Source organism: Achroia grisella, unplaced genomic scaffold (assembly GCF_030625045.1).
Source record: "Achroia grisella isolate CSIRO2021 unplaced genomic scaffold, CSIRO_AGI_Agris_v1 utg869, whole genome shotgun sequence".
Taxonomy (NCBI): Eukaryota; Metazoa; Arthropoda; class Insecta; order Lepidoptera; family Pyralidae; genus Achroia; species Achroia grisella.
The window spans coordinates 2,290,984-2,359,225 of NW_026713049.1; the positions used below are offsets into that span (position 1 = coordinate 2,290,984).

Here is a 68,242-nt window from a genome sequence, read left to right on the forward strand (position 1 = left end):
TCCACATCACTTAGTTTATTGTAAGATAAATCTAACACCAATAATGCATCGAAAGATTTAAACGCGTCCTGAGATATATTGTATATACAATTTCGACTCAAATTCAAAGATTCCAATGGAAATTTACAAGTATCAAGAGTTATAGTTTTCACCCTTAATAATTTATTGTTACTTAAATCCAGGTTTTGTTCACAAATGCCATTAAATGTGGTACTATCTATAATATTAGAGATATTATTATCTTTGACACGGAAATGTTCAATTAATTTTCCTTTAAATATTTCAGGGGCAATAGTCGTTAATAAATTTTGAGAAAGATAGACTGTTTGTAATTTATTATTATTCTTAAAATAGCTATTTGATAGAAAAGAAATCTGATTATTACTTAAATCTAAGACTCTCAGTTCAGAAAGATTTTGAAATGTCGTCTCTTCAATTTCTTGTATTGCATTAGAGCTTAGATTTAGTTTTTCTAATTTAGACATTACTTGAAAATTGGATTCAATTAATATCTTTATATTGTTATTGTCCAATGTTAATTCCAACAAATCATTAAATCTCATTAATGTATGCTCAATTTGGTAAAGTTCATTATTGGATACTTGTAAAGTTTGAAGGGCTGATATACCTTCAAAAGTCCGAAAATTAAAATTCTTAATGTGATTGTAAGATAAATTTAAGTGAAGTAATGTTTTAAAGTATTCAAAATAATTATCTGGAATTTCTGATATTGAATTATGGCTTAAATCTATTGACTCAATATGATTGTTATTAGTTAATTCATTTATACTATTCTTATTTAACTCTGTTATAATATTATTTGAAGCATTAATTTTATTTAATTTATTATTTTTTACTAAATCTGTCAAATTTATTACGGTAAGATTGTTATCACTTACTTTAATGTCAATAATATTTTTTAATGTATATACTTCTTCGGGCAGCAAATTTATATTACAGTTTGTTATTTCCAATCTTTCTATGTTACTCTTAGGTATTTGATCGGGTAAGATTTTGGAATCTTCATAAAACGGTATTTCATATGGCCCTGATTTGAAATTGCGTAATTTTAAGTTTATTTGGTACACATTACTACTCAATTTGTCCATATTATGATTGTAATAATGTGAATCATATCTTCCTCTATAATTTAATTGGTCAAAACAACTCCATGAACGTATGGCATTATATACATTTCTATATTCCGTATATCCATCACAGTATATAGTTCCGACGCAATGTACATCTAACTCGTTCTTGAAAACGCAGCCATTGTAGCTTGAAACTGAATCTGTTGTTGAGGTTAACAATAAAAATGAAGTAATAAGGAAAATTTTAAAATCTGTAACAAGGAAAAATGTACATTAATATAACAAATGTTGGTGCGGCAAGTAGCGACGTTCTTTATATTATACTAGTACTACACAAGTATTCAATTGTTATTTCTACATTTCATTAAGTATTTATGATTATTTATTTTATACCAAAGAGGCATAGGGTATACTGCCCTCTCTCGGATTACGTTTATATGTTATCGGTGTTTCTATTACCGGAGATTCAGTGAGATTTTTTTATGTAACTGGAATAGTAAAGAAGCAACTGTCGACTATATATATGAACAGTATAATACTATACTATAGTACAGTATAAGCACGTTATCATAACTGCGTGTTATGATAACGTGATAAGTATTATTATTAATATTTCACAGGAGTTAAACCCTGGCAAGTATCGAGGGCCAGTATCATATGTATCATGTGGAAGCCAGACACTATGGTATCAACCGAAAAGCAAATAAAAAAAGCTTACAAAGCAAACTGTATTAAAAAACTTAAGAAAGTTTATAATCGGATTTAGAAATTCATTCACTCGGTGGTTTAGCTGTTTAACACACCGCTTTATTCCGATGGTCGTGGGCTCGATTCCTGGCACGGTACAAACATTTGTATTCATGAGTATGATTGTTTGATAAAGTCTGGGTATTTGTCTATATATATTACTAACTGTGCCCGCGGTTTCACCCGCGTGAAATGATGTATAAGCTATATTACTGTAAAGTTTCATCAAAATCCGTTCAATAGTTTTTGCGTGAAAGAGTAACAAACATCCATCCTGAACAGATTTTGATGAAACTTTACAGTAATATAGTTTATACATTAGAATTATCCATAATTTTCATGCGCGGGCACAGCTAGTAAATAAATTACAGGACATGTAGTCATGGCATTTTTATCCTCCAGAATGACAACGCATGTGTGTTATCACAGGCGTTATTTGATAATTTAATATGTTATTGTTCACCATTACATCTGGTGATCTGTATTACAGGTTACACCTATTTTAGACACAAGCTCACAGCATATTGTAATATCAAAAATTCTACATATATTTGTTTGTCATCCACATTTGTGAGGAGAAATAAATAAATACATATTATTATTACAATTAAAAAACGAACGCGTCGCATGGTAACATGATGCCTGTGGTGTTGTTATCATCACCATCCGTCGGTCATCCCTAATGTTTACTAATATTATAAATACGAAAATAACTCTGTCCGTCTGTCTGTCGGTCGAACACGCTCAATATGCTGAAGCTATTTAAATCAAATTTGGTACACAGATAGTCTAGACCCTGAAAAAGGATATAGACTACATTTGAATGCGAAACAAAAAGTAAGGTGTGAAACGGGAAATAAAAGGTACTATTGAAGTATCGTCATTTTTAAAGCTAGAATCTTAATATATATATTTTTGGGCTATTGAATATGACAGTCAAAGTTTGTAAAAAAATATCCTTAAGGGTGTAAATTAAATAGGGGATGAAAATTTATGGAAAATCGTCAGGTTTTTTGGGTTAGACTATTAATTATTATACGTATGTGTCTTATTTGTAAAATAATTAGCCTAAATAATTAAAAATGCCATCCAAAGTCACTATTCCACGAGAACGACGCGCGGGCATAGCTAAGTCATTATATAACTACAATATGTACATGTACATTGTGTTTATATAAAAATGAATTTGAATTGTTTGATTGATTGCAAGCAAATTTAAAAAGGATTTGCAATATTTGAATGTAATACATACCCATGTCTGCTACTTAAGTAGCCAAGTATTTATGTACGTTAAATAAATTATTTGTTATATTCACTCTTTAAATTAATATTTCTGACGCGCACTATACGTGAGAATGGTGATTCTTCAATGAAGTGATAAGTATATAGTTGTGCATTGTACACATTGGTGACTAATTTATTATCAGTACCAACTATATACAAAATGATAAGTCCTATACATAATTGCTTTATTTCAACTGACTACAAAAATATATTAAATTATTCATCTACTGAAAAATTATATGTATATGTTGGTTGACGTGCAAGCATTAATTTTAGACACGTAAAGAGATTCTTCTGTTATAGATCTTGTAAAAAAATAAAAAAATTCAAGATTCAATTCTTTATTTTTTTTTATACTACGTTTGTGGCATACAAGCATACGGCCCATCTGATGGTAATTACCGTAGCCTCTGAACGCCTGAAACACCAGGGGTATCACGTACGCGTTGCCGGCCTAAGGTAACCCTTTTTTAAGAAGGGTATATTAAGAAACCTTAAAAAAGGGTTACCTCTATTTAGGTAACACAACCCTTACTAAAGTTAAATCCTAAGATGTTAATTGTGATTGTTAGCACATGAAACCTCTTTTTGTATAAAAGGCATAAAATTAATTAATTTTTTATTTTTTTATTTTAACTTTAATGCACAAAAACAATGTGTACATATGGCGGACTTAACACCATGCGGCGTTATCTACCAGTCAACCATGAGTGGTGCAGAGAAAGATTTTCTAATTAATGTAATAAAAATAAATAAAAACTTCTTTTCTTTCTGTCAACAAGATCTATCATTTATTATTAATTTTAAATGCAATAATAATATATATATATGCTATAGTTTCTAATTTATATATATATAGATCACAATTAGAAACACTAATTTTCGGCCGCAGCTGGTCTTTACAACTTCCCCGAACAGTAGGTGGTGAGACTCCAAACTAGCGGAAGGATTTACGGAAACGACTTGTCTAAGGGCACCGCTGGCAGTTCTAACCTCAACTCTTGCCGTCGTAATCGATCGAAGGTGGATAGCTTTATTAGGAATATACAAATAAACAGATGTGAAATAAAAAAAATCATTAAAGTCAGATGACATGGACTGAATTCTGATGTGACATACAAAAATACAGTCGAATTGATCTTTATTAAAATCAGTTTAAAATAAGAGAGGGAGACGATATACTTAGCTTTCCGTGAATTCACCGTACGGGTGGCATATCCATCGTGTGGCAGAGAGGAAAACTCCGAGTAGTTCCCGAGACTTGTGACCCGGGTATAGGTTTAACCTCCTTGCATAGGAACGTCAATACTCGCCTTCACCGCTCGTGTTTCTCTCCCTGCCGCTGCTTTGCATACACGTTCTATTGTAGAACTTACTGCAATTCTAGATAGGCCAAGACCTTTTAGAAGATTATGGAGAGATTTCGCTGGTATACCTATCACTCCCACTTAGACGGCATATAAATTAACTACATAGCCATTTTCCGTAAATTCGTTTGTTAGTTCCTAATATTCATTTGTTTTTGCTGCATGGTCTTTAGTTATATTTGTTTCCCTCAGCTCTAATAGTATTACAATTTTTAGTTTGTGCGAATATATTAATTTATATGTTCTGAATGATAAGATACCTACATCCTCTGGCGCTTTTAGTACGTGTCCATTAAAATAGTCAAGTAAGGTAGAATATCTAGGATTGAGGCTTATTCTTAGAGTTCCGAGTTGTGCCTTCTGTTATAAAGTTAATTTGTCTATTATTTGTGGCCAATTCTTCTTGGCCTCTAGCTTCAGAAAGACTTACAGCTTAATGTATAATTTGAAATACTTTATCATGGCGTCGAGAGTAATGACTCGTATCCAGAAGCATGTTGCATCCCGCCAATATGTGTCTTGCTATAGCAAGATTTTTCAGAGGCTTTTCCCAATCTTACTAAATTATTTTGGGATTTGGTAACATTTAAGGTAGAATTTCAATAAGGCAGGAGACCAATTATGTACATATCAAGGTCACTTTTGAGCTGACGGAATGCAGATATAACCAACCATTCGTGTTACATTTTTAAGTTCATTATATGCATTTTATAGCTGTCATTTTCCTTTCTTAACAATTTTTAACAAAAATTGTAACTAAATTCAAGAAACTCAGTTTGCTATGCTATATATAACTTCAGATGCTATTTTGTGTACCTCAGCAATCAATTCCATGGAGTAGAATAGAAATTATTTCTATTAAAGCGATCTTGATGGTACCACTTGGAGCCTCCTCCACGATCGGAGTGCAAATTCAGTAAAGAAGATTGAAAGAAAAATTGGTACCAGATCTAACTAGTGCTCTTTTTAAACAAATATTGTACAGGTTTACACGGTTATAATTACATTTATATAGGAAATTCGTACAACCACACTACATAATGTACTATGAACAACGTATTAATAACAATATTATTATGAACAGGGATTAAGTGCGTAGCGGTTTCTATGTTGATTGTCGCATGCCTAATCCTTGTTGTTAATTAAATATAAGTAAATCAATATTTATTTAAAAGAGCAACACACAAGTTTCTTGCTTATTCCTCCTGTGATGAATCTGCATTCCGAATAAGCGGTAGAATAAAAAACTTAACTATTCAAAAGTGCTTATATTAAGTTTATTTGAATAAAGATTATTTCTATTTATATTTCTATTATTTGACACAAATGTTGCATATCTCTTATCCGGGGAATTACCTCATAGTTTTATGATACTTATGTTGTATTTATGTTCATTCCACAGTCTGCTTTATCAGCAGTATAACACTGAATGTAATGTGCAGTATACACTGTTGTTATCTTCATAAGGACTGTAAATACCAAACGGCAACAAGCAACCTTTATGTTCGTCACTATTACCTTGCTTTATCATCATTATATATTTGTTACTTTTTTAGCTTTCTCCTGTTTGTATATTACCTACCTGTTCGATATTTAAATCCGTTTCACTAAGATTGCCTTGAAAACATTGCTTTCAGCAATGAGGCAGCCTTATTATAATTATACATGAGTTCTTTAATATATTGTTTATGCCTTTTCTTTACTGTATGTTACAAATAAAACATATTCTATCTGTTTATGTATCAATTTGTTGTTTTTTTATAATAATATGGATATCACATTTTCGAGTTTATCGATTTGAAACTTGACATATTGAAAATAATAAGATACTGGTTATGATATATATAATAGTCTTATATATAAAATTCTCGTGTCACAATGTTACCATACTCGTCCGGCTTACCGATTTTTATGAAACTATACAGTAATATAGCTTATGCATCAGAATAACACATAGGCTATATTTTTTATTGAAATTTAACCCAGGTAAAACCGCGGGTACAGGTAGGCTTGTTTAGTAATAATACGTAATATTATGTTATCTGTGGTAATAAGATCTCAAGAAAATTGTATAAACATAGAGCTATCTGGTTTCATACTAAGCAGAGCTTGTGTTATACAGTATCCACTGGACAGCTGGATTAATACATATTTTTTTGTAAGTACATAGATACATAATATGTATAAACAATGATCGTGTCAAATTTAAACCAGTAACATACATAATATACACAGAAAACACCCAGACCGATACAAACAATCATAATCATGAATACTAATGTTTGTGCCGTACGATGAAACGAAACCAGAACTATCCAAATTAAGGCAACGTGCTAAACCGCTACACCACCGAGTCCTTTAGAAATTCTCATTATTTATAAATACAATTTAAATGTAGAATACATTACGTATCTACGTTAACATTAATATGAAATTTACTCGCTTCCTGAATTCTTCAATTGAATTTATTTTACCTTTGATTTATTTTTCTTATACATTATACATCAGAACGAAAACACTCTATGGAAAATTACAAGTGGAAATAAATAAATGACATAAAACTGTTATTAGTCAATCATTTTATTATTAATATTAATTACACTGATCATCTTATCTGACTATTCGATTAAAGTATTGTTATTATAGTACATATCTAGGATACATATAATTTAAAAGAATATATGCATTATTTATATTATTAACCGGGTCTTAACACGAATAATTACCGCTATCGACGTTTCGACTAGGTTGCACTAGCCGTGGTCCCGAGCTGATTATATTATTCAACGAAAGTTCACGTCACACAGTACTCACGATGTTCGTTGAACAATCTAGTGACGGTAGATGAAAAAACTGCTGTCACCTGTCTACATTGGCATCGCTGTTACTCCAGACAGCTCGTGATCATGGCTAGTACAACCTATTCGAAACGTCGAGTGAGGTAAATACCTTTATTTGCCATAAAATTATTCGTGTTAAAACACGGTTAATAATATATATAATTTATATTAAACACTAAAGTTTAAAAATAATAATATATGCATTCTTTGAAACTGCCAAAATAGTGAAATAAGCTGCGTACATGTATACACATTTAATATAGGTAATACTTGGCTGATTAAATAAATAAACGATATGACGATATTGTAAAGATTTCATATTTTTATTCTTATCTTGGTTAGATAACAACAAAAATATGAAGTGAAGACATAATACTACAACAATCCACATTACACACTAATACATACTCAAAATTAATAGTAAAAGTAAGAACAAAATAAAGTGTTTTTTATGCAACGGGTTTAAGCTGCCCAATGGAAAAAGAATGTTATTTATTTTATGAGGACTTTTTAACATATATCGTAATTGGCATACATCGTACGGTAAGAAATCAACAAGGTAACAGAGAGACCATGTGGGCCAATCCCTTTTTTATGGCTTATTATAAATACCTCAAGAATACAAAAGAATCCATACCAATCAAACCATATTGTAATTATTTTATGTCACTATAATACCAGACAGAAAAAACAAGCAATAATATAAAAAGCAACAATTTTTGTATTTTATTTCTACATATCAGTTCTGTATATTTTTATGAAATTCTTAAATTAGTACGAACTAAAAGAACTAATTACGGTAATTAAAATCTTTGATTATTCAGTAATTTATCTCGAACAGATCCAAGAATCTATTTAGAATTATATATTATGGTATAGAGCCATCATCCATGATTCAGCACTAAACCAAATGTCTCTTGTCTCGCAATTGAAAAAATAAAAATAATATAATAATAAACCTTGATAATACAGACATAGTTTCTAGCTAAGCAAAGCTTGTGCACTGGACAAGATAGACATATTCAAATTCATTGTTTTTCTAAATACATATATGCAATGCATATAAAAGACCCAGATTAATACAAACAATCATACTACCAGAAGTAAGGGGATTTGTTAAACTACTAGACCATCGGGGCCATCCCAGAGATTGCAATATATAATTACAAATTTGGGCTTTCCATGGAACCCGGTAATTCACGTGAACTGTAAGTTCTTCTAGACTTCATAAACATATTAGACTTATAGAATTTGTACAAAATATAAATAACTATAATGATTAATATCAAAGCAACACAAGTCTCAATAAACCATGACTGATGAGTGGATTCAGTTGGATCTTTATTAGCAATTAATTTTTCACTACTCTGTTGCTTTGTCGATGCAAGTAAAGATTCCACAGACTTAACACGCGAATTAAGGTAAGATATTTTGCTTTCCAATTCGTCAAGTACATTTTGTTTTTCTACGGATATTACACTTCCTATGTCTTGTTTCATTTTATTTATGTAAGTTACCAAGTTTTCATATGTTGCATTATCTTTTGAGAGAGATGTCTGAGGTATCTGTAAGGTATTATTAAAAACCATTGTTTTTAAAATTTTCTGTAACAGAATATTAGTTTTAATACTTTCGATTGATATTGCTAATGACTGATTCATTATTATTGCGAGGCTTTTGTCAAGAGTATTACTTGACTTTTCGATGTTGTCTTTAATAATTTTCCAGTATTCAGTGTCTTTATTCTCTACTGAATTATAAGTATTATATTCTTTAGCCAACTTCATCATAATATCTCTTATATCGAACAAAACTTTTTCGTTTTCTAATGATTTGCTTTCATTAGTATGATCTGAATTAACTTGTGTAATCGCTCTGTTTTTTTTACAAGTAATACCATGAGAATTTTCGTTATGTATATCAAATCGAATAGAAGTTATATTAAAAGATGTAACACTCTTCTTCAAGTTCACAATTATATCACATGGCAATGGATTATCGCCTATACTAAGAACTTCTAAATTGGTCCCCACAAATTCTTCCGCCGAAATTGTATATATGTTATTATGGTCCAATATTAACTCTTTCAAATTTTCAGCTTCGTAAAATCGTTCGCTGTCCATATCGTCAATAAAATTATATGACATATCTAATATCTGCAAGGAATTCAATCCTCGTAATATTCCATATGTGATTGCAGTTAATGAATTGTGTGAAATATTAAGACACTGAAGTTGATTATTATCCTTAAAAGAACCAGCCTGTACATTCGTGATTAAATTATAACTCAAATCTAAATTGATTAAATCGTATAATTTGAAAAACGCACCTGATACTAACTTTTGTATTTTATTATCTTTTAAATTTAAATATTTAATATGTGGCATTACCTGCAGGTTTAATTTAGTTACATTTTCTATATTTGATTGCGCTATATCTAATCTTGACAATGTAAGGGATTTTTTTACATTTGTGAATACAATATTTGTACGAATTCCAGACAATATTAAATCATGTATATGTTTATTGTTAACAAACTGTGATATATTTGTATTCAATTTTGAATTATATGATAAATCTAAACTTATTAAGTTTGGTTGACCAAAAAATGTATCGCTTTCGATCTTTTGAATATTGTTATTTGCTAAATTTATATTCTTCAGACCATCAAATCCATGAAAATAGTTGGCATAAATAGACTTAATTCTATTATTGTTAAGTAACAAAGTATGCAAATTCTTCATTTCTGTGCAGTTTATAGAAAATGTTGTTATTGCATTATAAGAAAGATCTAACGACTTTATAGAGCCCGTATGCGAAAAAGCATTGTATTGCACTACAGTTAAATTACTATGAGAAATATTGAAATATTTTAATTGTGACATTCCGCTGAACGAATTATTATTAATAATTGTTAAATGCGTTTTGGATATATCTAAAGATGGCAAAGCATTCAACCCATCAAATGTACCTTCCTGTAACGCACCACTGAGAGGATTATTATAAATTTGGAAAATTATTAAATCGCGTAGTGACTTAAATGCTTTAGATTCCAAAGACGATATATTATTGTAAGATAGATCCAAAAATCTAAGCGAGTTTAAATGATTATAATATTCATATTTTATTTGAGTTAGAAAATTATTACGTAAAAAGAAAGAACGAAGACTAACTAAATCTTCTTTATCGAAATCAATGCTGGTAATTCTGTTATTAGATAAATCCAAATGTACTAAACTTTGGAGTGATTTAAAACTATTTTTAGATAACGATCCAATGTCATTATTATTTATGAAAAGTTCTTGTATTCTTTCGAGACCAAAGAAGGTATAATCTTCAATAGAAGTTACGCACTGGTTGCTCAAATCTAACTTTAAAACAAATCTCAAACCTTGAAATAAACCTTTTACGATAGGACCCTCTAAGGTATTGCCTGTTATAGAAAAGACAATAAGATTTTTATCTTTAAATAAATCCTTTGGTAATATTTTAAGTTTATTATTAGAAATATCAATCTTTGTCAAATAAGTATTATTAAAAAATGCGTCACGGTCTATTGAATATATTTCATTATTATTTAAGTTAACAGTTTTTAGTAAAATCATATTGTAAAATATTGTTTTTTCTAAGTTAACAATGTTGTTGTAACTGAAATCCACAGATTCTAACTTTTTTAGCATTGCAAAGTCTGTCGCATCTATTGTGCGAATTTGGTTATGACTAATATTAAACGTTTCCAGATCAGTAAATCTGAACAGAGAGGAATTAATATCAACTATCTTATTATGCGAAATATCCAAATGAATCAGGCGTTTTATACCTTCAAAGGTCCCAATACCCAAGAACAATATGAAATTGAATGACAAGTCCAATGAAGTGAGCTTACTAAATGTATCAAAAATAGCATCTGGTATTGTTGTTAATAAATTATGAGATAAATTTAATTTGGTTAGGTTTTTATATGGGAACTCATTCTCATCATTGACTTTTATAGTTTTAATAATATTGTTCGACAAATCTATTTCTCTCAAAAGTGGTAGTTCTACAACATTAGAAAACTTTGCTACACTAATACTGTTCATTGACATATTCAGATATATCAAATTGTCCATTCTCATGACATTGGGACAAATACTCAGTCTGTTACTACTAACATCAAAAGTAGAAATTGCCATTTGATAAGCATAATCCGGTAGTGGAATAGTATGTATAGAATCTTCTAAATTATATCGATATGTAAGAGATATTTTAGATAAAATTGTGCCGTAATTAGGTGAATAAAAATAATTATTATTTGAACAATTATTATATCGATGATCTATATTTGTAACTAAATCTTCTTTTGTATGGATAAAACTATCCAAATAATTTAGATTATTCACACAATAAACATTTATTTGACAGTTTGCGGCATTATAATCACCTGTACATCCATTTCGAGGCCATGTTATTGAAAGCACGTATGGAAACGTTATTAATAAAAACGGGATACCTGTAATACACAATTAAACAATGAATAATGAACATTAAAGCAAACAAGCAGTTTCTAGTAAAGTGCTTAGATATATATGTACCTAGATTAGAATTTTATTACATCTTCAGTAGGAACACACATAAAGGTTCAGTTACAAACTATGTATATTACAGAAGATTTAGAATAAAATATTCAATACGGATAAACCTGCATGTGTGTGCTGCAATTCAAAATTACTTATACCTCAGCGTGAAGAATCGTTCAATTTTCAGCGAAAACCGCGAATTTGAATGTAATAATAATGTAATAATAGAAAATAAATAAATAACAAAGTATCCAAAAAATTTAAGAGACATATTTTATTACACGTGAATGTTTTTAAAATTAATAACTAGATATGTATTGTGGTAAGATAATAATAAAATTAAAAATGAGTAAATGTAAGTTTTAATAAAAAGGAAAGGAACAATAAAATACAACTACACTCCGCGACCAGAACATTTTAAATTTTGTTATTTTAATATGAGTGTTTTTGAATAAACTGATATTACGAGTTTGCTTAATCAATTAAGCAACCTCTATTTGATGTTGCTTAATACTATCTAAGAATGATGTTAGAGTCTCTTAAAAAGTCAGTTTAGTCATCACTGACATGCTACAGAAAATATTATTACTTTTTAAGAGACTCTAATAATATACACATATAATTTATGCTCTGACTCTAAAACTACAAATTATTTTAGTTTACTGTAATCAAACATACATACATATATAATATATTTGTGTACTCTTAATTGAGTTAATTTTATTCGTAGTATGCAATAAAATATTGGTCAATACAAAATTAAATATAAATAATGAAGAAAACAACCCAACAACCCGTAAGGGGTTGAAAGGAGTGATGAAAGTTTGTATGCAAATATAGTCATTTCTAAAGCTAGAAGCTTGAAACATTTTTTATGCTATTGATTAAATATAAATAAAGAAAAAAGGGTTGAAAGGGGAGAAAAAAAATGTATGAACAACTAAGAAACAAATAAATACACCCTGGACATTAATGAACGCAGCGCCATCTAGTGTCAAAGTAAGCATAGACAACAGAATACTAATTATAAAAATTGTTGCCATACTTACCGAGGAATGGACCCATATCAATATCCTGTAGACATAGAATTAATGTACTGTGTTTTATATTATAAACTGAAACAATAGACAATATTACAAATACATTTTTAATTATATTCTTGGAGTCTTCTTGATGTTCTAAGCAGATGTTGTCGCAGTAAAATACATATGCCTTTATAGAAATTACATAATAATACTAGAATTATAAATCTGGATTTATAAGAGAGATCTATTAGTTTATAACTTTTTTGGTTTAAGTTCTTTTAAAATACATTATGAGGGTGACGAAGCTGGAGTCGAGTCACAACGCAAGTTTCAAGGCATTTGTAGCCCAAGTCCCCACGTATCATGCTGCCCACCTTCATGAAAGAGAGCTTCTGGCGGAAAGGGTGTATCAGCTCTACTGTGGCAGATTGCCGTCGTTAGTGCAGCGACCATAGAGACAATTTATATTTATATTTTATTATTATTTCATGTGTATTTTAGTCTATAAGGTAATTATAATATGGGTTATTAAGCCTGAAATAAATTAATAAAAAAAAAGTTAAATAATTTAAATTAATTTTTTTAAGTTAAATAATTTACTTTATGTTTCTTTTTTATTTTTGTTTTATTTTTCGAACTATTTTAATGATGTTGGCCGCAGCTCACATTTACATCTTCATCGAATGGTAGGGGCCGAGTGCAAAGACTCCAAACTCGCAGAAGTACTTACGGAGCGGCTGAAGGCCAACTCCTGCCTGACGGATCCCGTTTGGGGTTCGAACCTGGGCTATATTTTTCTTTTAACATATATTGTGTTCATTTTCGGATTGTGTTGTTTTTAGATTAATAAATAAATAAAATATAAACGAATTTAAATAAAATTTTAAGTTAAGATACAGATAAGTAACGAGTATGAATAGAGGCGATCTTTTATCTATAATAAAAAAACTAAGTCGCGCTTAACGGCTAGTTCATATATAAACTATTAAATTAAATATTTTAAAATATTGTTTAGAAGAAAAATTCATATGATATTAAGATATCATATGAATTTTTCTATTTATAATATATATATTATTATTTTTAATTTTATTTGACATGACATTGACATGTCGCTACATACACGAACAGTATTACGGATATCACGCCATCACACCCGTGCTAATATTAATGCGTTTTCTTTCCTCTTATCCTATAATTTCACTGCTTTATCACTCTTCAATCGAAACATATCATATAAAGCTACCTGCTATCAAGTTGTAATAGGTGAGACTGACTTAGGGAAGCCCACCCCACAGGCTCCAGGGTGAAGGAGCGAAAATCAGGAGGGGATGCCCATCTGCTCCACTCGTACTGATAGAAGTGACAGGGGCGGCAAACAAAGTCGCCCCTAGATTACTACCGGGCCGCCCCTACATCAGTATGATGTAGGGGCGGCCCGGTCCGAAGCAGTCACGCGTATATACCCGCCTTCCTGATGAAGGGGAAAGTAGTGGGTTTCATAAGTAAGCTCGCAGAGATGGGGCCCACTGGGGACTGACATCGATCCCCTAACTCGGGGACTGTGGCGTTCGATGAGGGACATCTTTGAGTTTTTAGTGAATAGAAGTATCATAGTACCCGCTTGCCTCCTCCGGGGGAATTGAAGAATCTCCATGCGGGTTTTCCCCAAGTAAAAAAAAGTGACACGTATGCAAATTTTTACAAATGCATTTAAAGAAATCTTAATTCATCTAGTACTTACTTGTTTACGTTTATCACCGTTAACGCAGGCAATTCCACGTGTTATAGTTAAATAGTAAAAATAAGATTCAAATAATATTTGGTCTATAACATATAATACGTTTTTCATTTATCCATATTTATTAGTGAATCAAACAATAGACTTCCTTCCTAGTGGCAGTCGCAGTTATGTGTGGCCAGTAATGTATAGGTATATATTTCCAAATGTTATATATTAAATTAGGAGTACGCGGTGTAATAATTAGACGAAGTTTAATTAATATATTAACACTAACAGTTACCCGCGAATTAGTCTGCTTTACTTGACACTAGCTGCGCCATTAAATTTCAAAACATAAATATTAATAAAAAATATAGACTATACGTTATTCATCAAAATCCGTTCAGTACTTTTTGCGCGAAAAAGTAACCAACATTCAAACTCACAAACTTTCGAATTTATAATATTACTAGCTGCGTCCCGCGGTTTCACCTGCGTTAAATTTCAATATAAAATATAGCCTATCTGTTATTCTGATGCATACGCCATATTACTGCAAAGTTTCATCAAAATCCGTTCAGTAGTTTTTACATGAAAGAGTAACAAACATCCTTAATTTTAATGCGAAAGTTTGTAACTTTCGCATTTACATATAATATTAATAATAATAAGATAAATGTAACTCATATACATATTTGTCCATCTTCATTAAGATCCATCTGTGTACTTAGTCTTGAAAGTGTATATATACAGACAGATATACGTTTAGTATACATTATTAGCTTAACGCCATCTAGTCCGAAGATAAGCAGAGCTTGTGTGAAAATAAAACTGGTTGTTTTCTATGTACTTATAAAAAATAATTTGTATAAGTATAGTGGACAACTGATTACTTAAATATATACAAAATATATTTTATAAATACATATAAAACATCCAGTCAGATGCAAACAGCACACCGAGTTTTGATTTGATTGATGAATGAGTGACAATAGATGCTGTTTTAATTTATATATTCAGAAAACTATTGTACGGAACCATGTCTTATTATAAAGAAATAGTTGGTTGTAACTTTATCAATTGTACTGACAGGACGCAATATGATATCGACATTTATATATAATATTTTTATCATTGTCTGTCCGTTAAGTATAGAATGGGCTCAGTATTAGTAGAGATAAAGTGTGTACACACGGCTCCAAAATCGTTAGCGATAACGCAACAGTAACTGGGAGTGTTCTAGATTATCTTGATCGCCTCTTGTTCAAATTTTACTTATTATTTTTTGCCCGACAAGGCAATGCGATCAAGAAAGCTAATTTTCTCCACCAAATCACCGTCGTCACCAATGATTATATGGCAGTGTACTAAGTAAGTTTTCGCTGCGTTATAATCTTACGTTATTAGTTTATATTACGTTACTACTAGCTGCGCCCGCGACATCATCTTTGTAGAATCCTGTCCTTGGAGCATCTTTAATTGTTAATGCTAATTATAAAAATTAAATGCTAAAGATAAAAGTTTCATAGATACAGCTTCAAAAATGACGACATTCCATACAAAATTTTGTGCCTATACTTGTAATATTTCTGTCAACACTTGAGACCCTTCCATTAGTTTACGTCTCCACATTAAATTGAAGTACAGCGATCTACTGTATGAAGAGTCGTGACTCATTAAGAGAGAAATTCAAAGAGGCAAATATTCTCACCGTTGCTTCTCAATTTATATATTCAAATATCCTATATGTTCATAAAAATCTTGACTTATTTCCAAAAAACAGCAATATTCATAATATTAATACAAGATTTAAAGACAAACTTGCTGTCCCCAAGTATCGTTTAGAAAAAGTTAATAGGTTTTTTATGGGAATAGGTATAAAAATTTACAATAAGATACCAAAGGATATGTTGGAATTACCCTTAAATAAATTCAAAACATCTGTTAAATCATATTTACTGAGCAAAGCCTATTACTCACTAAACGATTACTTGAATGACGAGTGTGCATGGCAATAGTTGTTCATGCACTGAATTTTCATTTAATGTTAGACATAGACACCTATATAAATATACATTGTAAATAAACTGGCTTTAAAAAAAAAGTAATTCAATTGAGTTTCTTGCCAGTTCTTCTCAATTGGATCTATATACCGAACTGGACGGTAGGGAAAAAAATAAAATTATAATGTAAAAATTTGACGTTCATAAGCGGCTAAAATGTCCTACATGAATAAATGATTTTTGAATTTGAATTTGAATTTGAAGTTGAGTGTAAAGTTAGTCTATGTACTGACTCCGCGTCGAACGAACGCGTTCCTAATAAGCCATGTAGCACACTAACCAATAAAATTACTAATGTACAATAAATAGTACAATTATTTCGCCGGTATACTCACTACCTACATATTACAATAAATAAATATATTATATTGCGACATCTCATCACATAATATATAACGCTACAGTGGTGAGGTGATAACCACTGCGCTACACTTTCATGCTCTATTTTATTTTACCACCTTAAGGGTGAAATTTATACAAACATTGAATGTCATATTTGTTCATATTCACAATATATAGCCTATAAAATAAGTTTCAAGCATCTAACTTTTAAATTGACGATACTTCTATACAACCTTTCGTCTCCCCATTACAACTCTTTTTTGCATTAAAAAGTAGCTTATGTCCTTTCTCAAGGTCTCAATTAAGACTGTATACGAAATATAATTTAAATCGTTTTAGTAGTTTTCAGTATACAGACAGACAGAGTGATATCTAGTGAAAAGAGATTCTAGAAAGGCAAACACTTTTTCCATAACGATATACGAGAATTTTTTTATACTACGATGCTTATTTCTAACAAGAAATAAGCAGACTGCCTATTTGATGGTAAATGGTTGCCGTAGCCTATGGATGCCGACCCTTAAAGAACCTTAATATACCTTTCTTGAAAACCCCATACTGTAGTCTCTCGGAAAAACCTCGGCAGGTAGTACATTCCACAATCTATGTAAGTCGCCTACACTTACATAGATTGTGGAATGTACTACCTGCCGAGGAGGAAGCTCCTCTGAAACCGCACTTTCCGAGATCACTTAGGTTGAATGGACTGTAGACACTACCATTTAGGCAAAATATATAGAAACATGGACTTGAATTCACTTACCATCGTTGAATAAAGAGATTGATTGATTGAATAATAAAATTGTTAGAAAATGATAAAAGATGTCTATTAGTTATTAAGTACATTTAGTTTTTCTCGTCTCTCTTTCTTACATTTTTCACTTATTCACTCTTTAATTTTAATATATATGTAATACTACTTGTCCCGACAAACATATTTTACCATATAAATTAATATTCTAGTAAAAAATAGGGGTTGACGGTAGAAGGGAAAAAATTGAAATTGCATTTATTTTTTAATGCATTCATAATATGTAAAATAAAAATAAAATATATTATCAATCAATTACAAATTTAGGGGTGGGTCACCCTTACCATTTAAGGGTAGGAAAAATAGTTTCCCATATCTACCCAATATGCACAAAAAAAAACATAAAAATCGGTGAAACCATTTCAGAGGAATTTGGTAACAAACATTGCCACATGAGAATTTCATATCTTAGATTTACATAGTATGAGCTCTGCTCACTTTTGTGTGTTAGTGTGATCAATGAGCACCTAAGTAGACTCTGCCCAGCGGTGATGCCAAAACTGTGTACGCATAAATCACTTTAAATAATGGCGGAAAAAGGTGTTAATAAAATAAAAAATATTAGATAGTTTGTATTATATTGAAAATTAAGTAAAAGCAACTAAATCTAATGATCACATTTCAACCGCATGACGAGCACGACAAGTGACACAGACTGTCATTGTTATAATTGTCCTGGATAAAATATTCCAATTTCATAAGTAGCAAAGATTATACTATTTTAATAGTACACAAGCAATTGGAATATTTTCATTCCAAATATACTTAATATCTATGAATTTACTTACAACAGATACAGTTAAGATCCTTTATAATTATACAATATTAAACTAAACATAAATGTCACTACACACAATACTCAATTAGCAGAATATTTTTTTCTATATAATTAAAAAAACATGAGTAAATATACCAAATTATATAATACGATTATTAAAAAATAGTAATATGCTATTGTAAATAGTCGTATTATAAATTATTATAATTGTAATTACACTGGATTTGACTACAAATAAATGAGAAGATTGCAAAGTATTGCTATTCGTCGTATAGACATAAGCAATATAATTTATACTAATCTTATAAATTCTATAACATCTCAGTCTGATACAGCAAAGCAATATTCGCTAAAGTGTCATTCTGATTCAGATGTTTAGAGCTGTAATTTCGGAATAGAATCCCTAACTTTTAGAATCTAATTAGAAACATATACCGATAACATTATTAACTATTGATTATAACACCACTACATGCAAAATAAAACTTAGAAATGTAAGATAATGGCAGTCAGTACTAAATAAGTAATATAAAACTAAATTAACCGTGACAATAAAACTAACCACATAAAATGTTTTTTCAATTCTTATTTGGCATAAATATGAAAATTAATTACTACGTGTAATAAGTCAACAAGGTAAACCAACACAAAATAATTATGTTAGTGTAAACCTAATAAAATAAAAGAAAATATGTAAAAACAAAACAAATTAAACATAATATTTAAATAATAGATGCTCAAATATTCTTAGATCCTGCATATAAGGAATGCCACATAAACTTTCTCAAAACGTATGTCTGATTCTTGATTGCCTCCAAAATTTTTATATTTATTGCCAACAAACGGTCAGAGTCAGACAATACACCAGACGTTGGACTCAACTGTACTATCTCTCCTATTTCACTTTGTACACATGGTATGCCTTCCAAAGAAGGTTCACTCATTGCTGCATTTAGCACGCGAGGTCTCATCATGGAGAAATTATTATTATAATCATTCAAAGCTGTTCCCAACCACTCACAAGTAAATTTGTTGCCATCTATGTAAACTTTTAACTCGTATTTGTGACTAGTCCAACATTTATAGTCTAATAACATCATACTATTATATTCAATAGACAGAATATAAAGAGATTTCAAATCCACAAAAACTTTCGAATCCAAATATACTATGTCATTGTAAGATATGTTTAAATTTTGAAGACCTTCCAGGCCTTGAAACATTCCATACTGAATCCCATTTAAGACGTTATGAGACAGTCGTAAAACTTTCAGTTGTTTAAATTTGTTAAATGTTGCAGGAGCTATTTTACTAATTTCATTGAAACTGAGATCCAAATAAGTAATGTTAATAGGTAAGCATAATGATGATGAATTTAGATACTGTATATAATTTTTGCTCATGTCAATGTACTTAAGATCAACTTGGTGCTTTAAGTCTATATTAGTAGTATCTGATATATTATTGGAGTTTAATATCAACTTGTTTAAACCCGTACCTTCTCCTAGCGCCAAGTTTAATATCGAAATAGCATTATTTGATAAATCAAAAATACCTCCTTCAGAATGAAATATCTTTATGTGAAAATTTTGTAATACTTTTAACCCGTTGAATGTCATATTAATGTGCTTCAAATGATAATTATTGACAAAAATAAGATCAGGGATATAATCTATGTAATTATATGACAAATCTAAATTTTGTAATTTGTTCATTGATAGAAAACATTCGTAATTTAGTTGTGTAATGTAATTATTACTCAAATTTAAATATTCAATGTAAGTTAGCTCATCTGCGTTAATTCGAAAAATCGTTAGTTTATTATATGACAAATTTAGAGATATCAAACGAACTAAATATTGGAATGCGTTAAACTCAATAGTTGATATAGAATTCATGGACAAATCTAATTTAGTCAGAACATCGATTTTCTTTTTATGATGATCATGTCTAGTAAATCGATCCATTAGCTCTACAGAAGTTGCGTTAGGCAAATGTTTTAACTGATTTTCAGAAAGTATAATTTCACAAATAGAATGCTCTACGAAGTGTTGCCAATGTCTCAAAAACATTTCCGGTGTTAGAATATCTAGTTTATTCCGTGAGATATCGAAAATTACCAAATGTTTTAATAGTTCTAAAGAATCGTCATCAATATTTTCTATCTCGTTTCCATTCAAATATAAATTTGTTAAATTAACCAAAGCATTTAAAGCACCAATTTGATGTTTTATATTGTTATTATTTAAACGCAAAGTTTCCAAGTTTGTCAAATTGTCAAAAGAGTTTTCGTCTAAATTTGATATACTATTATGGGAAAGATCTAATTCTATCAATGATGTTAAATCTTCAAACGCCCCGTAAGGTATTTGTTGAATAGCATTGTGTGCTAGATTAAGATGCTTCATCCTGTTTGGTAATATTTCGAATTCAAAAAGACCTTCGATATCAGTTAAGCGATTGTGAGACAAATCGAGTTTTTGCAGTTGACTGAGAGTATAGAACGGATCGTCATTAATCTTTTCTATTTGATTACCAACAAGATGAAGTGTTTGCAGCTGCGGCATATATTGTAAAAGTGGAAGGCTAGTATTTGGCCATACACCGGATGCCCTAAAGTTTGTAATTGAATACAAAAACCTTGTATCCATATTATTATTGATCTCAATAACAGCTTCGGAGAGATACACTTCTACTTTAACATGGTAATTGGTGGAGCCCTGACAATGTTCTGGTAGAGCTATATCTCGGATTGTGCCTATACAATAAAACCGATAACTACAGTTACCAGTGTTGTACATCTTGTCAAGAGGGCAGTAGCAGAGACCGGATGAAGCCATCATCACGACGATCAAAATAAGTATTATATATCCTGAAAAATTAAATCTAATTAATTGAAGAACGGTTTCCAAAAGAAAGATGTGAAATGAGGAACATCCCCGTGTTGGTTGATAAAATATTTTTGAAGTCTATTAAAAATATAGTAATAGTACATATTTGATTGATATTCTAGTTGCATGAGAGGCTTTGGGTACATATGAAACGACTTTAATTCGGCTTACTGCAGTAGATACTTAAACACTATTGGGTCACGCAATTATTCTGCAAATGTGTAATTAAGCAGGACAGTACGGATACGGTCGGGCGACAGTACCCACTCATCCAACCCTTGAGACGAGCAGGTTCCATCATCGATTTTCCGCACATTAAAAAGAAGCCTTATTTAAAGTACCCATGTCTGCAGGCCACATGACTTACATGTTGCAGTGTGATTTGAGTTAAAAATGTTGACGTACAAAATTGACCAAAATATAGGCAATAATGATTTTGCCTTTCACTTTGCGTCCCAGTTTGTTCTTTATTATTAAGTTATTTTAAAGTAATTTTTAATTATCGACTCACCTTTCCTCATTTTGCTCTTGTTAGCGTTCTAGACGATAGGTTTTAATTATTCTGAAATAAACAAAAATATAAGTTCAAATACTTTGCAATATTTCTGTGCCTACACTTGTAAACTTATAATATTTCTGTAACACTCGGCATCCTTACATTTCTGTACGTCTCGTACGTACAGAAATACATCTCACATTAATTAGATTTAACTCCAGTCTAAAGTACATCATCACAATCTACATGACTCCTTTACTTGTAGCACACTGCAAACAACTATAAAATGCCCTCCACCTCCAGCCAACATTTTTCACAATAAACCTATTACTATGGCGAATTAGTATCGCTGTAAATTTACATTGTTTTATGTAAATTTACAGCGATTAAACATGTGTATACGCTCTGCGAACAATAATTTACTTGACGTCTCAGTGGAGAAGTTATCAAAGGTGCCTTAAGATGAATCGTGTATTTATCTAAGTTTGAATTTGCCGCCCCCAGAACTCTGCCGACCGGGACATGAACCATGTTGACCCCCTCTAGATCCGGGGCTGAAGTGACACCAAATGACACCTCAATAATGTACCTACATATTTACCTAATACAACTAAATACATTGGAATTACCGTGCTGTAATTTGAAACACATGTATTGTATAAACAAAACCCAAAACAGATAATATGTTTACCTAAAGATTATATCTTAGTAACCTGATCAAAAAAATGACATCGTATGAATTTGTATACACCCTGTGTGTTTATACCCAGACTAGAGGCATATGGAGGTTGTATAACCTTATATATTGCCTATACATATAAACTGCATAGAAAAAAAAAACATAATAACAATAATCACTCTGTATTACACAGCACCATCTAGCTAAGCACAGCCTATATTATGGATACTAGACAACTGATATCAATACATACATTTTAATTTGTAAACAGCGGGCGAGCGGGTTGTTTTTTATGGAATGGTGCACCCGCCTGCGCTAACGGTTTACGCTGGCGGGGCACCACTGGAGGATGATAAGATGAGCATGAGGTCAGGTCAGTTAGCCCTTCGTGACAAATTCACCAAGAATTTATAGCGATGGTTACCAGGGGAAGCGTGGAGGTGAACCTGACTGATGCATTTCTAGCAACAGAATCATCAGTCCACATTACTAACAATCACCTTTCCCCCCGGGCGGGCGGGGTCAGCAACTAATATTTAATGCATGAACGATGTTATTGGCACGGGCCGTCCGACTATTATCGGAAATATATGGAGAACCTAAAGGGAAACATAATTATGTTTCGATTCATATTCATATTATTAATTACAATACCGAAATCAAATTTGAACCTCGAAAGTCTTCCTCTCACTCTCGAAAAGATGTATAAAAAATGAAGGGAGAGTAAACTCAGAGGATGCAATATACTACGCCAGTCATAAATGATGGGAGAAACCGAAATTCTAATAAATTTTTACAAGTTAAAATAATTATATAAAATATTCACCTGAACAGCCATGTAAAGTGTCAACGTGCGTCGCAAGCTAGAACCAAGCTCAAAGTCCGTACAATATGTAACATAATTCGACTCCCGATGTACATAATGCTGATCCCAGTGAAATGAGAATGTCAATGAATCATGCAATCCATAGCTATAGTTATATTATTATTATATGCCTACAACCAAAATGTCTCTCTGAGGCAGGTTTCTACATTTTTTTTAGTTAATACAAAACACAGTTTTCTTAAAATTGGACTAACAAATGGAATTTCCGAAATGGCCAGTCCTTTTATTATTTCCATTCTTTTTGTTGATTACATTACAAAATTTTACTTACGAAAAAAAAAATATATATATATATATATATGGGTGACAGTTACTACTTACAATCAGGCGACGCCTCAACCTGTTTACCATTCAAATTACATAATAAAGAATTCTTGATAGGTAAATATTTATTATTATCTAATATTTATGAATAGGTAAAATGTAATTATTCACAGGGCAATTCAACTGAGTGTCATGTCTACTAGGACATGTCATTTGCTAAAGCGTCGGTCAGCAAAATCTTCAAATTCTGGGTATGCATCGCCATAACCGACAGGAAACATGGCGGCGCATTCTTCTTCACCGAAGGTGTGGTCTCGGCTGACATGTATGGGGTTCAAATCCATTAGCTCCAATAATGCTATATCGACTTCAATAGATAGCATGAAAGCGAGTTTTATGTCATCACTGAAATAAAGTTAATGTCAAGTAAATGTATTATTATTTCATTTATATATTATTTTCGAGTATGCAAGTATAATACAACCACCTGCTGTGCGCGCGTTTTCACCGGGATTATAGCTTATGTGGTATAAGCTATATTACTATAAATTTTGATCAAAATCCGTTCAGTAATTTTTGTGTGAAACAGTAACAATCATCCATTCATCCATCTATCCATCCATACACATAAATATTATCGTTTATAATATTAGTAAGATTTACATTGTTTCAGCACATATAAAATAAGAACTAGAAAACGTGTTTTTTTAATATAATTTTTGTATAGAGAAAAGTATATTTTGTAATTTACCATTGATGATTCATTTTTAAATTAGCAATTTTTTTTACGTAAACGAAACCGTAAAAATTCTGATCGATAATTCTTCTTCGAAATTTCATATTTGTTATAGAAGGAATTTATGGTATAAAATATAAAAATGCCATAAGTGCCATTTAGTTGTTTGCCAATACAACTGGATAAAACAAAACATTGACTTATTATTCTAGCACAGCCAACTGCTTAAAGGACTGGTCTGCTCTAATCACTACGACAGATTTTATCTTATTTAGTTGCTCAACCAGTTGGTTGTATATTTAATATTTTTTCTATTTGAGTATTTAATTGAATTAGTACTAATTGGTAGTTTGTTGACGACAAACTACCAATTAGCACTAATTTAAACACACTTTAACTTAAAAATGTAAAGTAACAATAAAATTATTTAAAAGAGCAACACGCAAGTTTCTATCTTATCCTTCTTGTGATGAGACAGCTTTCCGAAAGAGTAGATTAAAAAAAATATTATGACTATTCAACAAAGATTCGGTAAGTTTATTTGAATAAATGATTTTCTATTCTATTCTATTCCAAAATAGCAGGCACTCAATAAAACGAATAAAACTTATTACGTTTATTTTTTAATATGTATATACTGCCAACTACAGAAGGCTGTAATCGTAAATACATAGTCAGAACATTTCTTCAAACAGATTAGGTCGATAGCATGTATATTCACGTAAAAATATACTACCATTATTATGTACTTGTCGTAGGCCCGTACATACCAAAATTACCGACGAAAGCGGAGAAGAAAAATAATAAAAAACAATAATAATAATAATGCGACAATACCCAACCCTGTACAGGGTTATTATTATTATTTACACTATTACATTATACAACCCCCTGTACCCTGACAATTAACAAAGCACCACATCCTAGTCGCACGGTTAGCAAAGCTTATGTTGTGGGTGATATACTTTTTTGTAAATTGATACATAATATACATAGAAAACACCCAGATCGATACAAAGAATCATAGAAGATAGATGAATACGAATGTTTGCACGAGGAATCGAACCCACGACTATCGGTAGGAAAGCGGTATGCTAAACAGCTAGACCACCGAGGCCATACCACACATGCAAAGTTATTCATCAAATTTAAGAAATTATTACTGACCTGTACTGCTTTTTCGTAAGCGAATCATATTGCCGAACAGAGAATGCTATGTGAACTGAGTTTTGAGGTAACTTTGCAATAAAAATACCCACCTATATAAAAATAGAAATCATATTTATTTAATAAACTTCTTTTTAAGGAATATACTGTTAGGGTTCACATCGAAATTGTCGAAAAATGTGATATTTAATATTAAAAGAAAGTAGTTTCATTACTCGGTATCGTTAAACTAGTTGCATATAACCCCCACTCATATCTTCTCTGCATAAAAGGGAGGGTTTTGCCCCTCCGATGGATCCCCCGTCCAATTCAAACGGGGATCGAAATTACGACGGCCTTAGCCGAGGTTCGAACCCCTAGTGGTGCCCTCAGACTAAAGTCGTATCCGTCAGGCAGGAGTTGGCCTTCAGCCGCTCCATAAGTCCTTCCGCGGGTTTGGAGTGCCATCTGCACTCACCCCCTAACGTCCGGTGAAGCTGTAAAGGCCAGCTACGGCCAACAGCATTAGAGTAGTCCGAAAAAAAAGGCACTGCATTCGGTCTTTGAGCACAGGATGTGCTGGTTGTATTTTAAATGCTAAAGTGAATTGTGTTAGAAACATAGTTAAATTAATGTTATATAATTGTTATTTTATTATAATATATACTTTTACTAGTACATAGAGTTGATATATCTTACAATACAATGGTTATATTCTGATTCTATAGTAACATTCACAATATATTGACGGCCTCGCTGGTCACACCGCTTTACTTTCGATGGTAGCGGGTTTGATTCCTCGCACGTTGCAACATTTGTATTCATGTGTATGATTGTTTGTTTGTATCTGTCAGGGTGTTTTCTATGTATATTTATGTATGTATTTACAAAAAAAATCTAAATATTTGTATTAGTCGTCTAGTTACTTATAAAACAAGCTCTGCTTAGCTGGGACTAGATGGCGCTGTGTTAATTGTTCGGGACATTTTATTACAATATATTATATTATATTATATTATATTATATTATATTATATTATATTATATTATATTATATTATATTATATTATATTATATTATATTATATTATATTATATTATATTATATTATATTATATTATATTATATTATATTATATTATATTATATTATATTATATTATATTATATTATATTATATTATATTATATTATATTATATTATATTATATTATATATTATAATATATTATATAATAGTTATTAGCTGGTATCCAGTAAATACACACTCATAGATGAGTGTAATAACAAATTAGTGCTTCATAAAATTCTTAGACAGCAATTTTTTAAATAGTTATGATAATTTATATTCCTAATTTGCTGCATAAGCCAAACACGGGGAGTCCCCCATAGTGGACTTTGCACTTCTGATATCGCATGCAGGTGTAGGATGGGCTCGCTTACACAATATGACACTGCTCTACATCTATAATAAACTTTATTCGATTACTAATGTAAAGTGGTATGGCTTCGCGCGAGTGCGATTTTTTAAATATCTCCCTTATTAGAATCACAGACGACTATTCTGATGGTAAGCGGTTCTTTGCATTCCATGTTATCTGTGCATTTTCCTACATATATAAATATAATATTTCCATAGTATAAAACAAAGTCACCGCCGCTGTCTATTCGTTTATATCTTTTAAACTAGCTACTCACCCCGGCTTCGCACGGATGTACATGTATTATATATATCTAGACACGCGGCAGCGTGTCAAGCCGAGTTTCAAGTAAACTGGCTTGCAGCACCGTGTGTATATTTACACGAACCATTTGGAGCCACTTTTGACCCCCTCATAACTCAAAAACTCTTTCACACAAACCTGTCAAATTTGGTTCATATATTGAGACTTGCGAGATAAATATGTGTTCCAAATTTCATAAACATATCTCAAACGGTTATTTAGATATTAATGTCCAAAAATCGTCATTTTTATCACTGATCAACTATAGATCAAAATTATAACCCACTTCCAGATGACCTAGGAAGTTCAAATTTGGTATGCAGATAGGTAATTAGGTGAATATAAAGGAAAAAATCTGAAACTGGTAAATTGTTATCATTTTACTACAATTTTTCACTTTAATTGATTATATTTCAACTTATACTGGACGAATACTAAAATTCTATGAAAACGTCGATAGCCACCAATTGACATTGATCCCTGGCGAAAAATTTCATCTTGTACTGGACCGAAAGTAATATTGTATGAAAACGTCGATCATTACCAATTTACGTTGACCCCTTCACATCAGTGTCGATAACTAGCAAACTTCAAATATTGCATTGAGCGGTAAACACTAGTTGCTATAATTTAGATTCTGTCTAAAATATACTCGTACTTATAACTAGGAGTATAGTCGAATTTCGTATTTATTATGTTATTAACTAAGATTTGGTATTAATTATTGTTTCAATATTTAGCGCACATCGATAGTGTAAAATCATTATTTTTATAAATAATTATTAAATAATAGGCATTTCGGTATAGAGCGCCGCGGTAGCGCCGTGTGGGAGCGGTGCGATAAAACTCAATGTTTTGTTTCTGGATATCTAACCTATAAGGTTGCGATTTATGCTACGAAATTTATAGCTTTCTTAAATTATACTTATATATTTGTGATTATATTATTATTACATTATTTTAGTAAATACGTATGGTATAGACAATAGTTTAAACCAAAAATTAATAACAATTTTAGTATAGTTATAAGTAGGAAGTTGTTAGAAGTTAACTCGAGAATGAGAACTTATTGGTAACAAATTGTTTTCTTGAGAATTCAATAGATAACAGTCAATTTGTTACATAATCGTCTTTACGAACTATAACGTGTCAATACGAAGTTTCAGATATTAAATAATGTATATGTTGATAGAGAACAATTCCGTATTTGCTTAACATATGCTATTACTATCCACAAATCACAAGGCCTTAGTTTTGGCAGTCCTCTTCTCAACATAGCCTCCTCTATATTTAATAAAGGGCAGGTTTACGTTGGACTCTTCAGAGTTAAAACCTTAGATGGAGTACGTCTTAACAATTTTGATCCAAGTCACGAGAGCTCTATTGTAGAGTACAACCATCTGTGGACCGTGTTATACCGCCCCGATTTGCCCAAAAATTCCTGATACTGAATTGGCATTGCACTTGAACATTTAAAAGTTACAAGAAAATATAGAAAATAACACAAAAAAAAGACAATTATACCCCGTAAATATACGAAAATACAGTAATTTATCAAAAATAATTTGGTATTAATTTAGTTATAAATAAGTACCTCGTATAATTTATGTACAAAAAGTAATGATATCCCATCAAAAATATAAATGTGAAATGATAGCCGAGTTTAATATTATGATATATGGCTTGATTGTTGACTTCTACGACAAAAGAGATGAGATCTAAATGGGTGCCAAGTTCAATGGTCTGTCCTGAAATGTATTTATAACAATATAAAATATCATTTCTTCTTATAACTTAGGATAATATACTGTAGCCTAAGGTCTAACTTGGCTAGTTTTCATATACGAAATATACTGTAGCCTTCGCAAGTTCTAAACATGTTACTTGTCGGTTCCTATTTTAATATTAATCGTAACTAGCAATCGAAAGTAATAATTGGTATATGAGAACTGGCCAAGTTAGACCTTAGGCTACAGTATATTATCGTAAGTTATAAGAAGAAATGATATTTTATATTGTTATAAATACATTTCAGGACAGACCATTGAACTTGGCACCCATTTAGATCTCATCTCTTTTGTCGTAGAAGTCAACAATCAAGCCATATATCATAATATTAAACTCGGCTATCATTTCACATTTATGTTTTTGATGGATAAACCTTCCTCTTGAATCACTCTATCTATTAAAAACCGCTTCAAAATACGTTGCGTAGTTTTAAAGATTTAAGCATACATAGGGACGGGCAGACAGCGACAGCGACTTTGTTTTATACTATGTAATGATTATGCAATGGACTTTAATGCAATTTTCAGCAATAGATAGAGTGATTCAAGAGGAAGGATTATATGTATAAACATGCGTGTTATAGTATAGAACAAGTCGAGAAATTCACTGACATTTAATGCATCCGTGCAAAGCCGCACACAACAGATTTTAATGCAATTTTGAGCAATAGATAGAGTGATTCCTGAGGAAGGATTATATCTCTAATATCTACAGAATAAACCGAGAAATACAAAGATTTGTAATATATCCATACGAAGCTGGGATAGGTCGCTAGTATAATATATAATCAAATCATATTATTTTTTTTTCCAATTAATACAGCACCATCTAGTCCCACGGTAAACAGAGCTTGTGTTATAGGTACTAGACAACTGATATAAAAACTTAGATATTTTTTTGTAAATACATACATAATATAAAGTAACACGCAGACCGATACTAACAATCATACCCATGAATACAAATGTTTGCACCGTGCGAGGAATTGAACCCGCGCCCATCGTAATTAAGCGGTGTGCTAAACCGTTAGACCTCCGATGCTGTCAAGTTACGGAATAAAATTTCATTCAGAATATATCCAATTGAATATAGATCACATAGCACTTACATGTAAGACCAATTGTCTATGTTTTCTGACAGCTTCAATTGCTTTGTACCGTTTGTTGATTTCCAGCATAACCAATACGTGTGGTGGCAGAAACTCGGACTGTGGGGTCACGCACTCGTATACCAGCTGTGGTAAACATTTTTATAAGGTACCCACTCAGACAACTTTTTACAAGCGCCCAATTTACTTATAACCAAAATGATAAATTGATCTCTTATAAATTTGGTGCTCTGCAATTATCATCATAATTATTATAGAAATAAATGAAACACCCTTATTTCTATGTATAAAGGTTTATGCCTTATATATATTCATAGGAGCCTTTAAATGTTGATAGGTAATTCCATTAGGTAACAATTTTTAGGACTTCTTACAAGGAACTGACTTGATTTTATATCAGATCTTATAATGTTTTGTAGCCGAAAAAGTGTTTTGTAAGAATTGATAATTTTGAATATATTATGTACTAGCTGTGCCCGCGGTTTCGGCGTGAAGTTTATCTGTATCACCTATATATGATTCTGATGTATAAGCTATATTAATGTAAAATTTCATCAAAATTCGTTCAATAGTTTTGGCGTAAAAGAGTAACAAACATTACTTACTCACGAACTTTCGCGTTTATAATATTAATAAGATGATGTTCTGGTGCTTCCACGAACGATGACGATAAAGGCTAGTGGAGCTAGTAGTACTAATAGCAATAGCACTAATAGTTTAAACCAATATTTTCTATGTATAAATTACTATGACTTCATTTTATCATCCTTCTGACTAAATACATACTCAATATACATCGTAAACACCCACATCAATACAAACAATTATACTCAAATAAAAAATAAAGATTATTTTAATTATGATAGAGCAACCATTATAAATAAGGCGATGCAAACGCACGATGAAATCTATTTGGTTTATCGCTTAGGCTCTCATTTATGATGAGCATAATATTGTGTTCATCGTAACAACTTGACACAATGCTTCTAACAATCTACAGATTTGCCAAGCTGAAGAGGAAACGCCACTACACATCCTATTTGGTCACTGCCCTGACGACATAAAAACTATTGCTCCTAAGTATAATATCCTTAAATTCTTGTCCCTGATGGGTCTAGGTATCGAACTTTGAAAAAGGGCAAAGACAATAGATCTATGCAGGTCACAGTGCTACAGATATTAACACCTGACAATAGCCCTAATAAAATGCCATCTTTGACTCAAATTGACTATCTCATTTGGTATTAAAGTCGTGACAATATTTGTTCAAGCATCAAAATAGAGTTGGACATAGACACATTGTTCTAGATTTACATTAATTTTCATAGAGTAGCTTTCAAAAATATCACACTGACATGCTCTTGGTCTAAGAGCTCGTGAACCATTGCGATAATGGTCTATCTGCAACGATAGAACTTATCTCAGTGATCTATCATAGATGTATATTATATATACGATTACACTTAGAGGGTTAAGGATTGACAGTAATAAGCACTAGCGGCCTCATCATAATGCAATATGCCGCGACCTCCAAACGGTCCCCCCTGGAAGGAATCTGGATTAAATCCGAAGGATGATAGGATAAGCCTAATCCTATCGTACTTCACTGGTACTCTGCCAGCTTATACCGTTAGCTCAGGCGGGTGTACTATTCCTTTAGAAAAATACCACCACCAATTGACCACCACATGGAAACCGTCTGCCATTTTTTTTCTAGTTATTTTATATTAATGATATTTTTTTATTATAATTATTTTTTAGTCGATACGTAATTTATCAATGTAATTAATAACTAGAAAAATTATTATACAATTATATATATGTCTATTACAATGTGGTAAAGAGCAGGCTAAGTAATATTACCAACAGGCATCACCTGTTGGTAATCTTACTTAGCCTGCTAAGATACGTCACTAAAATATTTTCTAGCCTTACAGAAATATGTGCGAGCTCTTAGACTATCTATTGAATCTATGCAAATTACAAAGCTAGCGGTTAGCCTTCATCTGCCAACTATAGCATGAGGTCATTCAGCTGTGTCTAACTGACATGCATTCTGAACAAAGAGAACGAACTGTATTCACATCGAAAAATGAACTTTATATTGAAAACTGTCACTTGGAGCCAATTCAGTTTAAACGATTTCAATTGACCAGATTTTGAATCCCATTGTATTCTGAACCGAACTGGACATCCGCTAGCCCTTATTGTATTCTTGGGTATACTCTTGTATTCTATTTGTCCCCATACAAAGAGGAATTCAAAATATACCGTGCGGTGGAGTGTGGAGGGGAGGATTTTAATAATATTTTTTCTTAATTTATGATATGTATGGTACACCTGCCTTGGCTAGCGGTATATGCTGGCGGTGCTCCAGTGGAGGATGATAAGATGAGCATAAGATCGGGCCAGTTAGCCCATCGTGATAAATTTACCAGGAACTTATCACGATTATTTTCAGGGGGGAACCAGGTGGAGGTCAACCTGGCATGGTATATTGCTAGCTACTATATCAGGTTCCCTCTGGAAATAATTATGATCATTTTGTGGTGAAATTGGGTGCTAATGGGCACGATGGGCTAACTGACCTGACCCCATGTTCATCTTATCATCCTCTACTGATGCCGCGCTAGCATATGCTGTTAGCGTAGGTCTATGGCGTTGGATAAGGGATGGCTTGAAGTTTTTAGTGAGTAAGAGTCTCACAGTATCTGAAGGTGAGTACACGTGGACATGTCAAGTGCTGCATATACCAGTTGACTACCTCATCTAAGAGAACAGTCGTAACGGTTTGCTTATTTTGTCTGTCATATATACCTTAGAGAACAATACACCAAGTCCATTGGTTTTAGCAATATCGTTGGGTGGAGCATAGAAGCCAGGCACTAGAAGTCCAGCCGGAGGGAAGTATTCATCTTCATCTTCTTCTTCAGCACTTTCATCCTCAACTACTTCCGATGTCTGCTTAAGTAAATATGTACTTACTATCTGTTTGTTTTTTTAGATAACAAATAGCCTATATCGTCCTCGCGATACATGCAAAATTTTATTAAGATCCCTTAAGTTGTCGGGATTAAGGATTGTCCCTTAAGTTGTTGTTGTCGGGTCCCTGTTTATTCGTGAAAGAGTAACAGACAGACAGACAACCGCTCACATTTGTATATATTTTATTATGTCATTGAAATGACAAACTAGGTGACGGCTCGCCTGATGGTAAGTGATAACCGTCGCCAAAATGTATATGTGAATAGCACTACCAACATCACTTTATCATTTAACAACCGTTATACCACTCATACGTTGTCATTCCAGAGAACTAAGATGTCATGCCTCTTATCTTATCCTGTAATTTATATTAGTACTTTACTAACAAAGTGAAATACTGTATATATAATATTTATCTGAATAATTCATTGTTAGAATATTTTAATCTGTATCGTAAAGTAACCTACTCTGTACAACTTTTATATGTTCTCTGTTTTTATATTATCTGTGATTTTTCACCATACACCATAACGACACATATTACTAGGTTGGGTAGTCAGAAGTAAGAACAATGGTGGACGTCCTGGTGAATACTAATATAACACTTGACATGCCCAAAGTTTGCTGAGCATATTTGAATCCTAGGTAAGTTCAAATTTGATATTAAGATGGACTGAATTACGAGGACATAGGCTATTATTATCTAATAAAATAAATTTGGAGGGGGTAAAATAGGGGATGAATGTTTATATAAATGTATACGTGTTTGGTAACTTTCATAATTAGTTCTCTCTAAAAGAAACAGATTTTAAAACAGACAAACAAATAAACTTTCACATTCATAATCATTAGGTAACGTTTGCGACTGCAATAATCATATCAACGACTATCAAGTTGCAAATCAAAGGAAATTCTTGGTAATGTAAATCTTTAACACTCGAGACTAGTGTATATTCGTATCAGAGATTAATATATGACTGGAATAGGCAATCTTATGTGGTAAACGTTACTGGGGGAGGGTTAGTAATGGGCACTGCTATCACTGTGTCATATGAACTGGACCGTCTCCCTAGAGACCATTACTCTGCTATTACGCTATACGATGATTTCGCTAACTTTGTATCATCCTCGTCTGATAATGCAAGCATATAAGATTAGACAAGGCGGGTGCACCGCGAGTAGGGCGAAATAGGTCGACCTAACAACGAAATGGGGCTTGCCCTACACCATCTACAAGGGCAACAAGCAAGTTTCTTGTTCTACCCTCAAAGGGATAAAATAGGGGATGAAAGTTTATATGAAACCCACCAGATTGTAAGGAGCAACTCTAAAAAACAAATAAAAGAGCAGTACCTAGCATAGATACTTTTAACAACAAATTTTATTTATTATAAAAATATTGGTACCTTTAAAATTTCAATAGACACAACTTCATTATCAGATTCTTCTTGCATATCTTCAAGAGCATTGACATTCTGAAATGTTCTGTTATCATATATAATTGATCGTTTGTATTATAAAGATTAGAATTATCTGAAATTTATCGACTTTTATCTTGAAATTACTTATTTTGGATGAACAATGTCCCAAAATTGTTTTCACAGTAGACCGGTCAATTACTTTTATTATATTCTTTCTGTTGCAATAAGGACGAATACAAAATATTCACAGTTAATTAATATTTCAATATAAATATGTACCAGCATCTTAGTTTGTTATAACTTCAGTTATTGAGCCAATAACAATGATAAATACACGTTATCTTATCACTAGTGGCAGATCAGGAGGAAGGGTTTGTTAGTAATGGGTCTAGTGTCCCCATTGCCAGCAATGTTCTTGTTAGGTCGACCTTCACACGGGTCTCCCTGGACACTATCGTAATTAATTTCTAGTTATTTAATCACGATGGGCAAACTGACCTGACCTCATGTTCATCTCATTACCAGCCATGCCAGCGTAAATCGTTAGCGCAGGCAGGTGCACCATTCCATGATCATCCATAAAAAAAATGTGGCATATCAGGCAAATAAGCATAACCCCGAGCTTGAATAAAATCTAAAATTAATTAACATATTATTATATTTCATCATAAAAAGTGCCATTAACGAAGTTTAGAAACTACAACTTAAATATTTTGTAAATGAAAGGAGGGACCCGAAGATGCATTTGTCAAGTGTCTCATATTGCATTTGTCAAGTGTCACCACTGACTAAGTACATGAGTACAATTATTGTAAAGTAAGGGATGAGAGAGAGAGAGATTATGATTATAATTCTATTTTGACATTAACTGAATTCTATCATCTCTAAGGATCACAAACAGTAGAGAAATATAAGCAGAATACTCAAAAAATTAAATGACATTTATCATTATAATTAATAATGAATAATAAATCATAAAATAATATAATTAATATTATTTTATGATTTAAAAAGATATTAATTTTGATAATATCTTTTTAAATCATAGTCTATGTATTATTCTGCTATATCACTATAAAGTTTCATCAAAATCTGTTCAGTAGTTTTTGTGTGAAAAAGTAACATCTCACAAACTTTCGCGTTTATAATATTAGTAAGATTAGAAGTTACGTAAATATATATATATATATATATATACTGTTTTAATTGTTCTGTGATAAGTATAGTATTACCTTCAATATGGCAAAATGTAATTGTTTTTTTTCAGCACTGACACAGAAAAAACCAGGAATTCATTACAAAAAGACACAGAACATCATCATAATCATCATCATCATCATCATCATCATCATCATCACCATTAGCCTACTGCAGTCCACTGGACATAGGCCTCTACAAGAGCTATGTCGGTGACCTTAGTTCTCTGGCGAATTACTTCGTTTCGGATTTTATCCCTCAGAGAAACTCCAAGCAAAGCTCTTTCCATAGCTCGTTGAGCGACTTTGAGTTGGTGGACCAGTCGTATTGTCAGTCCAACTGACTTAACTTACTTTCATTTCGTAAGAGAAATTTAAGGAATTGAACATAAGAACAATATGCGACCACTAACTAGAGACTTCAGAAGATTTATTCTCCGTTGTTCTTTTTCCACTTTCTTAGCTTCAATCTCTTCTTGTTTAGCTTGTCGTCCTAAACGTTGTAACTCTGATATATGTCTTTCCTGTTTTTCTTTAGCTTCCTCCTATGTATAATTAAATATGAAATATAATAATAATAATACCTCAGGACAATTCACGCAGCGCTAGCTAGTCCCAAGCTAAGCAGAGCTTGTGTTATGGGTACTAGACTATATATATATATATATATGATACTCTTAGCCTTATTTAGAATTTTAATATGACTACAAATTAATTAATTGATAGATCATAAAATCCTACCTTTTGTTTTATTCTCTTTTCGCGTCTTTTTTGCCAAATCTCTTCTCTTGTTAGACTATAAGACTTATAACGATCAAATGCGGTGCCATGATACGGAACCCGCTCATTTTCAGGATCAATAATGTCTTCATACAGAATTTTACGTACAGTGGCTACAAATCAAACATATATAAACGTATATGTAATAATAAAAACAGCGTTATGAGACAATTTCTTAAAAAAACATATTAAAAACATAATGAAAATATATGTGAAACTTGATTGTCTTTTAATTATATATGTATTTGTATAAAATATTAGCAATTTACAAAAAAATAAAACCATATATGAAGAAAACAATAAGAAGAAGAAAAGCAAAGCTCCAGAAAAAATAGTGTATATAACATTGTGACCTGCTATTGCCAATTCTATTTTATCTTACTACTAAAGTCATAAACAGTTTTGTTAGGCGACGATTGTTAAATCAATTGCAATTGATATTCTATAATAATAACAATACAAAGAAATGTAATTGTCTGACAGCTCTGTAAGCCAATAATTTGAAATATACATTGATTATGACAAATTAAATTTATAAAGTACTCTCTAATAGACTATTTTTAATATGTAGATATAGATATAACAATATTAAAAAATTTAACTCTGGTAGGTGTAAAATAAAGGATGAAAGTTTGTTTTCTGTAAATTGACCGTTCCTGTACCTATATCTACTCGGGAAACTTCTTTATCTTGGGATCATCCGTTGGGAATAGAAAAGGTTTGATCAGCATAGTTTTTAAGTCACACACTGTACTATTTTAAGTTACATTATTGGCGATTCTCAAGGGTTTCTATAAAACTGGCGGCCTCTAAATTGTTTGGCAAAATTTAAACAATTTAACTATACATATTTATTTCTTTTTTGTTTTTTAATAACCATTAAAAATACATTTTATAGAGTCAAATTAGATAATAATATCAGTTTAAAATTCGTAATTATGAATCATTGACTGTCTGACGCACTCAACGCATCGCTCCGCGGTCTGCGGGGTGGTGCTGCGCATCGACAACTGCAGCCAGTGACGGATACCGGCACTTCTGGTTCGACCGGCACCGACACTTACCGGCTTACTAAATCATGCTACCATTCGAAGTTTAATGTGCATCTGTCATTATTCATAACAGTTTTTATATTATATCTATTAACACAGTCCACTAGTTTCTGGCTATCCAGGACTTAACACTGACCATTGTTAAAGTACATTTATAATTTTATAAAACCTTTTTTAATAGTTATCTGAAAACTATATTAGAAAATAAGACAAATACAAATGTTGGTTAGGTAATGAATTTACCACTAAAATAGATGAATGTGTTATTTTTATGATGCAGAAGTTTCCAGAAACTGACGGTATGAAGATAAAGATTAATTATGAAGAATTAAAAATACAGTAACCTACAAAATCTCGTTCAGAATCAAGCGAACGAAAGCAAATAGCAAGAGATGACCCGGACAAGAGTTGATGTATTGAAGCTTCGTTTGTAGGAGCATCTCCAGCATATAGTATATCCATTGCTTGTTCTTTTGTTAATTTCATTTCTTCACGGCCAACCATTACAATATCTGGAAAAATAATGTTTATAAAGTTTAAATTGCCCCTCATAAAGATTTCATTTGATCATTTATAAACTTAGTGTAGTAACTTTAATACTAATTCTTCAGTTGAATATATGTACACGAACAACTCCAAGGATACCACGTACAGTACTCAAACGTTGCCATCCAGGAGAACTACAACGTAATATTGGATAGTTTCAGAAATGATACCTCTATGCTCTACTTGATTTTTATTTTGCTTTTAAAATACACTTCAAAAAATTGGGCCACTATATTCTATGTCTGGTCGTCTCAGTTGCCTCGAACAGAAAGAAGGCCTCTGCCTTTTTTTTACAGACTACTCTAATGCTGTTGGGCCCAGCTACTGCTGCTGCAGCAGTTTCAGCGGACTATAGACGGCGAGTGCAGATAGCACTCTAAACCCGCGGAAGAACTTATAGAGCGGCTGAAGGCCAACTCTCACCTAATGGATACGACTTTAGTCTATGAGCACCTCTAGGAATTCGAACCTCGGCTCAGGCCGTCGTAATTTCGATTTCCATTTGAATTGGAAGGGGGATCGATCAGAGGAGGCCAATATTCTGGAGAATTCACTCATTATTAAGCGCTTTAAAACTGTAGTTTGAATTGAATCTTAACTGTTTTCATTCCATTTCTCGTATAACTCTGGATGAGCATGCGTAGCATGTGGCCAAAACAGCACGAAATTCAAATGCTTCAGGTGTGGCACCATTAATTCAGCTCGGTGTTGCTTGCGAGCAGCTTGACGAGCCGCTCGTCGTGTCATTAGTGATATTTCCTCTTGTTCCTTCTCGACTGTCCTTTTGTTGATCCAATCCTGTTTATATTATTGATACTCTTTGTATTTTAATAATTATAACAATAAGCACACACAATTCATATGGCACCAATAGCTCTGTTATCCACAGAAATTATACGAAAAACTCATAGGAAACCCCTAGATATGTTGGAAATCTCCTATAGAACTGTTAGAAAATGTCGTCATTTTTAACACACGCCGTTGACTGCCTTTACACTGAACTTGAATCTAAGTTACGTGGAGATGCGAACAAATGGAAGGTTGGCGAATATTACAACTGTTTAAAGAGATACCAAAAAATAATACGCGCCATTTCATCCGGCGTTGCTTCGTCTAGTTCATAAAATGGACGATCAGAATTAATGCCTTCATGCTTTAAATTGAAATAGTACAATTCGCTCTTGACGACTTCAGCAAATTTTATGCTATCAACACCTCGAAAGACTTTCGTTGTTTTCATTTTCTGAAATATTTTTTTTATAAAATATTCTATTGTAATTAAAAAGATAGAAACTTGAAATTATGTTCAAGTTTCTATCTTTTTAATTACAATATATCAGAACAATTCTACAGCGTCATCTAGTCTCAAGCTAAGTTAGTAAGATAGATAAATAAGTAGCACAATTGAGCTATATTATGGATACTAAACAACTAATACAAATACGTAGATATATATTTTTATACATACGTGTTATACTGATACAAACAATTATACTCATAAATACCACTGTTAGTATCATGCAAGGAATTGAACCCGCGATCATTGGCAGTAATTAAACCGCTAGACCAACGAGACGGTCTATGTCTATGTAAATATTTCACTGATTTTAATTTTAAATAAATAAATATGTTTAGCAGGTTTATTATTCTAACTAAAATTATGAATGCGAAAGTGAGTTCGTTTGCTTGTTTATTATTACTCTTGCAAGCCTTAACTACTCAATCGATAATGATAAAATTTTTCAAACAATAGTTATTTCAGATGAAAATGGACATACCTACTAGTCTTAAATATACCTACTAGACTAGATTTAAATTATTACAGTTTAACTTTTCCTTGCAGTTTGTAAAATAATTGTAATAACTGATCATCATCATCATCATTTCAGCCCAGAAGACGTCCACTGCTGAACAAAGGCCTTCCCCAAAAATCTCCACGACAATCGGTCCTGCGCTGCTCGCATCCAACGCTTTCCATTTCACTTTATTTAACTAACGCGCTAAAATTCTATATTATTTTTAAATTTAATTTACTTACAACTATAAACATATATACCGGTTCACTCTGATTACGGAATCTTTTTAAAACGTCTATTGCATCTGAAAGAACCTGAAAAACAAAGTAGAATAAGAAATAAGTATAAACTTGGGTATATTCATACCACGAACATAGTAATAGATATCGTAGAGCTGCAGACAAGCACTCATTTACAACTCGAGAGCCACAACAGCGTATGTTTAAAAAGTTTAATAGAGGAATATTTCTCCTGAACTTGTAATTGTATTCACATTCGTTTTACATGCTATTACTTACACAAAAATATAAATAAATAAGTAAATTAATTAATTACTAAGGTAGAGGTTTAATATTTTTTACATATTAGAACTAACAATATCAGAACTTCAGGCTTATCTGTAACTTAACGCTGAGTTGCCTGCCTATCAACCATTGCAGCTATTAAACCGTTAAGGCTATCCACATATCTTCTATTTGTATATTTATTTTTCTGTATCATTATTTTCTTATTCTACAATTGGTGAATAAATAATTTATTTATCAGTGTACCATGTCAGGTCATATTTGAAATTATTCGCTTCGTAACCAGTGTGGTTAGTTCCTGACCAATTTGTCACGATGGGCTGACTGACCTGACTCACCACTGTGAGTCTAATATCTACTGGTGCTTTCACCGCGTATTTCATTACCGAAAAAATCATTATCATGCTTTAAAAATGATGTTTTGTTCTGCAAAACATGTAAAATCACACTAGGGAAACTGGGTCGCATAAGGAACGTATGTATAAAAATGTATGTAAACCCAAATTGTTATTAAGGTAGCTGCAACACTTTATTCAATAAGTTATACCTTAAGGAGGATCATCTTTCCGTCACTCCAATCTAGTTTGATCTTAGTAAACAGTCTGTCGAGGGCGGTACAGGAACCAAAATATGAGCTATAAATTTCCGCACCTGAAATAAATTATACGGAACAATGTTGCAAAAGTCGTACCTCCTGAGATATTAATTAACGTTTCCTATAATTCAAATAAATAGAATCTCTACTAAGGAACGATTAAATCACGTATGAAATAACAGAACTCATTTTTTTATCAAAAAAGTATTTTATCGTCAAGACTCCTTTGGTATAAATTAAAGACTTATCACTTTATTCTTAGCATCTAGACCTTAAACCGTAGATACTTAGAAGACTTTAGCGGGACCCTTTTTGTATTTTAATAAGGTTTTTGGGCTGTTGTCAAGTGCTAAGAACTGTAACACTGTCACCTGCATAGATCTGTTGTGGTTACCCTTTTTAAAGTTCACTATCTAGACTCGTCTGGGACAAGAATTGAAGGATATTCTTAGGAGCGATGGTTTTTATCTCCTCAGAATATAGTACATACTTTCCAAAGAAGATATTTTGCTAGTGGTTACTATTATCATCATTGCCGAGTTTCAAATCACGTATTAGAAACTATTACTTCTCTAAGTTATCGTCACAGTAAAATCATAATTGTATGTATTCTGTATATATAAGTATTTATGTACATGTGTATGTATATATTTTATAATTATATGTGTGTATTCAAAATATGTAATTTTTATATATGTATTTTAACATCAATTCTCACTATATTGTTTAGTATTATTACACCTCGACCAAACTCAAATCTAATTGCTCCTCTCCATCCTAAGGTTGCCTGGAATAAATCGCTTTTGAGCGATAAGGCCGCCCATTGTTGCCACCTTTCAGTATTGTATGTTTATACATATTCATATATTAACAATGTATATAAATGTTTGTTTATATTCTATGAAGAGAGCAATAAATATTTTTTCATTATTTTCATTCATTCATTCATTCATGTCATGCGAAACTTGCCACTTGCCATGACGCGAGGCATTAGCTGTTTGCAATGCAATCATTATATTACAATACCTGACTCAAAAGAACTATGAACCCCTTTTTACGAATATGCGCGGACGGAGCAATATGAAATTTCCCATACTGTTTATATAGAGAAAGTGGAGTGTAACTATTTTTTTTAATTATGCATAAAAAGTACATTATATAAATAAAAAAGATATATTACACACACTACCTATCTATTTGACCCATACGCTTATATACTCTTATGTTTATTGTTAAAGTCTGTGGTCAAATTGAGAATACATGAATATTGTTTGTCTTTAATATTATTTGTACTATAGTCTTACATATTATGTTATCTGTGGTCTTACTGAATGATAAATTAATTATGGGTGACCATTAGTTCACATCAATAATAACAATCGATGTAGAGTAAATCTATATATATAAAAATGCATTGCTGTTCGTTAGTCTCGCTAAAACTCAAGAACAGTTGAACTGATTTGGCTCATTTTAGTCTTGAAATATTCGTGAAAGTCCAGGGAAGATTTAAACGTTAATAAAATATCAAGAAATTGCATGTAAAATAGTAAAAACAATAATTTTATTTCTCATACAAACTGCTGATACCTGTTAAACAGGGTGCGGTCAGAAATTTATTGCGTAACTAAACTTCAAAAAACCTTTGACATATTTAATTTTGAGGCGGAACGGAGATCACAGGGTCAGCTAGTCATCATCTGCTTCTTCCTTATCCCGTTTATTTGGGGTCGGCATAATATGTTTTTCGCTTCCATTCATTAGTATTATTATTATATTATTCTAGTATTACTATAATAATGTAAAGAAGTGCCAAAGTTAAATTTTAGTAACATTATTACTATCTTTTAATTGCCGCAACATACAACTCTATTTCAACCATCCGATATGCATTGAATCTGCATAAATGGACATACCTACGAACTCGGATGACATACATTGCATTCTAGTTATTAATAACATGTAAATATGTACTTTGCACTTCGAGCTTCGTAAAATAACAGATTTAATAGCTTAGTAAACCATTTTATCTAACTATAATATAATGTATTTAGTTATTATATTATCAAATATATTTCTTTATATGACGATCTCGGTGTTCTAGAGGTTTAACACACCGCTTTACTTCTAACGGTCGTAGGTTCGATTCCTCGCATGATACAAACATTTGTATTCATGAGTATGATTGTTGAGTGTTTTCTATGTATATTATGTATGTATTTACAAAAAAAATATATGTATATATATATATATTTGTAACAGTTTAACATAAGCTCTGCTTAGCTTGAGACCAGATGTGAATCCTGAGATATTATTTATTGATAGGCAGGCATAGATATATACATATATATATATGTTATCAATAACTCGTTTTTATAATATTAGAATTATTGCGGGCAGGTATTGTTAGTAACGGAGACTAGTGACTTCGTGATCGATATAAAATGGTGCAATACACCATGTCAGGGTGACCTCAACGCGGGCACCCCTGGAAACCATCGTAATTTATTTTGAATACATAACCTGAACGCTCATCCTAATATCCTCTACCCATCCAGTGGCCCGCTTGTATACTGTTTTTTTTATGGATAATAATAAAATAGTACACCCTCTACCCCACTGGTGGGGCACCAGTAGAGGATGATAAGATGGACATGAGGTCAAGTTAGTTAGCCCATCATGACAAATTCTTGGAGGAGCCGCATGGAGGTCACCCTGACATGGTACATTGCTAGCAATGGAATTTATTAGTCCACATTACTAATATTAAGAATCGCCATCCCTCTGCGTATACTGTTAGCACAGGCGCGTGCACCATTCCATTATCATCCATATAAAATAAGATATAGGTACTAACATATAAGATGGTCTTCGTGTAAATTAATTATTTCAATAAACTCCCTTTCATTGTTTATTTCTGTAAATAAATCCACTTTCCTTCGCGTCATTTTGTTTTAAAACTACTTAATTGTGTAATGACATATTTATGCAATATCAACTTGGTCATGATACTGACAATCTAGGTATCTACATACTACCTGATCTTATGTCTACCTTACAATTATTAATGTAAACCTCGTTTATATCGGGACTTTCAGACGACTGTACATAGATATATTTCAGGATTATGTATACCTATATATAATGTACATAAGCCTTAAAGTCCCGAACTCGACAATTTTATTAGGACGTTTTTATACATTATACGTTTATACATATAAATATTAATACTACTACAGTTTTTTTGTATAACCGCAATGGCATAAGAGCTGACAACTCACCTGATAGTTTTTTTTACAATGGATGAGAATGGAATGGTGTAGCAGCTTGCGCTAATGGTATATCCTGGCGGGGCACCAGTGGAGGATAATAAATGTGAGTTCACTTCAGTGCCCATCGTGACAAATGCACGTGTAAAGCGCATGGTGTCAACCTGACATGGTACATTGCTAACAATGGGGTTGTTAATCCACATTATTAACAATCCCCTACTCCTATCACCTGATGGTAAGTGCCATATAAGTATAGCATCACATATAATCTTGTGAGAACCATGATACCACTCATTTGTCAACATTTTGGAGGACTAAAGTGGTAACATGCCTCCATACTCTATAATTTCACTGCCATATCTCACCCTTCAACGTTGTTCAAGTTGCTTAGGTACATAGCAAGTTACTTGGACTGAAATAGATAGGTATAGAATATAGATGCAGACAATTTTGTACAAAGTCTACCTCGGTTATATTAGGTTATTCGGAAAGTAATTTCGTTTTTTCCTTACTGAGGATTTAATTGTTTTTTTTGCACTCAACTTCACACTTAAGCCGTATAATTTTTATATGCTTTGAGAGCTCATATAGCAAGGCTTATGTGTGAAAAATTACAATTAATTCTACGGAGTAGTTTTTGGTTGGTGTCCTTTTAAATATGGAGAGCCATTATAGCAGCATTTTCGACATATCTTATAATAACATCCCAGGCCGTTCAAGTGGTCATAAAGGCTTAAGTGTGAACTTGAGTGCAAAAATACAATTAAAGCTTCAGACAGGAAAAAACGAAATTACTTTCCGAACAACCTAATACATTCAATATTTACGATATATCACTCTGCTCTTATTCCATGATTAATATAAAGCCAATTACTTTATGCTAGTGTTGAAATTATTATTCTCCTTTCGACACCGAATTATCAGCTGTTATTCGGTTAATCGATTAAATATCGATTACAAAAAAATATTTTAGCATGGCAACACCTACAGGCAGCCATATTGAAAATTTTAGTGATTTGTAAAGTTATCCCCTGCGATGGAGTCATATTTTTGCTTATCAAATTTTGATCATATTTTCGTTGGTAATCCGTTAAAATTATGTCAATTGCCTATCGTTTCTCAATTCGGTCGTGGTCATTGCAGAAAAGCGCCGGTCGTTTGACAAAATTCGTTTGAAAATATTGTTTTTGTGTCCGCCGTCGACCCTGGAGACATCTTGTGATTAAAAAGCACCGTTTCGACAAGATTGTTCACTTTCTGGTTTTGTCATTGTGCGAAACAGTAACAAAATTAGTATTGGTGCTAAGTAAGACCCGCAAACATGGATGTGTCGTGGGGTAGGTGTCTGTTATTGCGTATAAAATATTGATTGCAAGTTTGGTGTCACAGTGATGTCATTTTGTGGTATTTTTCAGACGCAGACAATTTTGAGCCTAAGCTCCCGACCACGTTGACATCGTCGGATAAATGGGAGGGCGAAGACGAGGAAGACAACGTCAAGGTAACAGAGTGTGCCAAATTCTTTGAACAGTGTTATTTATATATTATTTTCGTACATACGTAGCTATAGTTTTTCTTGAATTTTCTTTAGTCACATAACCTCAAAGTGCTTACGTGTTGACGTCACTCTTCAATTTCAGGAAAGTTGGGAAGATGAGGAAGAGGAAAAGAAAGATGAGGAGAAAAAAGATCTTCCCCCAGCTCCCCCAAAACCGAAAAAGAAAATACAGGATAAAATAGCTGAAAAAGAGGTATGTACTAGAAAATACCAAACATATTGTTTGTCTTTTATACTTAATTTCTAAGCTGTGGAACTTTCTAAAGTAGGCTCTAGTCAAGGCCAACATGGTCTAAGACCATGTTAGATACATAAACTTTGATAGACCATTTTATTAATTGATTACTTAACAACATACCATTATACCATTATGGAAAATATACTTAAAATTAATTAACTTCTTATAGAAGTTTATGCAAACTATTTTCAATATTTAAAAATAATTCAGGATATATCAATAATTTAGTAAAAAATTAACATATTTTAATTAACAATAAATTAAGGTTTTGTAATGACTATATGTTAATAATTAATATAAAATATTGTCTATAGTAATCTTTTTGCTACCTATTGTTTTAAGCTCTATATTTTTATTATTAAAATTCATGATTTGAACACAGAGCCCTCTTATATAATGGTATAATAGATTATACCTTTTGTGACATAATAAATTTAAAAAAATCTGTAATTGTGTCCACCAAAGTGAGAAATTATGTGTAGTCATATTACCCGTGTTATTTAAAGAGACTTGATTCAGATAGATATCAGTTACGATAGACATTGATTTAAAATATGCTCTACTATACTATATGTTTAAATAACTTAGATACATTATATTAACTTCAATTCAGTGATTACAAAATGTATTTGAAGATATAATAACCAAAGAAAGATTTCTTTATAGTTTCTACATAAATCTCTGTTGCAAAACAGCTTTCCATTAATTCTGATTCTAATTGCAAACACTCTGTCACACTTCCATCAGAATACAAAGGTGGAGTTTGCAACCTGCATAGATCTATTGTGCTCTATCTATCTGTCCCTATCCTCAACCATAGTGGCGAAGGTTGCTTGAACTCCAAAGCCATGTAATAAAAGAAACAATACTATGTCCACAGCGGCTGGAACGTGAGAAATTAGAGAGACTTAATGTAGAGAAGCCCGAAGAGCTCACACCTGAAGAGAAGCAAGCCGAGAAACTACGTCAGCAGAAATTACAAGAGGAATCAGACCTTCGGCTAGCTATGGAGGCATTTGGTAATTTTACTATATTTTGGTTATGTTGTTTGCTTTATCGAGTGTCATAGAAAGTCATCGGTGTAAGTACCTCTGTCTCACTTTGTCAAACTGCTCAATTTATAAGCTGTGGTTTGTTGAATGGTGAGATATGGCAGTTTAATTACAAGATGTGGATGACAGACAGAGTTTATTAGGTAGTTAGTAGACAGGCATTAATATCGATACGATCCATACTACTGTATGTAGGAGATGGTATTTATAATTAATGATAATGCACTATAATAACAGTAGACACTGACAGGTTCCAGTGGAAGAAAAGATGAGTGTGAAGTGAAGTCAGGTAGGAGGTAACCAATCATGGGAAATCACTAGGATTTTAGACTGCTTTCGATCTAGATGGTTTTGTGGGACAGTTCGTTTATTCACCATTAATTAGTAAACTTTATAGTTTACAGTATATTTTTTTGTGCACATAGCTATGTGCACAAAAATGTAGCTACATATTTGTATTGCAGTAGATAACTTTTTTGCATTCGATTTTTTTTTATTAAATGTTAACAGTTTATAATAATGTTGCATAAGCATGGGGCCTACTCCATCAAATTTATCTATATATTACTGACTTTTTCATAAAAACATATAATATTTCCACTTTATAAATATTCTGCCCCAGGTTTATATGTATCCTCCAAGAGGACACATATATGACATTCCTGTATTTTTTATGTTATGAATGTTAAAATAGGTATATAGGCCCCACCTATCTATATACTAGTGACTTCGTAATGCCTTATTATAAAATGCACAATGACATTATGCACACTGGCGTATATGTGAATTTAAACAAAGTGAAATTGTAATTTATCTACCCTTACTTCATATGTATCCTCTTCAGTAACACTAATGTGTTTTGTTCGTTTAGTTATTTTGTTCCCTAATCATGTGATCTGTACACCTCCATTTTATGGTTTTGCCAATGGTTTTAAATGCTATAACTTTAAATAGATACATTAAATATTAGGTATATATGTGCTATTAGTCATTCTGCACATCAGTCTCTGAGTCAGTAGCCTCTTCCAGCGTTTTCCATGTTTCTATCTTTTGCCAATTGGAGCCACAGTGGGTTGGTAATCTTCTAATCTCATCTGACTATCGTGTCGCTTCGTTTTATAGCAGTGAATCCACTCATTTATAGTTTTAGTTTACCTCATACTTCCCCTTAGCATATGACCAGTCCACTTCTTCAACTTTTTAATTTTTGTTGTTGTTAATTATATGTACATGTAAATGACATGTACATATAATTAAGTAATGATAATTAAATTTCTATTTAATGTTTAATTTGTATTTAATTTCTAGTTCTATTTACATTTAAACAATTAACTAATGATAACTGGTTACAGGCGTGACGGAAGGCAGTGCTGGCAAAATTGATAGCTTCCATCCAAATACAAAGGCGGAGTTCACTGAGTTTGCGGAAATGCTCAGCAAGAAGATAAATTTCTATAAAAACAAAGAGGAATTCCCGGCCTTTGCTGAAGATTTAGTGAGGAATATAATTGTTCAAAGTAAGTGCAATTTGCAGATTTTGCCAACTTGTTGAGGAAACGACAAAGCACACTACACAGTTTGTGGTTGTAGCCCACTCATACGTAAATGAAATATCTATCTCCTATATGAGAAGTATGCACTCTGTCCTGAGGAGATAAAAACCATTATTTCAATTCTTATCTTGAACAGACCTAGGCAGCAAACTCTGAAAAAAGGGTAATCACCATAGATCTTTGTATGTTGCAGTTCTAAAACACTCTAAACTGTGTTTTAAACAAAAAAATAAAATTGTTGTCTATTAAAATATTAAAACCCTATTTTATTTTCAATGCTGTTTATATATACTAAGATTAATTGAAGAGCCTTGTTTAAATTAAAACTAGAGAATATGTTAGTCTTTTTTAAATATGTAATATAAAATTAAGTTAGTTTGTATCTGTCTACTTATTATAAACAACTATCTACCCTCTCCAGCTTCGCAATGGTGTACATAGTACATATAAACCTTCCTCTTGAACCACTATATATTGCTAAAATCGGCAATAAAATCCGTTGAGTAGTCTTTTTAAAGTAGACAGATAGCGGAAGCGATTTCATTTTATACTATGTAAATATGCAATGATACATACAAATATATGTGTATCCAACATTGAAATGTCAGTGAAATTACAAGGTTGGAAGGCCAGACACTTTAGATCTTCAGATTGGCAATGTATGAGAATTATGACAGGCGTCAAATGATGACGTAATGCTTGTAGTGCTATTCCGGCAGCTTTGCCGTTCCAGATTTATAAATAGACACATATATTTGAGGCCTTATTACTATGGTAATAAGGCTTCGAATATAAAATTTTACTGCTTTAAGCTTTTACTGATTTATAAGTCCATTCTAAAACCTGTATATACGGCTTACAATTTTGGAGAAGTGCATCAAAGTCAAATGTTAACATCGTCCAGAGGGCCCAAAATATTATACTGAGGACAGTATCGGGTGTTGCTTGGTTCATCACCAACAACCAAATTGGTTCATTGCAAAGAACTTAGCGTGCTAACAATAAAGAAAGAGGTCCACAATTCCAAAACAAATTATAAAAAGCTCTTTTGTAACCACCCAAATCAACTGGCTGCTCAACTATTAGAAAAACACTACCCTAAGCAACTAAAAAGAAGCACATTATGTATTGTTTCGCAGTAGTCTTAAGGAGCAGATTCTCACACTGAAGTGAACACTAAATTCTCAGTTCTCATACAAAACATCTGCTCATAATTCCAGGACTGATTGCAGAGAGGAAAGGAAAAAATAAATAGAGGCCGTCACTCTATGCATATAAATAACATGATTTATTTTATTTGGAAATATGGCCTTGCTATTTAATACACTGAGGTAGACTTCAAAAAATTAATTGAGTGAGAGTACCTTCGTCTCAAGTCGCAACCAGCTTGTGTAAGCTGTTTTTCGGTTCAAGGGTCCAGATAAGTCAGTAAAATTACAGGATATGAGCCATAATGTAAATCTAGTACTCAGCTTAGCTTAGAACTAGATGGCGCTGTACGAATTGTTCAGAATAATTATTATTTATTTGACTTTTATTTTCGTTCACAGTGCATTCGGGCGATATAAAAAGGATAAAACTTTGCGTTGACAACCTTTATATTGAAAAACAAAAGGCTGAGAAGAATGAAAAGTCAAAGAAGCCTACAAAGGGCAAGGGGAAGGCAAAATTAAAAGTGGAAGGGGACAATGTAAGTTATATATTTTTGATATTGAAATTTTGTGTATAGTAAGGTTAGTGTTGCAAATAATCCTTCAACTTCAATGTTGATATCTCAAAATTATAAAGAATCAAAAGTCCTGAATACCAAGTTTAAGAAGGTATGGTATCCTCACGGGGCGCCAGAGGAGGATAGTAAGATGAACATGAGGTCAGGTCCGTTAACCCATTGTGACAAGTTCACTAGGAATTTATCATAATGATTTCCAGGAGGAACCACATGTAGGTCAACCTGACTGGAGGGTACATTGCTATAGCTAGGGGGTCAAGTGTTCATGTAGTAATATGGACTGTTTACCCCATAGCTAGTAATGGGATTGTATTGTAATAAATATATAGGCATTAGATTACCTTATCTTTTTTATCTTCAAATACGTGAAAATCTCAAGTATCATTAAATATAATGGATTATCTCATTGCCTATCATGCAAGGTTGAGTTTATGGTCATGATAATGTGTAGAGTAGGGAAAATATACTAAAAATACTCGACTTGCATAAGTGACTAAGTGAATGTAATTATAATTAAAGTATGTTTTTATCGAAGGGAGAGAACATTATTTGTAATGGGGACTAGTGACCCCATTGCTAGTTAGGTCGATCTCCATGCTATACCATGGATCCCCACGGAAACTATCATGCTTAATTCGGAATGAATTCATTCTCATCTTATTATCTCACTGGTCCACTGCCAGCGTTATATTGTTAACGCAGGTGGATGCACCATATCATTATCATCCAATAAAAAAATATATTTATCTATTTGTACATATTAGTTTATGTATTTTCTGTGAGGGGAACAATAAATAGTTTATTATTATTATTATTTTACTACCATATCTCACAAACCGATATATATACCTAATTATTATTTTCAGGCTCATCTGAACCAATATGACTCATATGGCAATTTCGACGACGACTACGACGATTTTATGTGAGCATCACACCACGTAGCTGCGCTCTAATCGCGAATGCGTAAAACGGAACATCACATAGTGTCAACTCTTTCTCACCGCTTCAATTTAGCATCGGTTAAAAAGGGATGCGAACACTCGATATTCCGTTTTACGTGTAAAATATTAAAGGTATGGTACCTGATTTCCGAACGAGCGAATTGTCTGAATTGCCTTCACAATATTAATATTTTATCCACATTAATACACATGTCTGTTATTTCCATTTAATGATACATAAAATGTATATTTAGATTTGCCATAGAAATGTAAGTACTTAAAGTGAAACTGAGGTATGTCACAAAATAAAATAGACTATACCAATACACAATCATTTTATGGATAAGCAATTGTGCTGTTATTAAATTATTTAGTTTTATTTGTGTATGTCCATTTAACGTCTCATGTTCGTACATCAGGTACTGTGAATTGCGTATAGCCTATTATACATATATACACAATGTAATATACAGTCGTTTCATTGTACGGTTATGGTCCGATGTTATGTTATTATAGATAATAAATTTTTTATTGTGATAATATTCTGTGAATTTTATTTTTATAACATGCCTTTTTTCTATCTGTATAATGCTGTTGGCCGCAGCTGAACTTAGACCGGATTAAATGCGATCCGTGTGCTGAGGGCTCGTCAAACTCTCTTATTTACGTCTCGAAGGACTTACGAAGCGTCTGAACTCCTGCTACTCCTGCCTGACTGATTTATGCGATCCTTCAGGACCGCATATGTTAGTCAGACAGGCTAAATGTGGTGAATATGACAACATAAGTTGTGTATAAATTCAAACCTAAGGACCTCTTCCTTAGGTTTGAATTCTTTTTTCATATTAATTTCGTTTTTTACTTGTTTTCTCATGGAAACTTGAAGAGTAAAAATCAACACAACAACGAAGAGTAAAATATTTGTGTTCTCTACAAATTCAGGTACAATTATAGTAATTTTATTTATTTCTCCACATAATCATTACTGTTTAACAAATACATTTAAAATCGTCATTAAACCCGTCCCGTCTACACACGGATACGGTACGTGTATTATACATATAAACCGTCCTCTTGAATGACTTTAATCTCTTAAATTAGTGACATAGTTTAAATATCTAAGCTAACAGACAGCGCAAGCGACTTCTTTTTATACTACGTAATCTACGTAACATGGCCATTTTAGTTGAAGGGATTGTTAGTAAAGTGGACTGATGACCCCATAGCTAGCAATGTACCAAATGAGGTGAGCTCCAAGCGATTCCACCTAAAAATTATCGAATTAAATTCCTAGCGAATTTGTCACGATAGGCTGACCTGACCTGACCACTGGATACCCGCCAGCGTAAACACCATTATTCCATTATGGTCCTTATTAAAAAATGGTGTTTAAAAAAACATGTCATTTTTATATATATATATATATCAATAGATTTTCATCTCAACGTAAGTTGTTTAAAACTAGGTAGTTATGTAAAAGATAGTTTTTTGAATAGGAAACAGAAGAATAATATTTTTAATAAAAAAAAAATCGAAAATTAATTTCGGCCATGTGTGGCATACGTGTTGAGTATCTATATTATGTGAAAGTTAAGATTTGTAAGGATTTATACGGAAATAATCGCCGTCGTATCGCACACAACGTCTTTGGGTGTTGCTATTGCATAAAATTTACGACTGTGATATACTAGTTCGTGGTTGAAAAACCTCAAGCAGGGGTTTAAGAGCACCACCGCCCTGGACAAAATAATGATCGCCAACCTCCCATATAAAATGGCACTTCAGAAGTGCTAACTTGTACCAGGCCTGCATAAACTACTTGAAGTTACATTAAAAATTTATTTGCAAGGGTTTAAAACCGACACTGTATCTACGTAAAATTGTACTGAACTACTAAAGCAAAATAAGAATAAGAACATATAGGTCAAGGAATTATTTCATAACACACTTAGGCAGCTCCTTGTACACAAAAGTTTCGTTAAAATCTGCAATCTCATATGTCATTTATCACATCCATCTTATAAACAATAGCAAATGGTGGAAGGCCAGACATAAGTAACCATTAAACGATCGAGATGATAAATGGGGTGACGGACCTCGCTACGATTTTGAAATTACTATTATTCAAGTGGTTACAATGAAATATGAATGATTGCAAAAAAGAATTACAGTTTATGAGAAATTCTGACATTTTTTAATACACTACGTTTATTTTTTATGTATGGTAAAGGTGACCCACCTGATGTAAATGGTAACTCTTACCTATGTAAGTATATGCACGAATAGCATTGTCAACATAACATCGTCACGTCGGCGTTGATTTCTTATTGTATTAATTTACTAATAAAGGCTATAATATATAAATAAAGAATAGCAGAGGGTGGACTCACTGCCCTCTCTGAGTTGTAGACTGCTTTGTCTCAATTATTACTTTTAACTTTGATTAAAAGCAGCAATTGTAATAGTTTATTATTTAAGACAAATAAAGATGATTATTATTATCGTGAAGCTCATGGATCGCAATATTATGTATAAGTACAATAAATATACATTAGGTATAAATATATAACACTACTAGCAGACCCGGCCACGCGTTGCTTTGGCTAAGGTTCTTAAATAAAATAATATCACGACTAATAGTTCACATCTCAATTTATAGTCGTTAAGATAGGATAGTTCCTATTTTTCAAGTTGGATCAAAATGCACACAATGTGCAAATCAAATTTGCAATCGGTTCAATAGTTTAGTAGTCCATCGCGGACAAACAACGTGATTTTTATATATAAAGATTTAATGAAGAACACTAACATGACGGCCTCGGTGCTCTATCTATTTTACTTCCTATGATCGCGGGTTCTATTCCTCGCACGGTGCAAATATTTGTATTCATGAGTATGATTGTTTGTATCGGTCTGGGTGTTTTCTATATATATTACGTATATATTTACAAAAAAATAAATCCACGTATTTATATCAGTTGTCTAGTACTCATAAACACAAGCTCTGCTTACTGTGAGGCTATATGGCGCTGTGTTAATTGTCCAGAGGGTTATTTATTTATTTATTCTAGTGAATACATGGTAAATAGATATAAAGTCTTGGGATTCGTCTGGTATTAGTTAAAATGTCATAATGTTCACATAAACCTACGCATCTGTGTCGAATAATTCTGCAGGTCACGTATGTACGATAATGAAACACATTTTATCACTTAAGCAAGAAGTCATTGACTGCCCACGTAGGTACCTATGTGAATACTTGAAAACTTGAAACTTATGAAATTAAACTGATTTGGGTATTCATTCGTTTGGACAGTGTGTCGGCACACATGTTTATTTTGTCATCGTTTATGTCACAAATTGTGACGAGAATGTCAAAGATTATTTTATTTATTTATTTGCTTCAGGCAACTTAATATTAGATTTAATATATGATAATTATTGTTATTTACATAAATTTTAATTACTTATTATTTTCCTTCATCATCATTATATGTTTGTTTCTTTTTAACGTTCTCCTGTTTGCATACCATACCTACCTGTTCGATATTTCAATCCGTTTTCCTAAGGTTGCCTTGAAAAAATTGTTTTCAGCAATAAGGCCGCCTTATTGTAACGATACATGTGTCCTTTAATACATTGTCAATGCATTTCCTTTACTGTATGTTACAAATGAAATATATTCTATCTACCTATATTAATTTTAGTTACATAACAATATTAACGTGCACGTGACACCCCTCATGTTTCAGCCGTCTATAGGCTAGGTACGGTAACCATTTACCATTAGATGGGCCGTATGCTTGTTTGCCACCTCCATAATATAAAAAAATTGGCCTATATTATATATACCTTACGGACTAACATATGTACAAAATAAAATATTAATATTGAATTTGTGGTCACCACACACATAAGCCACGGTAGCGCCGCTACACCACTCCCTCCGCCCAGTAGTCTTCCTTCATGAAGGTGGACAGAGTGTTGGTGGAGAAACGGGCTGTAAACTCTTTGAAGCTTGCGTTACTCCATATAATTTGCGTCACCTTCAGGTTAAGAATACTTTTAGTCCGGTTGTAATCTACAATGTCCTGTTCCCTGGTGGCGTAGTGTAGGAGTACTATGACGGAATGTGTTCTGAAAATATGCTGTACGTATCATAAACGTAGAAGTTTATGAATTTGGATGGAAGGGTGTTTGTTACACGCAAAATCTACTGAATGCATTTTAATGAAACTTTATAACAATGTAGCTTATACATCAGAATATCACCTAGGCTATAAATTTCAGGCGGGTGAAATGCGCGCGCGATGGATAATCAAATATGGCTATGTTTGATTGTTCATCGAGAGTACCGATGGTCATTTCTCGCACTGAATATTTATAGTCTTACATGATACTTAATGGTAGCGGAATTAAACAAAACAATATAAATCCATTGAGGAATATCTTAGGGAAAATGTTAGGATTCTTGATACGACACGATGAATGTATGAAAATTATTATTAAAGAAAAAATAGAAGGAAAGAGGTGGAGGGAAAGATCAAGGTACGACATCAAGCAAATTAAAGACAAAATTGAAGTCGTGTCGTATCAACATTTAAAGAGAGTGATGAAAGATCGCGGAAAGTGGCGAGAGATCTACGCACCATAGCATGTCTCTTAAACGAATTAGTTATGAATAAATTAATATATCTTACTTTGTCGACTCAATCCACTCTTAATATGTAACGTAATTTGTGAATGGCCTTATCTACAAGATTTGGCTACTTACTAGTTAATATATGCTTTTTTTCGGACTGCTCTAATGCTGTTAGCCGCAGCTCGCCTTTACAGCTTCACCGGACTATAGGGGGCGAGTGCAGATGGCACTCCAAAACCGCGGATGGGCTTATTAAGAGGCCAACTCCCGTCTGACGGATACGACTTTACTTGAGGGCACCAGTTGGCACTAGCGGTTCGAACCTCGGCTCTGGCCATCGTAATTTCGATCCCCGTTCGAATTGGACGGGGGATCGATAGGAGGGAAAACAAAGGCATGAATGCATTTATTTCGTAACAGTATAGGTAGCATTCGACCTCGGATGTAAAGGAAATGTAATAATAAAACGAAATAACAATTTCGTTGCGTTATATTGTTTTTGTTGCGTTAACACACTCCCACACCGTTTGTTGGCTATCAACATGGGAACTTTTTACTATCTTGATACACAATTACTTAAATAATTACTACAGGCGACTCATTATTTGCTTTTATATTTTTTTCATCATATAATAAAGTAATTGCACATTAAGCTTGATTGAGATCGTCGTATCATATTATGCTCTTATCAAACTCATTTGCCACTTCATCAGATGGGCCGCATGGTAGATTGCCACCATCGTGGTTGAAAAACAAAGTTTTTGTTTATGTGCTACACAATTTATCTACTACTAGCTGTACACGCGACTTCGTTCGCATGGAATTTACATACCTTTATTTTTTTAAAATAAAACAATTTTTCTAAAATAAAAGTAGACTAAGTTACTCCTTATTAAATCAGCTATCTGCCAAAAAACGTCTCGTTAAAATAGGTCCAGCCATTACAGAGATTGTAAAAAATGATATTTTGGTGTACCCTATTTATATTCATATGAACGTAGTAAAAAACGGTTATTTCAATATTACAAACAGACATTCCAATTTTATTTATATGTATAGATGTAAGAGGGCTAATACGAGTAGTGACGTGTAGTGACCGCATGTCGCAGTAGTGTCCCACTACTAGAACTACGTTCTATACAAAGAGTGAACTGTTCGGAGAATAATAGAGATTATTCTGTAAGTATGTTATATAAACACATGAATAAATACAATAAGAAGGCGACACTATGACTATTGTATTGATGGCATAGCCAAAGGCGTTATATCGATCATTGACTGCGGTGAAAACTAAAAGCCTACCATTGATCAGTCATTCAATCGAACCTCGTATATATGCTTTATTTGTTACATTCTATTTCTAAATATCGACCCTGTTCATTAAATACATAAATATTTTTTTTTTTGCTCACTGACAATCTGAAATTATAATCTTTCAAATAAAGTTATTTTTTTTTAAATGTACGAAATTATGAAGTAAAGAACATTAAAATAATACTTATGAGCGTATGAAAGAATTCAGAACCCCCTTTCGAAGTAGGTTAAAAATAGGTTCAGCCGTATAAAGACATTTTTAATATTAACAAGTTTTTAAGTTTTGACGCAAATTCCACATACCACATTTTAAATTAAAAACTTCATATTGTAATAATTATAAGATTTCATGCCTATACACAATCAACTATTATATCCTATTTCGTATTGATTTTCTAAAACACTTTCCTTATATTTTATAGAACTAAGTGTATTATTTTGTTTAATTCCGCTATCATTAGCCTGTGTGAGACCACAAATATTCAATGCGGAAACCTGACCGCCACCGGAAGCGCTTTGACCTTCCCTATTAGTCATCAAACTCCGATCATACATCGGATAGAAGAATGTTGTAGTCTGGTCGCTGTATCTGGAAAGAAACCTGTGTCTAAAACCTCAATATTCTCCGCCTAGCTAGTCATTTAGGCCGTATATTAGTAGTAACCTAACTTAAAAAATCTCGTACATTAGATAGTTCATTTTGGCTCTCAGACCTTAATCATCAAAATGTTAGTACTGACTTGTAGGATGCTAAAAGTGTCCTGGTAGCGAAGGTAAAAAATCTCATACGTGTACTGTACGAGATTTAGAATAGAAAATACTTTGTTTAAATAAACTTAAATTTAAGCACTTTTAATTAGTCATACTTATATTTTCAATCTACGGCTCATTCAGAAATCTGTCGCATTATAAGAAGAAAAACTATCCATGATGCTCTTTCAAATAATAGGTTCTAACTTCACATTTTTATGTTGAAATCTGTAAATACAAAGTATCAACTAACACTAATTCATTAGAGTAAAAAAAGCTGTCTCATCATAAGAAGAACGAATAAGAAATAGACATGTTGCTCTTTTAAATAATTGTTGTAACTTCACATTTTTTAGTTGAAATCTGTGAATACAAACCAACTAATTCTTTAGAGTAAAATATTTTTTAATTTCAGTTGGCACCCCTGCGAGCTAATCGGGCAGAACAAGCTTCTTTACAATTATAGATTGGAATGAATGACAATCCACATATGTCTATCTACACTTAATTATGATTGGTATTTCTCAAGACACAAAGAAACCCAATTGACACTTAACCGGAAGAACACAATGGCGACTGTCAGACAACCGCCGCGATTACGCAACGATACACCGGCGTATTTGGTCCACGGTTGCTTCCTATTAATGTTTTTGATAATAGCGTTCTTTTCATGCTATTGTATGTTGGTGAGATTAAAATTATTACAATAAAATACTTAATATTGTTACAAAACTGTAATATATTGTAATTCCGGTTCGTACATACTATATTATGTTGAACATATTTGTAATGTTCATCCTCCTCAAGTCGATTATTTTTACTTTGGGTCGGATTGAAATCAAATCAAAAATTATTTATTCATTTTAGCCGCTTATGAAGGTCAAGTTTTGGTATTGATTGTCTGTTTATTTGATTTTTTCCTACTATCCAGTTCAATAAGAAATGGCAAAAACTAAATGATTTAAAGCAAGTTGAATTGCATTGTATACTTACAAAAGTAACTTCTAACATTAAATAAAAATCTCGTGCTTGAATAATTATTGCCATACTCCAGTTCTACTGAGATAAACTTTGTAGGTATAGAGTCGTTTTCAGACTTCTGTCTTAACTATTTTAAGCCGCTACTAGCTTGCTGAAGTTGTTAGATTAGGTTGAATGATGAGATATGGCAGTGAAATTACAGTTTCTATGTTACCTTAATTCTCTGGAGTGGCAACACGCCGGATATCAAGTCATCATGTGACTACATGATGTCGTGATATCCGTGGTACTGTTGATATATATAGCGCAGGAATTGGATCGCGATTTTGCCTGCGACTTCGCCTGCAATTTTGCCTGCGAATTCGTATGCGAGGAATAAGAACAAACAAACAGACTGACAGACCAATTTCAATATTATTTTTTTATGTAAGTACTGTATAGATTGTATAGGATTGTAAAGGACTTAACGATTGATGCTGGCGAGGCACCAGTAATAGATGATAAGATGAGCATGAAGTCAGGTCAGTTAGCATATCGTGGCATCATCATCGTGGCATATTCACCAAGAAATTATCACGATGGATTTCAGAAGGATCCGCATGGAGGTTAATCTGACATTACTAGCAGTGAGGTCATCATTCCACATTACTAACAATCACTTCCCCCCACCTACGGGTATTGTAATAATATGTGAGTATGAAAATTCTATACTTAATATTTAGTTTCAAAACATTTCGACTTGGACATCATGCACGAATAACAAAACGTTAAACCACGAACTTAGGCAACAGATGATAAAGAATATAATGCAATAAAAACATCAAAGCAAGGTGATGAGCTAAAATGGAGCAATCCGACAATAGGTTACAAAATGAACCGAAACTGTATCACACGGGAGCTGTTGTGATCGAATAGCACAGTGTACGAGGATGGCTCGTTATTTTTATAAACGTTAAACTAGAACTACCACGTACACAACAAATAATTATTATGACTAGTGGTCGCCAATGGTCAAAATTCGACCATAATTAATTTAAGAATAAGATTAAATTATAAGTTTGTACATTATTAAGATTCTATTGCCAAAGACTATATTTCTATGCATGTGTATGCCAGATTTATTTTATGCATAATTAAAAAAATGTTAGCACACTCCACTCCTTCTCTATATAAACAATGTAATTAATAACGACTAAATGTAAAGTATGGGAAATTACATACTCCTTCGTCTACACAATTTTCGAAAAAAAGGGGTACAGTACAGTTTTGCTTCGCATATTAATATAAACTGACTGGAAACTCTGCCCTCACTTTTTTCAAATACCAATCCACATTATTAAAACCAACATAATTTACGAAATTTAAGTTTAGAATTAAAGTAACTTTTAGAATGTGCTAATAATTTGCTATAATTTTTTATATATGTATATATAAATATACAATTCAGATGTTTTGAATCACATAGACAGACAAGAAAAATTATAATAAAATAGAAAATAATAAAAAATGTCTTTGCGTATAGTATAGAAAAATTATACGAATTACAGCTATAATTGTTAAAATTTTAATCATAAAACAATTTACCCAATTGTAGTATTATTTAGTCAGAATTTCTCTAGGTTTTTCGAAAAGGCTATATTCTATATAAAGGATTCTTACGGTCGTGCGGCGTTTCTGGCATTCATAAACTATGGTATCCGTTTAAAATGAGATGGACAGTATATATCTTTGCTACTATTATTTTATAAAACATATATATACAACTATTGAAAATAGTATTGTCATTAAACTGTTTTTATACCTCTATTTTGTACAGTACAACAACTTTTTCACGTCGATGGTCATACCACCTTAACGCATATATCTATACAATGGACTTCAAATATAATTCAGAACAGTGTCATCTCATTTTGAATCAGTAATGCTTTGCAATACTTTGTCGCTTCTTTCTTGTAATGATGTTGTTAATTTTTTTACTCAACGGTGGTTCCCACAAAACTGAATTAGGAGTAATCACTGTGGAAATAAACACTACGTTTTAAATATTGGCACTTCTCTTATGAGAACTAAACGTTCAAATCGAATCCATCTTACTAATATTATAAACGCGAAAATTTGTGAGTGTAGAGTGGATGGATGGATAATTGTTACTCTGTCACGCAAAAACTACTGACCGATTTTGACGGCACTTTCACTCGCATATGGTTTATGATTTATGGAGTAAATTAGGCTACCTTAATTTTAGAATATCTTTTTATTTTAATTAAAAAATGAGTTAAATTCGGACCCCGTTTGAATTTCCAATTTTTTGGATTGAAGTTATGACGAAAGTCGAATCCGTTAGGTAGCAGTTGGCCTTCAGTCGTTCCATAAGTCCTTCTGCGGATTTTCAGTGCTATCTGCACTCACCCCCTATCTTCCGGTGAAGTTGTGAAGCTGCGACTAACAGCATTAGAGTCTTAAAAAATCTCATGAAAATAATAGAAACGCCTATAACTATATATAAATACACCTGCACGCTCTGTTTGTGTACTTACTGAGAAATGAATGACTTAATAACATCGACTATCTCTTACGCAATATGCGTGGTATTATATTTAATTAATAGCTACATTCCTGATAAATTACTCTATGCCCGTATGGTAAGTTCATAAGGCAATTCAGCGTAACACATCGAATCGGAAATGACTAAACGGATGGGCGTGTGTTATCAGTTGTATTAAGAAGTTACAACAAAATATTTTTTATTATATAACATTGTAAAATTAAACACTATTTACATATACTAGCCGATCCCGCAAACGTTGTTTTGCCATATAAGTTAAAGTAGCTGCTAAAAACAGATGTTGATGATAGAAGGTTGAAAATTTAGGGTTGTATGTATGTGTTAATGTCACTTTATAAAAAAAATATCCAAAAAATAAAAAATAAATGTTAGGGGTGAACAATGCTTATCACATAGGTGTATGAGAAGTAGACAGAAGCCAGCTCTCAGACCTACTGAATATGCATATAAAATTTCATGACAATCGTTCAAGCCGAGGAGGACGGTCACAATGTTAGTTACATTGTGACCATACTCCTCGGCACTGAACAAACAGACAGACGTCTGTTTGTTCCGGCTAATCTCTGAAATGGCTGGATCGATTTTGACTTTTTTTGGCAGGTAGCTGATATAATAAGGAGTAACTTAGGGTACTTTTATTTTAGAAAAAAAAGTTAAATTCCACGCGGACGAGTCGCGGAAACAGCTTGTTATATATCAGAATAACACAAAGGCATTATTCAAAGAATTATGTGAATTAGGTGCAAAATAATAATAAATAGCGTGATAAAGACGAAGTTGCTTGTCAGCTAGATTATAATGTTAGTACGGCATCAAACCTATGAGACAACCGACACACCCTTCTCGTTGTAACAACATAACATTAGCTAACAACGAGCGTGGGATTCTTCATTTTGAAGTCAGTTGACAAGTTACAAACAAGTTAGAACTTTAACAAACAGTATTAATGAATATCCTAACGCTCCCAAAGAGGAAATAATAAACAAAAATTGTGTAAACATAACAACAATGTGTAAATTAAACAAAGTAATCAGATAGGGAAGTGTGAATTACTTTTGTAAATTTGGTTAAAGAAGATGGTACCAACTTAATAAGGTACCAACTTGTAAGTTGGTACCGGATGTTAAATTCCAGACTTGTTACCTTGATTACTTATTTACTATACACTACACTACTTATTTACTATGGAATACAAGAGTACTTTTCGGTCGGGAGTCGGGAGACGGTTTTTTTTAAGGTTAATGGAATGGTGCACCCGTTCGCGCTGACGGTTTACGCTGACGGGGCACCAGTGGAGGATGATAAGATGAGCATGAGGTCAGGCCAGTTAGCACATTGTGACAAATTCACCAAGAATTTATCACGATGGTTTCCAGGGGAAACCGCGTGGAGGTCAATCTAACATGGTACATTGCTAGCAATGGGGTATTTACTCCACATTACTAACAATCCCCTTTCCCCCTCGAGAGTCGGTAGAGCATAAGGTACCTTGTACTTGTTTAGCCTTTACTTATTTCGGCTTCGGAGATCTTTATTTCCATAGTGTCCGAGATGGGCTAACAGATAAACATTGAACTGGATAAGCAAACCAGCTTACGGCTAATCGGTAAGTGGTAACTAACCGTCACCTATTCACGATTTCACGTCTTCACGCGTTGTCACTCCGGAGGTCTTACATCTATTCCACTGTAACAATATGTGAGACAAAAATTACCAATTACTTTGTATGAAGTAAATGGTTATTTTTGTCGGCGACGACCCCGGTGGTCTAGCGGTTTAACACACCGCTATACTTCCGATGGTCGCGGGTTCCATTCCTTGCACGGTACAAACATTATTATTCATGAGCAGGATTGTTTGTAACGATCTGGGTGTTTTCTATGTATAATATATATGTATTTATAAAAATATATCTATGTATTTATGTCAGTACCCATATTATGAGTATATAGACAAGCTCTGCTTATCGTGGGACTACATGGCGCTGTGATAATTGTCCAGGGTTATTTATTTAAAAACAAAGTTGATTTGATAAATTTTCTAATCTGGCATCTTCCAATATTGACTTGTAACAATTTTAAGTTGTAACTTTTACATTTATAGTATTCAATTTATTATAGGTATTCAAAGAGATGATTTTTTTTTATTAACATCAAAATTGATGCCATCAAAACATATGCGAGTAGGTAGATATAATAGGAATCCGTTTGACCGTCCGTGCGTGAAAGGTATGGAATTGTTACGTAAACAACCTGTCCAGCTACTTACCCACATTTAGCAGCGTACTGAAAGTCGTGACCAAAATCTGATTTAATCGGACAAATATGCTCTAGGTTGTACCTTTTTCAAATGGACGAAGAAATTTAGATGAAAATGAGATGCTACTATGAGACATTTCTAGATACTGTTTTTGTAGAAAAAATCTAACTTAAAATTCATAGCTCTACCAATTGAACAAAAATTGAGTGCGTAGCGGTTTCTATGTCGATTGTTGCATGCCTAATCCTTATTAATGTAAATTTTCTTAGAACAACATTTATTTAAAAGAGCAACACGCAAGCTTCTTGCTCATTCTTCTCATGAATGAGTGGTAGAATAAAAAATAAATGTAACTATTCAAAAGTGCTTATATTAAGTTTATTTGCATAAAAATCATTTCTATTACTAAAATCTTCCTGGCATTCTATGATTATTTGCCCCAATACCAATAATTTAGTACACTATTATTATCTTGACGACCTCGGTGGTATACGGGTTCGATTCCTAGCACGGCACAAACATTTGTATTCATGAGTATGAGTGTTTTCTATGTATAATATGTATTTATTTACGAAAAAAAATCTATGTATTTGTATAAGTTATCGAGTACCCATAACACAAGCTTTAGCTAGCTTAACTTGGGTCTAGTCTAGTCTGGCGCTGTGTGAATTGTCCTGAGATTACTATTATTATTGTTTTTCATACTTTGAGTTTCTTCGCTTCGCTTATTTTAAAAAAGGTATATACAACCTAAAGTTTATTTGTGTAACCCTGTTGAGTTCGTTACTGATTTAGTTAGATTACTGACTCCTATAATCTTTCACTGGTAATTCACCAGACTACAGCAAACAGGACTATTCCATTGTTGTCATTAAACGATCTATAATACATCGTTATTATTCGAAAATTTAGAAAAATGTTATTCTGTAGTCAAATATAAATATTTACATACCCGTCGCTTACGACTTTATATTTATAAAGTAAGCTAGTTTTGTCAACCATAAATTTGATATTATTCCATAGTGATACCCCAGATTTAATGGCACCACATGCAAAGTCAGGACAGTGTGGTCAATGTGACAAATTTATTAAGACTTGACCACATTTTGCGTGGAGATCGGCCAATTGTGGAACATTGTTAGTGATGGGACTAATAATCCTATTACCACAGATAAGATATTATTACCTATAAGCTGTACCAGCGACTTCGTCCGCCTGAAACATTTTTTAAATTTTTTAATAAAAGAATTTTTTGCAATAAAACAACCTACGTTATTCCTTATTACATCACCTGCCAATAAAAGTTCCATCAAAATCGGTCCAGCCATTTCAAAGATTAGCCGGAACAAACAGACAGACAGACAAAAATTGTACAAAATGGTGACATATATTTTGGTGTATGTGCCGTATTTATATTCATATATATGTAGTATAAAACGGTTATTTCAATATTACAAACAGACATCGATTTTATTTATATGTATAGATTACTAACAATTCCCCATCATCCTAAATTGGTTTATAGTTTTAGACAGTTTTGATAACTTTAATTCGTCATTACTATATAGTGGTGCTGGTAGTCACTAAGTTCTGCCTAATTGAATTAAAAATTTAATAAGAATTTTCGTAATAGTACAAGCGTATTTGATAAGAATATGTGCTGAATTTCTTGTCAGTTCTTCTTATCTGAAAAGCACTACGAACTAGTACGAACGGTAGATTAGTCTATAAGAGTCTGTAATAGACCTATATTAATAAACATATTTTTATTTGATACTCAAGATTTAAGGGCAAGCGATGTTACATGCTAATGTGGATAGTTATAAGAGCATAAGAAGGTCGAAAAAGAGATGGATGGACTGTGTGAAAGATAATATAGTATGAAAGGGAGTAAATAACGAGATGACTGCGAACAGGGATGAATATAAGGGAAAAAACATTAGGCCGTCCCCAAATAAATAGGATAAAGAAGAAGCAGATGATGATGACCCAAGATTTAAGGGTACTATATGCAAGTAAGTATAATCAGCTACGTGTGATGCACCAGGAAACAGTGAATTATTACAAGGACAGCACGCGACTTGCTTTCACCTACCATTCTATTCAGCTCGCGTCCGACTCCGGATTTTGTGATTGCACATAGCTTCTGATAGTTCGGTATATATTTAAAAACTTACCTTTAAACCTTCGACATGAAAATTGTAAGTTATGATACATTAATAATATTATAAACGCGAAAGTTTGTGAGTATGGATGTTTGTTACTCTTTTACGCAAAAAATACTGAACGGATTTTGATGAAACTTTACAGTAATGTAGATTATGCATCAGAATAACATAATGAAAAAAGCACAGCTTACATTGTTTAATTATAACATATCCAAATTTGCATACCCATAAATTGGCGTAATTAAATAGTTGAACAAGAATATTATTGGATGGACATATTATCATCTAATCGTTTTCTGCAAAACAAAATTAATTTCAATTCATTACGAAGCATTTTTAGATACAAAATTCACCTATAGTACGTAATCTACATATAACTCATTATTACTATTTGATATATTATAATTATTGGCGATCTTGGTGGCGATTTAGCACCCTGCCTTACGCCTTACTTCCGAAGATGGCTGGATGGCTCTGGGATTTTTATATGTATATGATGTAGGTATTTATTTACAAAACAAATGCAAGCAGTTATTTTTAAACTTTCGTATTTAATACGTATTATTTGTATTCTGTCTGCTCGTGACTATGGCTAGCGTAACCTAGTCGAAACGTCGAGAGCAGGCTTTAGTTACCATGAAGTTATTCGTGTCAAGACTCGGTTAACAATATTAATAAAATGTAAGTTAAGTATTTACATCAGTTGTTTTGTGACACAAGCTCTATTTGGCTTGATACTACATGACGCTGTGTTCATTTTCTGGGGTTATTTTATTTATTATTATATACTAGCTACTCGCCCCGGTTTCACACGAGTGTACATGTATTATATATATAAACCTTCCTCTATCTATTTAAAAAAATAGTTTCAAAATCCTTTGCATAGCTTTAAATATTTAGGCATACACAGGGACGGACAGACAGCGACAGCAACTTTATTTTAATCTTATGTAATGATGAGATAGCTGTAATAGACATAGTAGAAGAGTTTATCTTGGTACTGCATGACGCTGTGTTCATTGTCAAAATAACGGGGTTATTTTATTTATTATTATATACTAGCTACTCGCCCCGGCTTCCCACAGATGTACATGTATTATACATATAAACTTTCCTCTTGAATCAATACAGCTATTTAAAAAAATCCGTTGCGTAGTTTTAAAGATTTAAGCATACATAGGGACGGACAGACAGCGACAGCGACTTAGTTTTATTCTATGTAATTAGCTTATTAGCTTGGTACTGCATGACGCTGTGTTCATTGTCCGGGGTTATTTTATTTATTATCTAGAGATAGCTATCGAGGTGAAGATTATTAATAATGGGGACTAGTGATTTCATTGCTACTTTTATTAGATCAACTGTCACGTCTTCTCCTCTGGAAACCACAGTATTTCATTACACGTGACTATCAACGTAGGCTTTATACGAAGTTGTCTGAATTGATACCTCTATGTCACCTATTTCAGCGAAAAACTATTTTGTAAGATATGTTTCGGCTGAAGGGTGAGATTAGCCAGTCAAATTACTAAATATGTAGACTTGACGTCTTAGTCCTCCAGAATGGGAAAACATTAGAGGTGCCGCGAACGGTACATGATAATGTGATCCGTAGTGCTATTTAAGAGGCCTATTACAAAAGGATGCCGCTCAACTTTAGGTTTAATCGCATGGATTTACGCACACACACAGACGCAAATAAACGTGTAGCTCAACCGGTGTGGATTTAGTATGAACCATTTTGATCCTTGTAATATTTTAATTAATAATGTGATATGTTTTTACTTAACTGAGTAACTAACGTACTTGCACCTTCGTGTGAACCATCGACTTCTTTGCTATTCTAATTACAAAAAAGTGAATTGGCCAGAATGAGAATTTCTCTCTCTACCTCTCTGACTTCATTAATATGAGGTATTAGAAAACGATGATATTAGGGATAATGTGGGACATAGTGGCTCAAGAAAGACGAGAATGGAAAC

At 32.5% G+C, this 68,242-nt stretch overlaps 5 protein-coding genes across 5 annotated transcripts in view; 1 reads left to right on the forward strand and 4 right to left on the reverse strand.

Moving 5' to 3' along the window:
* Window positions 1-1,120, reverse strand: part of LOC131852872 (toll-like receptor 7) — a 3,330-nt gene extending 2,210 nt beyond the window's left edge. Inside the window, exon 1 of the mRNA XM_059203609.1 lies at window positions 1-1,120. This exon is cut by the window's left edge and continues 2,210 nt beyond it. Within this exon, the coding sequence (XP_059059592.1) occupies window positions 1-1,109 (1,109 nt within the window). The 5' untranslated portion in view covers window positions 1,110-1,120.
* A 5,939-nt stretch (window positions 1,121-7,059) lies between these two features.
* Window positions 7,060-14,808, reverse strand: LOC131852845 (toll-like receptor 3). Its single transcript, XM_059203578.1, has 3 exons — window positions 14,658-14,808; window positions 12,938-13,003; window positions 7,060-11,821 (listed from the first exon to the last, which is right to left on the reverse strand). Exons 2-3 carry the CDS (start codon window positions 12,951-12,953, stop codon window positions 8,493-8,495), a joined length of 3,345 nt encoding a protein of 1,114 aa, XP_059059561.1. The 5' UTR covers window positions 12,954-13,003; window positions 14,658-14,808; the 3' UTR covers window positions 7,060-8,492.
* Window positions 14,809-18,459: 3,651 nt separating this feature from the next.
* LOC131852902 (toll-like receptor 3) lies at window positions 18,460-21,489 on the reverse strand. Its single transcript, XM_059203648.1, has one exon. It carries the CDS (start codon window positions 21,471-21,473, stop codon window positions 19,368-19,370), a length of 2,106 nt encoding a protein of 701 aa, XP_059059631.1. The 5' UTR covers window positions 21,474-21,489; the 3' UTR covers window positions 18,460-19,367.
* A 2,039-nt stretch (window positions 21,490-23,528) lies between these two features.
* On the reverse strand, window positions 23,529-45,504 carry LOC131852868 (uncharacterized). Its single transcript, XM_059203604.1, has 14 exons — window positions 45,495-45,504; window positions 41,190-41,293; window positions 40,361-40,432; window positions 39,413-39,565; window positions 38,922-39,120; window positions 38,121-38,288; window positions 36,686-36,837; window positions 36,358-36,489; window positions 34,734-34,802; window positions 33,160-33,303; window positions 30,343-30,468; window positions 25,750-25,841; window positions 24,018-24,251; window positions 23,529-23,692 (listed from the first exon to the last, which is right to left on the reverse strand). Exons 1-13 carry the CDS (start codon window positions 45,502-45,504, stop codon window positions 24,056-24,058), a joined length of 1,617 nt encoding a protein of 538 aa, XP_059059587.1. The 3' UTR covers window positions 23,529-23,692; window positions 24,018-24,055.
* Window positions 45,505-45,522: 18 nt separating this feature from the next.
* On the forward strand, window positions 45,523-52,122 carry LOC131852873 (eukaryotic translation initiation factor 3 subunit J). The gene is made up of 7 exons (XM_059203610.1): window positions 45,523-45,843; window positions 45,922-46,007; window positions 46,147-46,257; window positions 47,183-47,321; window positions 48,707-48,871; window positions 50,458-50,597; window positions 51,503-52,122. Exons 1-7 carry the CDS (start codon window positions 45,828-45,830, stop codon window positions 51,563-51,565), a joined length of 720 nt encoding a protein of 239 aa, XP_059059593.1. The 5' UTR covers window positions 45,523-45,827; the 3' UTR covers window positions 51,566-52,122.
* Window positions 52,123-68,242: the final 16,120 nt, after the last annotated feature.

Excerpts from the sequence above, each read along its gene's own strand:
- LOC131852902 (XM_059203648.1), bottom strand. The coding sequence starts at position 21,473 with ATGATGGCTTCATCCGGTCTCTGCTACTGCCCTCTTGACAAGATGTAC.
- LOC131852868 (XM_059203604.1), bottom strand. Across the intron at positions 38,289-38,921 it reads CGAGAAATGGAATGAAAACA|ATATTGTAATGGTTGGCCGT; the intron begins GTTAAGATTCAA and ends TTATTTTTCCAG. Across the intron at positions 24,252-25,749 it reads CTTACGAAAAAGCAGTACAG|TGATGACATAAAACTCGCTT; the intron begins GTCAGTAATAAT and ends ACTTTATTTCAG.
- LOC131852873 (XM_059203610.1), top strand. Across the intron at positions 46,008-46,146 it reads ACGAGGAAGACAACGTCAAG|GAAAGTTGGGAAGATGAGGA; the intron begins GTAACAGAGTGT and ends CTTCAATTTCAG. Across the intron at positions 50,598-51,502 it reads TAAAAGTGGAAGGGGACAAT|GCTCATCTGAACCAATATGA; the intron begins GTAAGTTATATA and ends TATTATTTTCAG.